Source organism: Biomphalaria glabrata, chromosome 1 (genome assembly GCF_947242115.1).
Source record: "Biomphalaria glabrata chromosome 1, xgBioGlab47.1, whole genome shotgun sequence".
Taxonomy (NCBI): domain Eukaryota; kingdom Metazoa; phylum Mollusca; class Gastropoda; family Planorbidae; genus Biomphalaria; species Biomphalaria glabrata.
Genome location: NC_074711.1, coordinates 17,989,585 through 18,061,673, shown reverse-complemented (window position 1 = coordinate 18,061,673; position 72,089 = coordinate 17,989,585). Strand labels below are relative to the sequence as shown.

The following is a 72,089-nucleotide window of genomic DNA, read 5'->3' as shown; positions in this document are numbered from 1 at the left end:
GGTTGTAGGAGTGGCAGATGTAGCAGTGGTTGCAGGAGTGGCAGATGTAGCAGTGGTTGCAGGAGTGGCAGATGTAGCAGTGGTTGTAGGAGTGGCAGATGTAGCAGTGGTTGTAGGAGTGGCAGATGTAGCAGTGGTTGCAGGAGTGGCAGATGTAGCAGTGGTTGCAGGAGTGGCAGATGTAGCAGTGGTTGAAGGAGTGGCAGATGTAGCAGTGGTTGCAGGAGTGGCAGACGTAGCAGTGGTTGCAGGAGATGCAGACGTAGCAGTGGTTGCATGAATGATAGTATCAATGGTTGTAGGAATGGCAGAGGTAGCAGTGGTTGCAAGACCGGCAAATGTAGCAGTGGTTGCAGGAATTTAGATTGTAAGTCAAAATAAACTAAAACAATTAATAAAACTGAATGAATAGATGTACATAATCTCTAGATCTTGAACTTTAAATCTAAATAGGAATTATTGGATTATTTTAGAAGTATTATTATATGATAATAATACTATAGTATGACTATGTATTGAAGTTCATGGAACTAGGGCAGGTATTCGCATCATAGGAGTTACAACGAACGAAGACAACACTTTTTAGTGTGCACAGAAATTTGGTCCATTTTTCCTCGATTATCTTTTCTTTACCCAAAAAAGTTTTTGATTCAAAAAATTGTTTTTCCTTATACATTTTTCAAATCCATTATTAAATTGAAGACTCAACATTAAGTTGTAAACCTCAATATAACTTGTAACTGTTAGAAAAAAAATTATTTACCATGATATAATGAGTTTGGACCAAAACCGACACAAGTTATAATTCCAGAAGATCTGAAACACGAAGATGGAAAGAACAAAACTAGCAGTACTTAATCTACCATGTAGTTTGCCTGAGAAGTTTTTTTAGCGGACCACGAAAGCGGACTAGTGGTCTGTCTGTCCCCTTTAGATCTCAAAAACTAGAAAAGATATGGACACTCCGATTTCATGTTATTTTAGATATTTCAAAATTCTGGTGCAATGGCTACTTTTTTTCTTTTCTCAAAACAATTTTTAAAAATTTACTATTAAAGCATTTTTTTTCATAAAATTACACCATTCTTACAACTATTCACAATTAAAAGTAAAAACACGGGTGACTATTTAGTAAGGGAAGCAAGCTTTTAGCATATTTTTAAAACATGTATACAAATAGTTTCGTTTTGTTTTTTTCAAAAAGATGTTTTTAAAAAAAAAGAGTTATTTATAAATGAAGTCTTTTCTGTCGTACAAGCTACTTATATTTCGAACAAAATTTTTACTCTTGTTTCAAAAGAGAAGGAATCTATTTAGTCTGCATATGTCGAATATAATTTAAAACAAAATTAATAAGTAGTCATTTATATTATAGATTTACAGTGCAATGTGCCACAATACAGGCACACTTTCACAACTGGAACAGAAAGTAATGTTCCCCTTTCAGGCCATGCGATCTATAGGGCAGATGATGTAAAAATCATTTGGTTTTGTGGCCTACGGTTAACGAGGGATTCATGTGGCCAGCACAACAACCAACCGCCTTTACTTTTGTTCTACTAATATGAGATACCCATTAGAGCTGGGTGAACTCAAAGGCGCCATAAAGATCCCAGGATCGACCAGGATTCGATCCCGGGACTCTCCTATTCGGATCCAAGCACTTAACCACTCGGCCACCTCTCTTCCTACTCAGACATTTAATCAAAGGGAAACGTTTCTTGAGGCCTTGAATGAGAGATTGGCTCCTTACAAAACATTTAAATCAATGAGATGGTCAGTCAATAACATCAGTTTGGCCAGGTTCACAGTTCACATTGAACTATATCTTCATTGAATACTTATGAATATTAACAATGTAATAATAATAGCATTAATAAATCTCCGTATCCAGTGGTATCAAGTCGTGTGTCGAACTAAAACTTGACCAGTATAGGCAACACTTTCGACACGTGCAAGTCTCTTCTGTCTTTGTATGGACGGATATAGGGCTGTAGTTGCTGGTAGTTTGTTGATACTTTCTGTTGTTGATAGTTTGTTGATACTTTCTGTTGTTGATAGTTTGTTGATACTTTCTGTTGTTGATAGTTTGTTGATACTTTCTGTTGTTGATAGTTTGTTGATACTTTCTGTTGTTGATAGTTTGTTGATACTTTCTGTTGTTGATAGTTTATTGATACTTTCTGTTGTTGATAGTTTGTTGATACTTTCTTTTGTGGATAGTTTGTTGATACTTTCTGTTGTTGATAGTTTGTTAATACTTTCTGTTGTTGATAGTTTGTTGATACTTTATGTTGTTGATAGTTTGTTGATACTTTATGTTGTTGATAGTTTGTTGATACTCTCTGATAGTCTTGCTGAAAATATCCAAACCTGTCTTTTTAGCTGCCTGAGCGGGTCACTTCCGGGGCCGATTTCGAGTTTGTGTCTCCACACATAGCCTACTGTCTTTGTAACCTTGTTTAGGCTCTGAACGTAAGGTGCATCCAACTTGACCGCGACATAATCACATAAATAAATTTAGGCTTATAAATAGGTACAATGAACCCTTTTATATAGTTACGTCTGTATGGAAACAGTTACAATATTATTTATTAATTGAACACTATGGCTATGCATAGGTCTAGAACTCAATCCGTATGGATATAGTTCATACAGACGAGGTACAAAATGAGTTTTATTATATATATATATAAACACTTCATTCTGTCTCCATTATTTCTCTTTGTTGAGCGATTCACAGATAACAGATCAATAAAAAAAAAATATATAAATGCTGTCTAAAACTTGATTCCTTTTCAAAAAGGATTTTCATTTGTTTGGACCAATAAAATTATCTTATCTTAAGTAGAGGTGCGTCGCTGTATTCTAGATTGACTACTGCAACCATCGTCGTTATATTGTAGATAGGCTAAATTATTGATACCATCTTCATCTTCGCCTCTGTATTCTTAGCAGACTCGACTATTGCGACCTTTGTCTCTGTATTCTAGTTAGACTTGACTATTGCGACCATCGCCTCTGTATTCTAGTTAGACTCGAATATTGCGACCATCGCCTCTGTATTCTAGTTAGACTCGAATATTGCGACCATCGCCTCTGTATTCTTAGCAGACTCGACTATTGCGACCATCGCCTCTGTATTCTAGTTAGACTTGACTATTGCGACCATCGCCTCTGTATTCTAGTTAGACTCGAATATTGCGACCATCGCCTCTGTATTCTAGATAGACTCGAATATTGCGACCATCGCCTCTGTATTCTAGTTAGACTCGAATATTGCGACCATCGCCTCTGTATTCTAGTTAGACTCGAATATTGCGACCATCGTCTCTGTATTCTAGTTAAACTCGACTATTGCGACCATCGCCTCTGTATTCTAGTTAGACTTGACTATTGCAACCATCGCCTCTGTATTCTAGTTTAACTCGACTATTGCGACCATCGCCTCTGTATTCTAGTTAGACTTGACTATTGCGACCATCGCCTCTGTATTCTAGTTAAACTCGACTATTGCGACCATCGCCTCTGTATTCTAGTTAAACTCGAATATTGCGACCCTCTAAAAACGTGTCCTCGCTAGGCTGGACGTGTTTCTATTAATCATCATTTCGTCGGACATCATCAATTCTACCAAATCTATTCTACCAAATCAATTCTACCAAATCATTCTACCAAATCAATTCTACCAAATCTATTCTACCAAATCAATTCTACCAAATCTATTCTACCAAATCAATTCTACCAAATCTATTCTACCAAATCATTCTACCAAATCAATTCTACCAAATCTATTCTACCAAATCAATTCTACAAAATCTATTCTACCAAATCAATTCTACAAAATCTATTCTACCAAGTCAATTCTACCAAATCAATTCTACCAATGCTGCAGCAGCGTGGGAGGGACGGTGGTGTACTCTTGCTATGCAATCAAACAATGTCACTTTCTTATTGTTGTTATTGTGCGTCTCATTCTTTCCAGATAATCTTCTCTCCTGTGAGTCTCGTCTTACACTTGAAATCAATTAACCAAGGGAGAAGTTCTTCTTCAGCGAGTGCTTGTTCATTCACTCTTTGTGTGTGAATCAATTTGATACTGGACATGTCGGGGGAGAGGAGGACCTCTTGATCGCCAGATGTTTTACTTTTTCAAAGTCCAACTCTAAAGGTGAACAAAGACAGTCTTCAGGAGAGGAGGTCAAATAAACGATTAGAATTAATAAAACAAAATTGGTATTTCATTTTTATTTAGGGAACAAAATAGCAAGAGAAATGTAGAGAGGGGAACGGGAAGGTGGCATTCAATTGGGCCTTCGGAAAAAAATTTCTCTAGGCCTGAAACTGATGCTATGAAGAAGTATCAATGTATGCTGTGTCTAAGGGGGTGCTGTGGCTTAATGGTTGAGCGCATGGCTTCCGAAATTGAGGTCCTGGGTTCAAATCACTGTTAAAATATAATATACAATATAGATCTAATTGAGAAGCTGATGAGAAATCATAGAACGTATAAAGGGCTGGCTTTTTTTGTTGTTGTTGTTGTTGTCGGAGAAATTACAGTGCGCTGGTTAATAAAAGCAAACACAAAATAGGAGTTCCAGAGAGAGAAAGAGAGAGAGAGAGAGAGATTGAGCCTATGAATCTATAAAATAATGCACACAAAACTACTTTGTTTGCAGACACACACACACACATGCATGTATTCCGTGACGACTGTCGTTGTTGGCGTCATTTCTTGACGCAACTTGACGCAATCCAATGTACTTATTAGACAAACCAATCGTTCTTTCAGGTTTTTTTTTTCTGCTTTTTAAGTCACTCAAAGCGGGTCTTGCCATTTCTCTACATCATCCCGCCATTCAAAGACTTAGTGAACTAGCCCAAGCTACGTTTTAAACGCTTAGGGGTCCGCGTACCACAGTTTGAGAGCCACTGCATAACAAAACAATTTGAAACTATAATCTAAATTTAATGCTAGAGAAAGAGAAAAAGAAATACAATGTCTCCTAGCAACAAAGAAATAGCAATTCCCTTCTGTGTCATCTCATTCATAAATGTGCATGGTATTCAATGATGTCTAGACTTTTTAATTATTACACATATTTCTCATTTAACTGTCTCTTCTATGCCAAGTTGAGGTTCTAGAGAGATAGAGAGATAGAGAGACATAATCCAACCTTCAGAATACCTTTGTTAAATCAATACTTTCTATGCTTTCTATGCTTTCTGCGGCATGGATCAGAGTACATGATGTCATTCTGTCAGATGTCTATTTCAAATGTCTACGCTAATTTCAGTTTATGTCAATGTGTCGAATGTAATGTAGACATGTAGCAGGTTCTTTTTATACGATTTTCTTTTCAACATGCCGTTTCAAATAATGAGTAGATTTACTGTCCACCCTTCTCTAGCGTAAGTCAGTCTCTACGTAGAGATGTATTAGTTATCAAGTGCAGAGAGAAGTAACCTTTAGTTATCAGGTGCAGAGAGAAGTAACCTTTATTTAATTCGATAAATTATTAGACTTTCATCAGAGGGTTAAAAAATTAATGCTTACAACATACATAAAAATATGAATTCAAAAAGTCAGAATTTTTTTTTCGAAGTAACTCCGAACGATTCTGTCTGGGTAGCAAATGGAAATCTTCTGATTCATTTTGTTAAAATCACAGTCGGGATTTGACCAAGAGTTGACATGGACGCCAATACGAGAAAAGTGCAAACAGTCTTCATATAACTTGGCGTCAGACTTTCATGGATGACCTTAGAACAGTGGACACCAGGTGGAAAGAGACTTCAGGCAATGCCAGTGACAGATCTTTATGGAGACAGTTTGCCGCCCAATGCGCCGAACGGCGGGGGAGGATCTAAGTCAATTTCAATTTTCTTCTTAATATACCATTGTATACGATACCAAACTGTTAACGATCAATAGATTAATATGACATGGCTTAATTGTCATCGACAACAGTTGGATCGCGGATCTGCGCTTCGTGTGGCAAAAGATGTAGGTCGCAGCTGAGACTGCGTTGCCACGTGAAAGACTGTACTCCTCATTAATCATCGAAGAAAAACCTTATTATTATTGTACAAGTCGACCGACGGCGTAGCATACACCACTATTTTGCAGGGGCGGCCTTAGGCCACTGCAACCTATGCGAACGCAGTGGGCCCCGCACTTTCATAGGACCCGCGCTAATTCTAGGTGTATAAATTATTAAATCAAACCATTTTATAACTTATAACAGATTCCCCGCGGTCTCTTGATTTACCAGGAGCTCCTGGAAATCTGAAATTACAAAATATACGAAAAAGTCCTGGAAATCTCCAGAAATTATTAAAATCTTTTGAAAACTCGTACAAATCTCCTGAAAATATACAGACAAAAATTTTCATTTTGGGGTGTCATTCAATATGAAAAACGCCAATCCTATGCGTGATTAAAATAAAACGGCATTATGCAATACCCGTAATTGTGGAATCTAGTAAAAGAAGCTTGAGGTCAACAATTCTCGTTGATAGATTGAAACATTTGGTAATTCTTGCTTTTGAGCGTGATCTATGTAGGAAACAGAATTCTTATGATATACTGTATGACTTCGCTAAACACAAGGCTCGTGTAGTGATTCTGTGCGCAGTAAAGAATGAATAAAATGCAAAGACGAATATATTTTCTAATACAAACTTAATTTTCACTTATTATCCGTATCCCTTTTTCACTTATTATCCGTATCCCTACCAAAACTGGGCCCCGCGAAATCCGTTTCGCATAGGGTCCCACAATGGTTAAGTCCGGCCCTGCTATTTAGTGAATACTACTTGTTCTTCCTCCCCCCTTTTTTTTTCGCCTCTAAAATTACGTGGGGTAACTCTAGTCCGTCCGACTTGCAGAAAAAGAGTGATCTTTCCATTACTTCGTGTCCAAACTCCTGAGCCATGAAGAGAATTATATAAATAGATGTAGACAGGTCTTTAATTTCTCTATATTATGATATGTAGACATGCCTTTTGGTTTTCTATATTATAATATGTAGACAGGTCTTTCACGTTTCTTTGTTATTTTATGAAGACATGTCTTTAAAGTTTCTATATTATCATTTATGGTCAGATCTTTGGAGTTTCTATATTATCATTTATGGTCAGTTCTTTGGAGTTTCTATATTATCAATTATGGGCAGGTCTTCAGGAATTTCTATATTATAATATGTAGTCAGGTCTATTAAAGTTTCTATATGTTATAATCGTATGTAGACAGGTCTATTCATTGTTAAGTTCACAATTCCAGACGTCATGTCCACTTCACCTGATCTCGTCTTTTCACAATCCTCTCCTTCCACGACCCGCCACCGCCTCAACGCCCACCTCTTGTCCGTGTCCTTGAAACGGTCTTGATGAGTCAACCTCTGTTAGGGCTTTTTTTTTCGATGGTCGTGGGAGTAGTGATTGTCAGAAGGTCACCTCGACCTCTCTTCCTGCGCATCCAGGCTCCTACACGTGAGTCTGACAAAAGGGTGGGGGTGTATGAAAACGGTCTCCTGATCCTCCCACCCCACCCCCTAAAAAAATCGTGTTCCCACCTGTATATCGGTAGAGCGATGCTATAATATAATGACATCGTCCCACGACTGTTATTATGCCACCAGCGGATATGTTAATTACTTTCAGCCATAGTTGTATAGTGTCCTCGTTCGGAGGCGTGACGTGGCTTCTCGATGCGAGGGCGGTTTTAAAAAATAACATCTTTAGTTATAAACAATCTAAAAGCTTAGGTCCTCAAGTCTATAGCCTAAGAGACAACAACTTTTTAATTCACAGCAAATCTGGAACTTGGTGTCTTGTTTTAGGTTCAAACAACCTGTAATATTAATGTTTGCATGATCTTTTCTTGCTGACGCTCACAACAAATCAACTCTTAACTCGTTGTTAAGCAGCTAGCAGCAGCTAACGCTATTAATAAACTACAAGCCTTTATATAGATGCCTAGCCCTATTTCATTCAAATTTAAACAACTCTCTATTAGTCCAGCCTATAAGTCTGTGCTCCCAGCCCCCTCACCACAAGTTACTAAGGTCGGACAGTATACACACACCTGTATATCTGTCATCAATTCTGTTACACTAGCAATGAATATTGTGTGCAGGGTATAGTCGAAGTCTTATAACGCTACATTATTCAGGTCGCAACTGGGTTTGCGTACTCAAGTGTAACACTGCACTCATCTTTCATCTTGGTATCGAAGACCGTTATTCTGTAGTTGCCCTCTTCTAATACATTGCCATTATTCTATAGTTGCCCTCTTCTAATACATTGCCATTATTCTGTAGTTGCCCTCTTCTAATATATTGCCATTATTCTTTAGTTGCCCTCTTCTAATACATTGCTATTATTCTTTAGTTGCCCTCTTCTAATACATTGCTATTATTCTTTAGTTGCCCTCTTCTGCTTAAAGAAGTCGGGCGTTTTTATTGTTAATAGAACTCGTGGATGCACTCAAAATAATATGCTAATTCCTTTTTCTTGACATCATCTTTGGGAGCAACCCAAAATGTTGACTCTGATCCTTGGAGTTGGTGTTTCAAAGTCCTGACTTTTGGAGTTAGTATCTCAAAGTACCAACTCTGATTTCTTTTAAGGAGGCCGGAGTTGGCCCACAGGTCGTGGTTTACCCATCAGTGAATTAGAATTTAGAGCATCACTTGAATTGTGCAGAAACGAACTAAAAATGAATAAATGAACACGGCAACTTTCAAGTAAAAGACAAAAAAAAAATGATAAAAAAAAAATTAAATGGCTTTTAGAAATAAATTAACTAATAGCACACAATTCCCATCATGCTTGGTTCATCCACTGGCCTACATAAAAACATTATCCTCTGGTCAATACTGGCTAATCATGCAATTAATCAATCTTTTTTTTTTTTTTCATTTACCCGTGCGATGACCTACTGGCCTAGTTTAACAGAAAAGATGAGCCAAAGAAATGACCAGCGTGGGCGTACACTTGGCTGGAGAAAAAAAAACAACTACGTTTCTATTAAACCTTTTCCTCTTGGTTTTTTTTTTTCTGTGCAGTTCTGGGTTTGAAGTTTAAATGATTAGTTGTGTCGGCGTGTAGAGGCTTTTTTTATCCATAGACATAAATTATATAATTAATTATTCTATGTTTTATTATTTATGGCAAAAGCCAAAATTACAAATAAAACTTGAGAGTTAGCGTACAGAAAGGGTTACTACCTATAGCGTGAGTCGAAAAGCTTATTACTACACGTTCGTACAAGAAACCAGCAATACAAAAAAAGCATAAAATTTTAAAATATCTTCTAGCGCGGTATTGCTAACAGAATGCTGACGTTTGACCTGTATACAGTGGCATTACAGTGCCCTTCAGATAGTCGGGGGAGGTTTTCCAGCTGCCCCTGGACGCTTAAGCGTAGGGGGGGGGCTCAAAATGGGTATCAGAACATTTGAATGTATCGATATCTTGCTGCCAGGTAGCCTGGCAGTGGTACCCTCACTGTCTGTACATGTATCGAGATCTTGCTGCCCGGTAGCCTGGCAGTGGTACCCTCACTGTCTGTACATGTATCGAGATCTTGGTGCCCGGTAGCCTGGCATTGGTACCCTCACTGTCTGTACATGTATCGAGATCTTGCTGCCCGGTAGCCTGGCAGTGGTACCCTCACTGTCTGTACATGTATCGAGATCTTGCTGCCCGGTAGCCTGGCAGTGGTACCCTCACTGTCTGTACATGTATCGAGATCTTGCTGCCCGGTAGCCTGGCAGTGGTACCCTGACTGTCTGTACATTTTTCGAGATCTTGCTGCCCGGTAGCCTGGCAGTGGTACCCTGACTGACTGTACATTTTTCGAGATCTTGCTGCCCGGTAGCCTGGCAGTGGTACCCTCACTGTCTGTACATGTGTTAGCCCACGAGATCTTGGTGTCCGGTGTTGACACTAATTCTTACCTTTGTATTAATAAGATAGACATATGAGTACACCACAAATTTAGTAGGTCAAACAGATAGTATTGCAGATTGTTTACAATTTAGTCTGTCTGAGTAGATGCCTTTACACGTTAATCCCACAATCCTGTGTTGGAAAAAATACAAAATGAACACAGTTAAAACAGAAACATGGCGCTTTTGTTGGATTCCCCAATCTAGATCACCTACCTGCCTGGCCATGAACATTGGCTAATAATACTATAGCAAGGCCGTTAATCCAGTACAGAGATTATGTAGCGCTCATATAGAAGACCAAAAAGCTGGTCGCCATGATTAACAAGGCCCAAGCCCCATTCAATCATTAGCTATAGGCGGGATCGATTCCTTGCGTGGGAGTCGTTGTAAAAATGACCCAATTTTCACTGACGGGTGAGGGCGGGGGTTGAATTGTTTATGATAAATCGATTACGCCATTATGGCCTCAGTGTTTATTGAATATCGATTACAGCTGTCTGAGCTGACATTAAATACTTTAAAATAATAAATTGTGCATTTTTGTCTATTGTCATTGAGTAATTTACGAGTCATTCATGAAAATTAGATCTTATCGAGATTTTAATGTGGCCTTGGGAAAAAAAAGATTTCGACAATTAACCTTTTAAAAGATTACTAAAAAAAAAATGTCAGGTATTGTGTGTCTATGATAATGTTCATGTTTTGTACCATCATGGTGATCATGATAGATATTTAAGTTAGAAACAGTTGAAGTAAACTGTTAAGCTTCCCTTTCAGGCCTTGGGATCTATAAAGCATGTAAAGGTCATCTGTTTCTGTGGCCGACAGTTAACGAGGGTGTCACGTGACCAGCACAACGTCAGGTACCCAAAAGAGTTGGGTAGACTAATGGACGTCCTGAAAATCTCAGTCTTCACTGAGACTCGAACCCGAGACACTTCGGTTCTGAAGCCAAACGCTTTATCTCTCAGCCACCAAGCCCCCAGAAAATAGTTTTACGCAAAGTGTCAACACTTTTATTGGGTGCAAGCTTTTGTTTTTTCAGTAGTAGTAGAAATTATTTTGAATAACAATATATAGACAAGCGAATCTATTCGTAAGGCACTTTTTTTCTGGCATCATCATGGATCCTTCATGGAAATGTCCAAATAAGGAAATGAATAGGCAACCAGAACCCTAACCTCCAGTGCGCTCAAGTATCGAGTACAGTGCACGTCGTGAGTAGGAAAGTAAGGCTGGAATTTTTTTTCCCGATCCGCCACGCCTATCATTACAGTATCGCTGTGGCGGCGACCTTTTCGCAGTTAGTGGAAGTACAATTTAGAAATAAGGAGTGTTTTTTTTTTAATCATCTTCGAAGTAATGAAACTATGAGAACATTACAACATCCAGAAAGTTCTACTCATAATTCTCTGCACCAAAGGAAGACAAAAAAAAAAAAAATAGTCCTGAGAAAGTCCGCGTTTAAATCTCCCGCCAACAAGTGAATCCAAATTCCGATAAGAAACAGTTTGACATTCAATGAGAATAAACACGCAGACGTTCTAGCAGACGTTATTCTTGCATCGAAACTATTTCGTGTCCGTACAGCCTTTTCCAGGTCCTTTATAACACTTTCAATCACTAGACAGTAAATAGGTACAAAGTAGTTACTGACTTATTGTTTAACTCTTACATGAGACAGTGCAAACAAAAGTATTCATCCTAAGTATTTTGTTTTAAAGATTAATTACAATTTTTTTTTAGAATTTTTAATGTGGCAGAAATGAAGCCAGGATACTTGTATATATATATAACGACATGAAATAAATATCTCAGTAACGATTCTTTCTTTTTTTTTTTTAATATAACGACATTGACTATCAGCATTGTATTACCAACATAGTTTTTGTTTTAATATAACGACATTGACTATCAGCATTGTATTACCAACATAGTTTTTTTTTTTTAATATAACGACATTGACTATCAGCATTGTATTACCAACATAGTTTTTGTTTTAATATAACGACATTGACTATCAGCATTGTATTACCAACATAGTTTTTGTTTTAATAAAACGACATTGACTATCAGCATTGTATTACCAACATAGTTTTTGTTTTAATATAACGACATTGACTATCAGCATTGTATTACCAACATAGTTTTTGTTTTAATATAACGACATTGACTATCAGCATTGTATTACCAACATAGTTTTTGTTTTAATATAACGACATTGACTATCAGCATTGTATTACCAACATAGTTTTTGTTTTAATATAACGACATTGACTATCAGCATTGTATTACCAACATAGTTTTGTTTTTAATATAACGACATTGACTATCAGCATTGTATTACCAACATAGTTTTGTTTTTAATATAACGACATTGACTATCAGCATTGTATTACCAACATAGTTTTGTTTTTAATATAACGACATTGACTATCAGCATTGTATTACCAACATAGTTTTGTTTTTAATATAACGACATTGACTATCAGCATTGTATTACCAACATAGTTTTGTTTTTAATATAACGACATTGACTATCAGCATTGTATTACCAACATAGTTTTGTTTTTAATATAACGACATTGACTATCAGCATTGTATTACCAACATAGTTTTGTTTTTAATATAACGACATTGACTATCAGCATTGTATTACCAACATAGTTTTGTTTTTAATATAACGACATTGACTATCAGCATTGTATTACCAACATAGTTTTGTTTTTAATATAACGACATTGACTATCAGCATTGTATTACCAACATAGTTTTGTTTTTAATATAACGACATTGACTATCAGCATTGTATTACCAACATAGTTTTGTTTTTAATATAACGACATTGACTATCAGCATTGTATTACCAACATAGTTTTGTTTTTAATATAACGACATTGACTATCAGCATTGTATTACCAACATAGTTTTGTTTTTAATATAACGACATTGACTATCAGCATTGTATTACCAACATAGTTTTGTTTTTAATATAACGACATTGACTATCAGCATTGTATTACCAACATAGTTTTGTTTTTAAATTACATACAGATGTCAAGTGAGACAACTTCTTTATACGCATTGCTAACTCTTTCAGCATACTGTGCTGATACTTTAGACTGTTAATAATTATCTGGGGACTCGAGGCATTCAAATTCCTTTCAAGGGTTTTTGAAAATAATTTCAATTGAAATGTTCCAACGCTAGACCCACCCAACATTGTAACTGTGAATAGAGCCTTAGAACTGGTTCTATTGACTTGTATTTACCTTCAGCTGTTCTACTGACTCTAGTCTAACCCCACGTAATATGATGTATTATTATAACCTGATTATTCATGGTTCAAATCACGTAATATGCGACTACTGAATGTCTGACAAGATTGAAGAGTTTTCAACTATGTAGACCCAACGCGTTTTCTTTTTGTCTTGAATTAATGTAGCAGGAAAACATTGCACTCAAAGAATGTCGTAGACTTTGCACAGGAATGGAATGGAACCAAATAGTTTCGACATTTAACTCATACAAAGACAGCGGCATATGTAACCTAGATCTATTTGAGACCCAAAGATTAGCAAAAGTTGTAAATGTAATGGTGAACTGAAAGAAATAGACCTCCTATAAAAGACATAATATCTGGGTCACATCAGGTTTTAAATATTGTAAATAAATATAATTTATATATTTTACTTTTGAGCCTTTCCAAAAAAAATCTTGAAAACTCTCTAAATCCAGGTTTAGTCTTTCCGATAGAAAGATGTTTGTGGCCTCATTAGGGCAGTATCCACATGAACCATTTTATTCCGGTATAAGATTTCATTGTAATGAAGAGATACTCTGTGTGGCAATAGGCAACTTTTCCTTGGCATAGTATGCAAAGGAGCTCAGCAGTTAAAAGATGGCTAGATTGGTGGAGATCTTGTTTTAAACCAGTTTGAACTATTCTTAACATTTAGATCTACACATTTGTTTTCCTTTCTTCGATAAAAGGCATCATTTGTATGTGTTCGGAGAAATAGTGTTATCTTTTACTTCATTTTAGTGGGACTTTCTTGTTAGGCCTCTTGTCCGCCATTTCTTAGTCGAGCGATAATGTTATGTTAATGAGGTCAAATTGTTATCTGCACGATTTCTGGGGGGGGGGTAATGAGTTTGTCAACTTAAACAAACAAACAATATAGAAATAAAACATTGAGAGTTAATTTGAGACCTAACGGGCAGGCTGTGGATATCTGTTTATATCTGAGAGAGAGAGAGAGAGAGAGAGAGATCTTTTTTTTTTATATTAACTTGCCATTTACACTGATAATATTAGGAATTGCCGCTCTGGGCCTACATATTCAGACGTTTACTTAAGATAAGATTTAAGAAACTATGCTTTGATTTCTGGACTGTTTACTTCGAATGGAAAGAAGGACTCTCGCTTAAATTTAACCTCCATGTACATCGTCTATAATGGCATGTGTTTGTGGAGGGGGGAGGTACAAACAATCTACCGTTGCAAACCACTCAACTAATGGGATTATTTTGATGGTAAACGAAGAGCCCTGTCGTCTGGAGAAGTTTCATCATCTTCTGACCCTGTCAAATCAGCAGGTGACATGCGCACCCAAACAAAATATAATGGTATCTCCTTTCACACGTCTACCTACCCCACACCCTCTCTCCTCGCTTTAGGCTTGACTCATCGGACTAACTTATATAGGTCATAGAAGTTTGACTTAAAGGACTCATTGCCGCACATCTGTGTGCATTACGAGACCTTCCAATATAGAGGTGTGTCCCGCGTGTAGGTTCGTCTATGTGCTGTATATCTGAATAACGAAGGCGAGGTGGGCTGTGGGGTAGGTGCTTAGCTAAGTCAAAGGTAGAGAAGAATAAAAATGAACACACCCAAAAAGGAAGTCATGTGTGGTACTAGATCAAGAATTTCTCCTTCCATAGCTGTGGATGAAATGGTACTAGATCAAGAATTTCTCCTTCCCTAGCTGTGGATGAAATGGTTCTAGATCAAGAATTTCTCCTTCCCTAGCTGTGGATGAAATGGTACTAGATCAAGAATTTCTCCTTCCCTAGCTGTGGATGAAATGGTTCTAGATCAAGAATTTCTCCTTCCCTAGCTGTGGATGAAATGGTTCTAGATCAAGAATTTCTCCTTCCCTAGCTGTGGATGAAATGGTACTAGATCAAGAATTTCTCCTTCCCTAGCTGTGGATGAAATGGTACTAGATCAAGAATTTCTCCTTCCCTAGCTGTGGATGAAATGGTACATCAAGAAACATTTGGCTTTTCTATTGTTTTGTTTTTTAATCATGACGTTAAAATGTGTTGATTTAGAATCTTTTTGCTACAGCTGGTGTCAGAAGATACCACGCTAAATGAGCTACCTACGTTTAATTAATTAGATATGTCTGTGCGTTTAAGTGTCAAATAACCCTCCATTCATCCACATAACGGCAAGACTCATTTTAAAACAACAATTTAAAAAACAAAACCACAACACTGGAACATTAGCGAAAGACTCGCCACAAATAGCCGTCATGTACAACGGACAACTTTTTCCCACCTAGCTTGTCAACATTTTGCCAAAATAGTTTCAACTTATTGGGGGGAGGGGACAATTACAGACAGATAAGTGATACAATTATTTAAATAAATAAGTTACCGATAATACAGTTAAATAACGGATTTCTGATCTCTCTCTCTCTCTCTCTCTCTCATAATCCTGCTGCACAAAAAATTGGAATAGAACCGAACGTTTACGGTTCAGAGATGCAGTTTGACAAATCCCGTAACCTTTAGCGTTAAATTTTAAGTGTTCTTGTCTCTAGTTTATGGTATCACATGTCACGTGGAACACTATACTATCATACAAGTGTAATGCTAGAAACAAATTTCAATGGGGGAAAATGTAGGCCTACACATTGAATGGAAAAATATTTCTTCATGTCTGGGTTGTTTTTTTTATTTTCTTTAAAGACGTAATTGGCTTTGGTGAAAAGGGGTGGGGTGGGGTGACTGAATTACTAATCGAACAGTTGAGCGACTTTTTTTTTTCAGTTGACATATATGAACATACAATTATGCTACAATAGAAATAGTGAACTATTCATTAATTTATATTTTTCTTGGCTAACAAAATAATAATGATAAGTAGATCTGCATGGCCCCTGCAGCTGTACCCTCCTGAAAACCCATTGAGAATCATTGTTTTTAACTGACAAAAAAACTCCAGGCCTTGCAGTTTATTCTTAACCGCCAGCGAACCTGGGGACAAATCTCGGTCTCTCTATGGAAGGTAGTCTAGTATACGTTGAAAAACAAACGCGTGCCGTTAGACGTTGTGTCATTTCGCAGGGCTCAACACTGTGGCTCGGTCAACGCTGTGGCTCGGTCAATGCTGTGGCTCGGTCAACGCTGTGGCTCGGTCTATGCTGTGGCTCGGTCTATGCTGTGGCTCGGTCTATGCTGTGGCTCGGTCAACGCTGTGGCTCGGTCTATGCTGTGGCTCGGTCTATGCAGTGGCTCGGTCTATGCTGTGGCTCGGTCTATGCTGTGGCTCGGTCTATGCTGTGGCTCGGTCAACGCTGTGGCTCGGTCTATGCTGTGGCTCGGTCTATGCTGTGGCTCGGTCAATGCTGTGGCTCGGTCTATGCTGTGGCTCGGTCTATGCTGTGGCTCGGTCTATGCTGTGGCTCGGTCAACGCTGTGGCTCGGTCTATGCTGTGGCTCGGTCAATGCAGTGGCTCGGTCTATGCTGTGGCTCGGTCTATGCTGTGGCTCGGTCTATGCTGTGGCTCGGTCAATGCTGTGGCTCGGTCTATGCTGTGGCTCGGTCAATGCTGTGGCTCGGTCTATGCTGTGGCTCGGTCTATGCTGTGGCTCGGTCAATGCTGTGGCTCGGTCTATGCTGTGGCTCGGTCAACGCTGTGGCTCGGTCTATGCTGTGGCTCGGTCAACGCTGTGGCTCGGTCTATGCTGTGGCTCGGTCTATGCTGTGGCTCGGTCAATGCAGTGGCTCGGTCTATGCTGTGGCTGATAGAGAGATTTTTAGAAACGGGAAGAAGTTCGAATCGCGAATGAGGGCGTGAATTGGGAACGTTTAATAAGTGGGTAAGATTTTAAAAAATTTTGTTTTTTTTTCTCCCTTTCAAATCTACTTGGGACTTGGGTTTATTTATAAAGTTTCAAACTTCAAACATAGGAGACGTTAGTGACGAGTTGATCAAGGGATTGGTCTCCCCTTGTGTGTTACTCTCTGACGTCAGCAACTGACTAAAATATCGCAATGAACTGTGTAACAAGAGCTTTCATTTCTTTCCCAACAAACAAGCTCAGAACTATTCGAAAGGACTAGGGGAGAATAAAAAAAAAAGAATAAGATTATCGAGTCATTTTAGATCAAATAGGTTGATTAAATGCTGGGCAATATAAAGTAGAATCTCCGTAAATATTTGTCCAGTTTCGATATTATTATTCCTTTTGCTCATTTGTATTCACTATCCTGTTAGGATTAAACTTCAACAACTTTTTTGTTTGTTTTCTGAAAATGTTAAATTTGGTATTGAATTATAGGAGAATGCAAGCTCTTTTTGCACAACACAAATTAAAGTTTATAAATCCAACAAATCAATTTGGTTTAATGGGGGTCAAATCAACGTTGGCATCGTCTATTAGGAGAGAGAGAGAGTTAACCTATTTCTCAACATGCAGTCGCTATGCTCGGATAGTCCCGACCACTTTTAGGTTTCTATAGGACACACGGACCTTGTCTTGTTAGAAGAACAATTGTTGTAAACCTAACTAGCCTGATAATGGTAACTAGCTGATAATGGCAAGCTGTCTGATAATGGCAACTAGCTGATAATGGCATTGTCTTCGATTTAAAAAATGAATAATGAATGCAGTGTTTCTCATGGCCAGGCAAGCCCAGTTACGACCTCAATATTTTGCCACAGTGTAGAATAGTGTAGATAAAGCTGTTATCTGCAGATGGCGCCAGGGGTCTGGTCAACCTGGTGGTGGCACAGATGGGGGTAGTGGTGTGAGTGTAGTCAGTCGAAGCAAATCGCCCCAGGCCAGCGCTAGACGAGCGGTCAACCGTGACGAGTTACGACGATCGGCCGAGACGAATGTCAACAAGAGGGTTCGGGAAGAATCGCCGTCGTGAACAGAGCTCATTAGCGTCCCGAGAATCGTAGTCATCTGACCACCTAGAAACGTCGAGCGGCGTTCTGTCCGGTTCTAGAAGGCCAGTAGGGACCCTATATAAAGAGCGGAGGTGTCGCAGTCAAGACGGTTCAGAAAGCGGGTTCACGACAGGAGTTCAGAACACGGTCGACTACAGCACAGTTCAACGGTGTGGTTCTGTACGGAGCATTACGACGGTTCAGTGCGGAGTACTGTCAAGTACAGTTGAGACGACCGGCGTCTTGATCTTGGTCTGTGATCGAGTCCGACACATCGAGCCCAAGTGTGTGAAGTCAGTCCCGAACTGTTGAACCCAGTGCAAGCCCGGAACGAGACGGAGAGACCAGTGCAAGACTTGATACGGCGGAACGGTGTTATCGGAGAGATATTTGTTATCGCAGAGCTATTTGTACTGTTCTACGTGCTGCCAATTGTACAGTATTGGCTGTTATTTATGGACATTAAACCTTTACGTTATTTTGGAGCCCTGACTTGTCAAGTTCTTTAAGTTGGTGGTGTATGGTGCAGTTTGCAGAGAGCCTGGATAGTGAGATTCGTAACAGTATGGTCAATGTGCTAGGGGTCAATGTACCAGTAGTGATTTATTATTAGCGGTCAATGTATCAGTTGTGGTCATTTTATCAATAATAATCTCTGTGTCTCATTGTGAGCTTCAGTAAAGAATAGGATTGCCTCTTGCAATGTGCCAGATCTTAATTGTCATATTTAATTCAAACACGGGCTAAATCACAGTGGAAAACCTTTAACTGAAGGCAACGATCAGATAATGCCTTCAGAATGCATAAATATAACAACATGATACTCTGTATAGGACCAGGACACTGAAACTATCTTCATGTATAGGATCAGGACACTGAAATTATCTTCATGTATATGACCAGGACACTGAAATTATCTTCATGTATAGGATCAGGACACTGAAATTATCTTCATGTATAGGATCAGGACACTGAAATTATCTTCATGTATAGGATCAGGACACTGAAATTATCTTCATGTATAGGATCAGGACACTGAAATTATCTTCATGTATAGGATCAGGACACTGAAATTATCCTTCATGTATAGGATCAGGACACTGAAATTATCTTCATGTATAGGATCAGGACACTGAAATTATCTTCATGTATAGGATCAGGACACTGAAATTATCTTCATGTATAGGACCAGGACACTGAAACTATCTTCATGTATAGGATCAGGACACTGAAATTATCTTCATGTATAGGATCAGGACACTGAAATTATCTTCATGTATAGGATCAGGACACTGAAATTATCTTCATGTATAGGATCAGGACACTGAAACCTCAAACGTTAAATACTTCTGTTTGAAACATGTTACACGACATTTGTTACGACCTTTGTGCACCAAGCTTGTCCCTACGTCTCCGATCATCACGTTACTAGTTAGCATGGGACCTGATTATCAAGACTCTAGAGTATTCTAGACAAAAGCTTCAGACAACATTACAATGTATTTTTGTTAAGAGATGTTTTAAATCTAGTAAAACATCGTTAAGGCAACAATGTCATGTCCCCCCCCCTAGTCTGACCTTCACCTCTCCTCGGAATGGTGCAATGTCTTGTAATCGCTCCATATTTACAAATTCTTTCACGTTTAGTTTTAAGGTCTGAATGCAAATATGCTCGGGGAAAAAATCTCTATACCCTCACCCCCTTCCTCTGTATTTGGACACAGGTAGATACCATTCTGTCAAGCTGTGGTGCTAATTTTTCTTTTTTTTTTTTGAAACAACGTCATCCTGTGTGTATTTCTATATCTTCGGTAGAATTTGACTAAGCAGTTGTTTGTCCCGACAGAGAGAGAGAGAGAGAGAGAGAGACGGGGTAAAAGTTTGAGTGTGTTTAAAGGGCGGCGACGTGAATGATTAAGACTTTGAATCTCATGAAATTTCCCAGCTGTTTAATGTGGGAGTCAGGCAGTGGTTCTTTTTTTTTTTACAAGAGCTTTCAAAATTCAATTAAGAATTGATATTTGTGACCAACCACAAATGGCCTTATAGTTAATAGTACTCTCTCCAAACAACGGCAGTCCCTTTGACCACCTGCCAGCACTATCTCTTGGAGCATGCCAAGCCCGTTTCTGTAAACAAAGAGAAAACAAACGGATCATTTGAATCAACTTAAATTGATTGTAAATGCATTGAAAACGATAATGTTTAAAAAAAACCCACTAAGTTTTGCTTTGTCCCTCAGTCTGGCTACAAATAAATCTTAGCCAACAGAGTGATTTAGAGTCTAGATGATTATAAAATACAATCAAGTTGAAGTTAACCAATTACTCGAAGCGCAGCATAAATAAAGCCAAGAATTTATTTCATTATATCCTGATTACAATACCTATATGGGTTTACTTTAATGAAACTTCTGTTGAATTTGGTTTCACTGAGGGCAGCCTGGTAGTGTGGCATGCTTGTCAAATGTTTCGGATGTTCCTTCAGATTTGAAGATAATTACATCCTAGCCAGAACGTCCCACGAGACGACGGGGGGATGGCAGTGTTAGAGCCCGGGACCATCGAGATCACCGAACGACACGGCCAGGCACCCATACTCTTGGGACTGTCGTCATGACGATGCCGAGTTTAAACTCAGCCCACTTTTGTGCCGTGCCGTCTATGCGACGTGATAATCTACATTTCTGAAGGACCGTCTGAAATGTACAAAACAAAACAACGTTGACTGTGGTCGGTCTTAAAAGTTTCACACCTTGTGGTCTATAGGGGCAGATGTTTCTGAGGCATACGGTTTACAAGGATGTCATGATGCCAACATCGACCAATCGCCTTTACTTTTCCCCAACTACTGTCAGATACACATTAGAGCTGGACTTAGAGGCACCTTGAGATCCCGAAATTAGAAATCCAAGACTTCACCAAAATTCCTACGCGGGACTCCCTATTTGGAAGCCAGATGCTTTAGCGCTCAGCCACCGCGTCGCATTGACATTACTTCAACAAACCAACGTTGAATGTGGGCTTACTTCAACAAACCAACGTTGAATGTGGGCTTACTTCAACAAACCAACGTTGACTATGGGCTTACTTCAATAAACCAACGTTGACTATGGGCTTACTTCAATAAAACAACGTTGAATGTTGGCTTACTTCAACAAACCAACGTTGAATGTAGGCTTATTTTAACAAAAAAACGTTGACTATGGGCTTACTTTAACAAAACAACGTTGAACTGTGGGCTTACATAAACAAAAAACGTTGACTGTGGGCTTACTTCAATAAAACAACGTTGAATGTGGGCTTACTTCAACAAACCAATGTTGAATGTGGGCTTACTTCAACAAAACGACGTTGAACTGTGGGCTTACTTTAACAAAACAACGTTGAACAGTGGGCTTACTTCAACAAACCAACGTTGACTATGGGCTTACTTTAACAAAACAACATTGAACTGTGGGCTTACTTCAACAAACCAACGTTGACTATGGGCTTACTTCAACAAAACAACATTGACTGTGGGCTTACTACAACAAAACAACATTGACTGTGGGCTTACTTCAACAAAACAACATTGACTGTGGGCTTACTTTAACAAAACAACGTTGACTGTGGGCTTACTTTAACAAAACAACATTGACTGTGGGCTTACTTTAACAAAACAACGTTGACTATGGGCTGGCTTACTTCAATAAAACCAACGTTGAATGTGGGCTTACTTCAATAAAACAACGTTGAATGTGGGCTTACTTCAACAAACCAATGTTGAATGTGGGCTTACTTCAACAAACCAACGTTGACTGTGGGCTTACTTCAACAAAACGACGTTGAACTGTGGGCTTACTTTAACAAAACAACGTTGAACGGTGGGCTTACTTCAACAAACCAACGTTGACTATGGGCTTACTTTAACAAAACAACATTGAACTGTGGGCTTACTTCAACAAACCAACGTTGACTATGGGCTTACTTCAACAAAACAACATTGACTGTGGGCTTACTACAACAAAACAACATTGACTGTGGGCTTACTTCAACAAAACAACATTGACTGTGGGCTTACTTTAACAAAACAACGTTGACTGTGGGCTTACATAAACAAAAAACGTTGACTGTGGGCTTACTTCAATAAAACAACGTTGAATGTGGGCTTACTTCAACAAACCAATGTTGAATGTGGGCTTACTTCAACAAAACGACGTTGAACTGTGGGCTTACTTTAACAAAACAACGTTGAACAGTGGGCTTACTTCAACAAACCAACGTTGACTATGGGCTTACTTTAACAAAACAACATTGAACTGTGGGCTTACTTCAACAAACCAACGTTGACTATGGGCTTACTTCAACAAAACAACATTGACTGTGGGCTTACTACAACAAAACAACATTGACTGTGGGCTTACTTCAACAAAACAACATTGACTGTGGGCTTACTTTAACAAAACAACGTTGACTGTGGGCTTACTTTAACAAAACAACATTGACTGTGGGCTTACTTTAACAAAACAACGTTGACTATGGGCTGGCTTACTTCAATAAAACCAACGTTGAATGTGGGCTTACTTCAATAAAACAACGTTGAATGTGGGCTTACTTCAACAAACCAATGTTGAATGTGGGCTTACTTCAACAAACCAACGTTGACTGTGGGCTTACTTCAACAAAACGACGTTGAACTGTGGGCTTACTTTAACAAAACAACGTTGAACGGTGGGCTTACTTCAACAAACCAACGTTGACTATGGGCTTACTTTAACAAAACAACATTGAACTGTGGGCTTACTTCAACAAACCAACGTTGAACTGTGGGCTTACTTCAACAAACCAACGTTGACTATGGGCTTACTTCAACAAAACAACATTGACTGTGGGCTTACTACAACAAAACAACATTGACTGTGGACTTACTTCAACAAAACAACATTGACTGTGGGCTTACTTTAACAAAACAACGTTGACTGTGGGCTTACTTTAACAAAACAACATTGACTGTGGGCTTACTTTAACAAAACAACGTTGATTGCGGGCTTACTTCAATAAAACCAACGTTGAATGTGGGCTTACTTCAACAAACCAACGTTGATTGTGGGCTTACTTCAATAAAACCAACGTTGACCGTGGGCTTACATTAACAAATCAACGTTGAATATGGACTTCTTCAATACTTTGTAAACGTTACATTAAGCCATCGTGACTCACTGAATGGACCTCATTCACCAATCGTAAACAAACAACATTTAGCCACGTGGTGCTTTATCTCTTCTATATAATTTACGATCTCATGTTTAATTCATGATGGTTCTCACGTGACAGTTTTTTCATTGTTTTATCAATAAGATCACGTGACTAAATGTTGTTTGTTTACGATTGGTGAATGAGGTCCATTAGTTACTTGACTTGATTAAGTCAACCTTATCTGACTTTGTCTTGTCTTAGACCTAAATTCTTTAGCTGAGTGGGCGTAACGCGTTATCAAAATAGTGCAGGTCGTTCACAAACATACAGCAATCAGGACTGGATCATACACATACAGCAATCATGACTGGATCATACACATACAGCAATCATGACTGGATCATACACATACAGCAATCAGGACTGGATCATACATATACAGCAATCATGACTGGATCATACACATACAGCAATCATGACTGGATCATACACATACAGCAACAGGACTGGATCATACACATACAACAATCATGACTGGATCATACACATACAACAATCATGACTGGATCACACACATACAACAATCATGACTGGATCATACACATACAACAATCATGACTGGATCATACACATACAACAATCATGACTGGATCATACACATACAATAACAGGACTGGATCACATACATACAGCAACAGGACTGGATCATACACATACAACAATCAGGACTGGATCACACACATACAGCAATTAGGACTGGATCACACACATACAGCAATCATGACTGGATCATACATATACAGCAACAGGACTGGATCACACACATACAGCAATCAGGACTGGATCACACACATACAGCAATCATGACTGGATCACACACATACAGCAATCATGACTGGATCATACACATACAGCAATCATGACTGGATCATACACATACAATAACAGGACTTGATCACATACATACAGCAACAGGACTGGATCATACACATACAGCAATCATGACTGGATCATACACATACAGCAACAGGACTGGATCACACACATACAGCAATCATGACTGGATCATACACATACAACAATCAAGACTGGATCATACACATACAGCAATCATGACTGGATCATACACATACAGCAATCATGACTGGATCACACACATACAGCAATCATGACTGGATCATACACATACAGCAATCATGACTGGATCACACACATACAGCAATCATGACTGGATCATACACATACAATAACAGGACTGGATCACATACATACAGCAACAGGACTGGATCATACACATACAACAACAGGGCTGGATCACATACATACACATATACTGTCAGACCTTAACACACACTTTAGGAAACGTTTGGGGAGGGGGAATGAGGGGAGGGTGCAGGACATAAAGAAGCGAAAGTCTTGAAAAGAATGAGACGCAGACAGAGAGAAACAGGTCCTGTAAAAGGGAAAATCAGCCGGAGTTGAAAATATGTCTGGTGAACTTCTACAACCGGAGTTGACAATATGTCTGGTGAACTTCTACAACCGGAGTTGACAATATGTCTGGTGAACTTCTACAACCGGAGTTGACAATATGTCTGGTGAACTTCTACAACCGGAGTTGACAATATGTCTGGGGAACTTCTACAGCCGGAGTTGACAATATGTCTGGTGAACTTCTACAACCGGAGTTGACAATATGTCTGGTGAACTTCTACAACCGGAGTTGACAATATGTCTGGTGAACTTCTACAGCCGGAGTTGACAATATGTCTGGTGAACTTCTACAACCGGAGTTGACAATATGTCTGGTGAACTTCTACAACCGGAGTTGACAATATGTCTGGTGAACTTCTACAACCGGAGTTGACAATATGTCTGGTGAACTTCTACAACCGGAGTTGACAATATGTCTGGTGAACTTCTACAACCGGAGTTGACAATATGTCTGGGGAACTTCTACAGCCGGAGTTGACAATATGTCTGGTGAACTTCTACAACCGGAGTTGACAATATGTCTGGTGAACTTCTACAACCGGAGTTGACAATATGTCTGGTGAACTTCTACAGCCGGAGTTGACAATATGTCTGGTGAACTTCTACAACCGGAGTTGACAATATGTCTGGTGAACTTCTACAACCGGAGTTGACAATATGTCTGGTGAACTTCTACAACCGGAGTTGACAATATGTCTGGGGAACTTCGCAATACAACAGAACAAATCCTAAATCTCAAGATACTCTACGAGAGATACATACAACACCAGAATCTTTTTCATGTCTTTATTGATTTCAAGAAAGCTTTCGACAGAATTTGTGTTATGGAGTGTGTGTTTCCCTAGATAATATTGAAAGGGAATATTTATAGTTAGTTGTAGAAAGAGCTTTCATTGAATGGTAGACATGAGGAATGATGCAAGCTAAGCGTCACTGTCGTAAGCTGAGTACACCAGACGATTCTAGTGCAAGTGCTTTGTTTCATCCAGACTGCCTCTATGTGTGAAAAGCGCATCGAACTGCCGTCTCGATGATCCCGGGCTCAAACCCTGCCCACCGCCATCACCCCCCTTCCCGGCTTCCGTTCTTAATTAGGTTTTGAGTAAAACTTTTACCTTCTTTTCTAGAGAAACTTCTGAAGTAAAATTTAAAAATAGAATGCAGACATAAGACATCCACACTGACCACACGACAGCGTACACTTTATATTTAGGCAGACATAAGACATCCACACTGACCACACGACAGCGTACACTTTATATTTAGGCAGACATAAGACATCCACACTGACCACACGACAGCGTACACTTTATATTTAGGCAGACATACGATATCCACACTAACCACACGACAGCGTACACTTTATATTTAGGGAGACATACGATATCCACACTAACCACACGACAGCGTACACTTTATATTTAGGCAGACATACGATATCCACACTAACCACACGACACCGTACACTTTAGACAGACGACATTAATGCAATACAAAATCCCGGGAAGAAGAAAACTTTGAAGGCATGAAACGAACTGCTGAGACTAAAATGTAATGACTAAGTTTTAACAACGTCAGGGGCGTTGACATGCCACTCATTACACAGCTCCAAGAAGGACAGATTAACTCCAAACAATATCCGCTTTTGAAGGGGGATAATTAACACGTAGCCACTGAGTGTTTTTGTATGCATTTGATTCTACATTCTTCTACGGATTTTAATTTGAACTACATAGTTTCTTGATTGATTTTAATTTGAACTACATAGTTTCTTGATTGATTTTAATTTGAACTACATAGTTTCTTGATTGATTTTAATGTTTGAGGTCACACGGGATATAATTATAATCACCACAGCCACAGTGACGAAAGAAGTTGATTTACTTACAAGGTGGACCCTGTGGGTCAGTCGCACTCATATACTACGTAACACTCTGGCTAATCGCCATCACACTCGTCACAATGCAATGAATAGACATAGAACAGACCATTATCAATATTCACAACATTCGTAGGAGATACATGAGAATATTTGTCAACTTGTGACATCTTTAAAGAGTCGCAAAGCCTCCTGGGATAACCTCTATATTATCTATATCAATGTTTTTAATACGCGAGCAGTACTAAAAACAAATGGATGAAATAAAACACTCAAAAGTACCAGTTGGACATGGGCGACAAATGTTTGTGGTTAAGGAAATCGCTGTGAGCATTTCTTGTAGGAACAAAATACGATTCAATTGTGCCTAGTTTAACTCTTTTCCCAACAGAGGTTGAATAACAAATTATCATCTATTACAACGGTTTTTAAATGGTTTACTGAATTCATTAAAATGACGCATTTGTCAAAGAACAGAAGTCTCACAACTATAAAGGAGAATGGGCGATTTTAATTTGACATAGTAGACATTTGAAATGTGACAACTGAAGAGAAGCACGGACAGACAGATGAAGAAAAAAAAAGTCTGTATCGAATGATGATTATTATGAGTCAGTTACACGCCATATTGTAAATTCTTAACACAGTGGTTGACAGAAAGATTGACAGACGGATAGCTAAAAAGATAATCAGTACGTTAAACAAACATTTGGAAACACGCCAAAATATAACTTTTCTTGGTTTCTCAACTGGGGAAGATATTCCCGCCATATGACGTTTATGACCTGGGTACGCACAGATTTATGTCATCGTGACCGGACACGATTCACTTCACACGAAGACGTAGAAAGCCAAAAGTAGGACAAGCCCGCGGTCTAGTAGGTGCGTAGTAGCATGTCACCATTTGTCAGCCAGTTTGTATTGTCAAGCCAATCTCGTGATCCGCTGTTGCCACTTCTTGAAACCATTTTGGAAACCTGTGGCAGGAAATGATTAGCGTCTATCAGGTGATGGTATTTCAAGGTCTGCGTGGGTTACAGTTCATATAGTGTTATAGTCAGACACGCTTGACCTTACGTACTGTGCAACTGTTTCACAAGCTATCATACGACTTGTCGAGATACGGACGGTAACTTTGTTTGGAAGGTTGAAGTTTTCTGTTCTGCTGAAAACTTTGTTACATCCATTGATAACATCAAGAACAAATTATACTATTCAACTTTAAGAAGAAGAAAAAACAACTATCGGGTTTATTAATTGAGATTATTGAAAGTGTACACGTCATGCAGTCTTGTTGATACTTTGACCAAGTGACCAGACTTTGAACCGTAGACCTTTGGGATTTTCATCTACATGGTTTCAAACTTGTCGTATTTTCATTTTTTTTTTCCAAGAAAATTTAAGAAATAATTATGAAAAAGAAATCTCAAATATTTTGTTTTCATTTAACATTAGCGCTACCAGATGTTAGGTCTTCAAATATCAACTAATTTTTGGAACTCTTCTGCACATAAAAATCACAAGAAAGAGCAGCGACGAGGCTTACATTCCTTGCTACTGTTTAATCTTTCGGTATTTCCATTTAAAACGGATGTAACAAGATGGTGAAAAAGTCGACTGTCTAGTTACAATCTGACAAAGGATCTGACCTCAGACGAACAATAGCATAGAATGGACGAACTAGACAATATCAAAACTAGTTGTTCAAAATCTCTCTCTGTATGTGTGTGTATGTGTGTGTGTGTTAGTGTGATAGATGCAGCCCAGAGTAGAGTTGATCGTGAAAGGTCTGCTAGCAGTCCAGACTCACTTCCTACGCCCCTGCTTTCCATTCCTTAGGACAGTGTTTCTCAAACTTTTTTGTCTGGCGGCACAGTAAAAAAACTACAAAAATTTCGCGGCACACCACGAAGAGCAACAGTTGTTTTATAATAAAAAGAAAAAAAAAGATTTGACCTGTTTTTAAGTATTACATTCAATGTGAAGGGTGTGCCTGTTTTTGAGAGTAAATGCGTTCTAATCAAGTCTCCAGAGTCGACAAACAAACTCGCATTTCATCGTCTATTGTAAGAAGTCTCTCTCTTTTCTTAGACTTGATTTCAGTCAGTGCTGAAAATCCAAACTCACAAAACCATGAAGATGCAAATGGAAGAAGTATTTTGATTGCTTTTAAACTGATTGCAGGATATAACTTGTTGATTGAAATCCAAAACATGGTCCTGGCTGTTTTCCCCAAAATTTGACTTTAGAACTGCATCATTTTTTAAATCAATGAGCTGCTCTTCTTCTTCATTTTGTAAGATTTGTAGCTTCATTGTTTCCAAATGGAGAGCTGACCCATCCATACTCATTACTTCCAACTGTTGGAAAGTAATGCTGCAATGTTGACTGCAGATGTGTCAAAGTGTCCAGAATTTCGGGGCTCATTTCTTTATTTGAAGCACATTCATTGTAAGTAGGAAAGCAGTCCTTTCGAGATCTTACTTTGCATCAACGACAATTTTTCACCAAATGAGTTCAGTTTTGAGATGCAGTGATGATGGTTTCCGATGGTCCTTTAAGACTTAAATTCAATGAATTTAATTTGTCAAATAAATCAAAGAGAAATGTGACCTTAACCCACCAGATCTCGTCATGAAAAGAAAATCCAAAGTCTTTTTTTTTCTGCCTCCAAGAATGAAATCAGCTCAGCCTTGAGTTGGACGACATGCTTTAACACATTTCCCATGGAGAGCCAACGAACGTTGGTGTGATACAGGAGACATTTTTAGTCTGAATCCATTTCTTCACAAAGCTCTGAGAAAAGTCGGGATGCAAGCGGTCGAGATTTGATGAAGTTTACAACTTGAATCACTTGATCCAGAACAGACATCAAATCTTTCGGCCAAGACTTGAAGGCAAGAGCATCTCTGTGGATCATGCAGTGAACAACTAATACATTTGGATTTTCTTGACGCAAAAGAGTGACGAATCCCTTTCTATTTCCCTGCGTTGAAGGACAGCCATCGGTGCAAACGCTGACACAATTTTTCCACTGTAGTTTAAATAGCAAAATGTTTTCAATTACCACTTTGAAAATATCTTCACCTTTGGTCGTAGTTGGTAAGTCTTTGCAAAATAAGAATTCGTTGACACATTTTTCATCCTTTATGAACCGAATAAAAGCTAGCAGCTGGGCTTTGCCGCTAACGTCTGTGGATTCATCAACTTAAAGAAAGAGACCACAGCAGAGAAACTTTATCGTCAATCCAGTCGAAGTGTTCGCAGATTTGATCTTGTAAATCTGACGATAAGTATGCGCGAGATAGTATCATTGGACAAAGGAAATTTCTTAATTTTTTCGGCAGTATCGGGTCCATGGATAGTTTCAACAACTATTGCTAAAGCTGGTGCAATGACAGATGCAGCCTCTGTGTGTGCTTTCTTCCGTTTCGCTAATAACTGAGCAACCTTATGACTTGCAATCAATCCCTTTTCTGTCAGCGTTAGGTAATTCATAAGTTTCTTAGCTTGTTTATTTTGTTGAGCCCTGATGTTTTCAAAGTATTCCTTCGGTTGCGCTTTTACAGCTGGATGTTTTGTTTCCATGTGTCTCTTCAATTTGCTTGGAACAAGCGGCTCATTCGACAGAGTTGCATTGCAGATCAGACAGAATAGCAATGGAGCATCTTCAGGTCCAGAAGATATAAAACTATATCCGATGTAATCTTCTTTGTACCTTCGTTTGGTTCCTTGCTTTTCATTTAATGCTTTCGCAGTTTCATTTTTGCTAACGTATTTCTCCATGGATAACTTTTTTTTGTTTTGTTATTATTAGCTTACACCTAAACAATTTACACGAAACACATCGCTTATTATTATCGTTACCAATTCAAGAACTGCTTTGCGTCTGCTAAGGCGGCCTACATTTGAGTCATTATAATTATGTATAGTGGAAAATTTCATAACCTAAAGAGCTAACACCCCTTTCCGTCAATATGGAGCGACCCACTACTATTACTGGTCGTTGCAAGTGGGGATGTCATCGCAAAGTAAAATAAAAATTTAATAGTAGGCAGACCTGCGTAACGCTGCACGTGTGGCGTTCTGAAAACTCCCGCGGCACACCTGCAAATCTTCGGCGGCACACTAGTGTGCCGCGGCACACAGTTTGAGAAACACTGCCTTAGGATGACGAAGCGTTATTTTGAAAGAAATCTGAAATCCAACGAGTTTTAGTAAAATTCGAATTTTGTTTGGGAACCGAACTAAAAGAAGAAAACAGTCTGAAAAAAATGAATAAAGTTAAGACTTTCAGATGTTTTTAAAACCTCGTGGCACTAAGATGATTTTAAATTTCCAGACCCTAAGATGTTTTAAAATTTCAAAACCCTTATTTTTTTTTAAACTGCCAAGACACTAAGATGTTTAAAAATGTCAAGACACTAAGATGTTTTAAAATGTCAAGACACTAAGATGTTTTAAAATTTCAAGAGACTAAGATGTTTTAAAATTTCAAGAGACTAAGATGTTTTAAAATGTCAAGACACTTAAATGTTTTAAAAACTCCAAGTATGAAAGCTTTAAAAACTTTTTTACCGCTGCATGTAGTTTTATTTCAGAGTTCTGGGCAGTCTGACTTCTAAGCAGCCATGTCTTTACAGTGATTGTGTGTGCTCCTGCGTGACAATTGATACTGACCTGCAGTTTAATTGTCCACCTCCCACCTGCCACCACTGCATACAGCCTCGCATCGCCGAAACGTGGGCGCTTCATTTCAATAAACTCCATCCGCCCGTCCGCCACACAGCTTCCGGGGTGACATGTTCCTAGCGGGATGTCATCCCCCACAGTCTGCTTTTTTTTTGTCATTCCTGACCGGACGTCTGTCACGACTGACCGGACGCTTGTGATAATTTCCTCAAAATGAAAAAAAAAAAAGAAAAGTTCCAGGTGATGTGCAAACGAGCCTAAATAAATGGACAACTTCCTTTCCGTACGTTAGGGGGGGGGGGGCGAGTATCCGGTGGCACGAGCGCGAGAATCGTTAGCAGACGATCTGGCAGGAAGACATCCGTGCATGTTTATCCCATTCAAATAGGGCTTCTACTGGAGACTAACACACCTAACAAATGCTCTATCGGATCTATCCTAATTATGATTATCATACAATCGCTTCGCTATAGTCATGATCTTAATCTTCGACATCCTATGCATATTATCCTGAATGATAATAAAGATGATTATTCTTGATTATTATTAAATGTGTGTATTATACAAAGACGTACATGGAAAAGAACAATTTAACATGTAAATACGTCACAAATAAATACATCTTACTAGATAATACATTACTCATCATTTCAACTTGAAAGAGCTCATTCTAATTTGATGTTAGAGACTATAGGAAATGTTGAACTTTGTTAGTTGAAAAGATATAGATGTATAATACATCGAATATTGAACACAATTACAGTACACGTGCAAACTAAGTTTGTATTGAATATGATTTTGACATTATTTGATATCACCAAATGAATAAGAAAGCTCTCTATCGTATACACTAACATTAAATGTGATAGTTGAGCACATTCTTTCGTCGTAAGTTGTTTTTTTTCAATGGCCCTTGTTAGCTCCTTATTGGTAAAAAGCCCGGACGCATTGAGACTATTTGCACCATGGTGTAACAACTCTGGCTGTGTAATCTGTAACATATCTTTTATAAACGTAACTCTAGGGCCAATCACACGAGGCTCCTTCTAGAAGAGAATAGTATTTGTTTTAGTACAGGCCTTACTGTCATTAAAAGCAGCCCAATCGGGTTTGCCATATGATCTGCCCACCAGGCATTCATCCGAATGCCCATATAGCCAGCTCGCCTGTGAAAACATTTAATAAAATGAAATACTGTAAATAGGCCTATGTCAAAAAGAATACTTTTATCACAGATTGTAGTCAATACGTTTTCACACGATAACATAGATAAATATCAAAGGCGACCATCGCAGTACGCGGGGCCCTAGGCGAGAGTCAAAGTCTGGTCTTAACCCTAACTCTAACCGAGTCTAACCCAAGCTTTCATTCTAGTTGGTTTCATAGTCATTGGTCTAAATGCCGGAAAGTCTTCAACACTATGGAGTATGAAGTCCTTGTTTAGGACAACTGTTTTCAATCCTCACCACACTTTAGCTCAGTCTGTAGTTTATCGGTACGGTCAGGGCCGGATTTAAGTAAATAAAATGTAGTATATAAAAATCGAATCATCCAGCATGTAACAGATTTACAAATAGACAAATGTATGTACCAACTTTTACAAGGAATAATGTCCTTATCTTATAAATTACAGACGTTATGCCTACTTCAAAAACGAGTAGACGTTTTCCTAAAATAAGAAACGAATATCTTTCAGTGGCTCCTGAGGCCCTCAATGAGACGTGAGCCCTGTCGTCATACGTTATTACGCTATTGGTTCTTCATACTTAATTTATCTAAACTATTGCGTTGTTGAGTAATCAATACTTAGCTCTATAAATATATTTCAAAATTATTTTAATAGAGTGTCAATCTAAGCCCACAACTAAAACGAGGCTGAAAGTATTTCTATCCTTCTATTTCTGCCATACTCAGAAGAGGAAAAGTGTGTATGAGTGTGTGTGTGTGTGTGTGGAGGTGTTATGGATCGGTGATGAAACCCACATGTCATGAGATCATGCAGGACAACCATTTTTAGGTTAGCATGTGATACTTGTGTCAATGAATTCAACTGCAGTAGCTAGTGGTGGGAAAAATTCGGAATCACGTGATAGTCCGACCAATTAAGTGGGCGATGCGTTTTTTCTTCGTCCTCTGAACACAAGCCTCAGCGTTTCATTCATGGCCAAACATACAATTAAATCTACGCGGTGACTCATTCGTGTTGTACAATAAAAAAAAACGTCAACAACTGAATTATTAATGGGTCTGCTTTAGTGCCGGCACGATACCACTTCCGATTATTGTATTTCTTTTTCAAGAGAAGAACAAAAAAACAGGATCATTTAGAAACAATTATATATAGACTGACGCAGAAGAAATCGATTACGTTGACAACACATTAAAGCTAGTTCCTTTCAATTAAAGCCTCTCCTCTCTCGCCGCGCGCGGTGGTTTCAGTTCGCAAGCAGGCGTACGTCGGTCGAAGGAAAAAAAAAAAAACGCGGCGGGAAGGGAAGAAAAAAAATCAATACGCTTTCTCGCTTTTCACCTCGCGGTTCATTCATAACTAGGCGACTCCGCGTAAAACTCAGTTCTGTTTACTACGAGCGCGCCATTTAAAGGGATGTATCGTTTGAATGTATCATACTGTGTAGTGCTTGGACACTGAGTTTCGCACCGATGTTTGTACTCGGTGTGGACTTAGTACTGTTTTTGTTTTTTAGTATCTTTGTTATTCATATACTGCTGCCGGGTCCGCAGTCATCATTATCATCTTCATGGAGGCCGTGTGTGGATTAACTGTGCTGCAAGTGTCGGATATGCTGGCCACTCGAAATGCTGACCATATCCTCATCATCGACTGCCGATCGTTCATGGCCTACAACCAGGGCCGTATCGTTCAGTCAGTGAACATTCACTGCCCACCCATACTGAAGCGACGTTCTGGTGGATTTATCGCTTTGGAAAACATTGTACCCTGCGACTCTAAAAGGGCGGACCTGTTGAAGGGCGCCTACCCCACCGTACTGGTTTACGACGAGTGTACAATGGAGCTCACACAGGCGCACAGTGACTCCAGCTTATTATCTGTGATCAAAAGTCTACTCAAACAAGTCGGGGATATAACTGTCAGATATATTAAAGGTAAGCAGTTATAGAAGCATTAAATCATTATTCATCTGGTTGGCCTAAATAGATTTCAATCCTTCACCTTATACTAGATCTAGATCTATTTATTTATTTAATTCAAGATTGTCTAAAATCTAAATTCTTGTCATAACAAAGAGTCAACTCGGAAGAAAATGTGACTTTTTAAATAAATCTAGCATGTTTATAATTTAAATATAATAATAATAATAATAAGGCTTGTCTTCAAAAAATTGTAATTAAAAAAACAACTTGCAACTTTGACTGTCAAAATAGATCTAAATGCTAAGCCATTCTAAGATTCTAAGTTTTCCTAAGTTAATTTTAATATATTTATTCGATTTGTAAATGATAGGTTGCTTTAAATACTTTAATATAGACATATAATAGGCTATAATAGGCTATATAGATTAGTACTAGAGGTTCTAGGCTTAGTTATTAATAATTAATTTAGACTGTATATTATATATTATATAGATCTAATCCTAAAGCCTTTTTACTTGTGAAAGATTTTCAAGATACTAGAGCCGTCTGCTCGTGTCAAAGTTCAACTTCAACCTCGTGTATATTTTGATGTTATTACTGTGACATTTTATAACGAGGGCAGCGCAAGTGTGTTAAACTTTTAAATTTCCTCCGTAGCCTACCACACACTTGTTACTTGTACTATGTACTCTGTGTTTGACAATTATTTTGACTCTCATATAAATCTTATTTTTTTCCCCAAAATTTCATAAAGGTGACTTGTAGATCTAGAATCAGCATAAACTAAACCTTAATTTAAAAAAATATTTCACGTTAACATTGGATCTATGGGTTAGGGTTAGTTTAATATTAAATATAAAGCGAAAAAAAAATGCATTGATTTTCACGGCTCTGTAGTATCCTGCTTGATTTCATCATCCTGTAGATTCAGGGCTTTTCAAAGGCCACGATCTAGGTCACATCTCACCGTCCTATCCCGCTGTACACATGACTCTTCATTTCTCTCATCATTACCACACGATTGTCCTCAATTCATTAGTTTAAAAAATAAAAAAAAGTAGTCCCCGTGAGTCGGTGAGACATTACGTGATGGGATCGGTGTGTAGATTACTTCAACTGGTTGAAACATTTGTTTCCAAACAATGTCTAGTCTATATATCTATCTCATCATTTAGTTTGATGCTATGTAAGAGAGAAAAAAAAGTCAATAAATAAATAGTTCTACACAATTTATCAATTTATCTTTAAAAAAAAATTAGTGCGCGGACTGTCCCATTTGACAGAAATTTCCGTGTCAGGGAGTGACTCCTCGGAAGTTTGTAATATGCAGTAAGATATATATCTAGGTAGACCTCTTAAGCTGTGATTATAAATGGTGTGAAAACTACGGCCTATTAGAACAGTTGGTGTAGTCTTTCTTTACTTATTTATAATCTACTCTCTATAGGCTAAGTGTTCACGTGTAATATCGGTATTAACTTTGATTGTTTAAATCATGCTATAAATTAGTATAAACAAGTCAGTTTTTAGTGTGCCGTCTGCTCGTATCAAAAGTTCAACCTCAACATGCATATTTTGATTTGGTTATTACTGTGACATTTTATAACAAGGGCAACGCTAGTGTGTTAAATTGGGTTTCCCAACGGGCATCATGTCATTCAGAACAGAGTGTAAGGACTAGCTCTATACATTTGGGAGGAGAAGCGTTGACTGTATTGTAAGGAAAAAACCGGTAGATATTCAACAGCTAAGTATGTTTGTATGTATGCATATAAAGTGGGGATTGCATAGTTGAGTAACGACTGGTACAGGGCCTCCTTAGGACCCACCCTCACCAAATGAATTGTGGGTATGTGAATTTAAAAGTGTGTGTGTTTTTCATCATTTGCATCATCACCTTCGTGTGTTTTGGGAAATGGTTACTGTAAAGTTTATATGACCTGTGATAAGCGTTTAGGTTTTCTGACACGATGACTCGAGGTTCGAATCTCGCCTTACTGAGGATTTGCCGCTACTCGTGTACCTGTGTTTAATTGTGTGGGCGAAAGAATTTTATGACTTACGCGAAGGCAATCCGGGATTTAAAAAAAAAAAGTCATGTGGGTTTTAGTAGTTTTCAGTGTTATCACAGAAGACCACTTAAAGGACTGTCTCATCATTCCACGCCGTGCATACTTGCTGTCAAAAATATATCCTCAGTGTAAACTTGTTTGTGTACTTTGAAAGCAGTCTGGCGTGTGTCACTGTAGCTGTGTGTCACTGTATGTCAGCTATTTCCTAACACGGTTGAAAGATAACGAAGTAGTCACAATCTGTGTCTGCTCGAGGGAACCTTGCTTGGAGGGGGGGGGCGCTCTTATCAGGAGCACATGTGTTACCAAATCCAAGACAGTGTTTCTTACCAAACGTGTACCTTCCATGGTCCGTGTACAGCACACTTTTCTCGAGTTTTGTTTTCTCCCTTATAGGTTTCCGAATGAAGGGGAAAAAAAGGGGGGGGGGTGATCTGCGTCCTACTTTGTTTCTACCAGCCCCCCCCCCCCCCATCGTTTCACTAAGTTGTGGCGGCCGCTGCGTAAGTTGTGATATTTAGAACGTGGTTACAATTATTGCTTACTTCTGTCTACAAGAGCAATCAAATATGGAGCGAACAAAAAATAGAAAAACGAATTTAACTTCTTGAATGTGAAAATCTGCGTTTGAAATGACTGCATGACTATAGTGCTGGTTATTTCTGTCCTGTATAAGACAATAAATAATAGCCTCACTGTAGGTGTGTCTTGTCTAAAGCAACAACACACCTTTGAAGCTTAGTAGACTGTCTGTGTAGTATCTTCACGCTATTCTGCTACTCTAAAGCTTCAACAAAAGAAAAAAAAAAACGTATTGAATTTTCAAACGATGAGAAGAGGGGCGGATAGGAGTAAGGTTGTGAAATAGCCCGAGAACAGTTGCTAGCTTTGACTTAAGTCTGTTACTAGTCAACTTTGTCACGGTTCAACTTTGTCACGGTTCAACTTAGTACGCTTGTACTACAACAAATATGCTTGAACTTTGGATGTTCCTAGAAAAGGTTGAATTTTTTTTTTCAAAATAATGTTTGGTGCAGTCTAGTCAATTAAGCGCATACTTCGCTAGAGTACAGTTTAATACTAGTCGACCGCATACGCCGCTATTTTGCAGGGCGACCATAGGCCAGTGCAAACTATGCGACCGCAGTGGGCCCCTACTTTTATAGGACCCGCGCTAATTTTAGGTGTATAAATTATTAAATTAAACCATTTTATAACTTGTAACAGATTTCCCGCGGCCTCCTGTCGATTTAACTATTTAAATCTTTTGTAAACTCATAAAAATCTCCTGAAATAAATAGACGAAAATTGTCACTTTGGGGTGTCCTTCAATATGGAAAACGCCAATTCTACGCGCGATAAAATAAAAAAACAACTAAAAAAAACGGCATTATGCAATACCCACAATCTAGTGAAAGAAGCTTCTCACACCTCAAACTAATGAAGAATTACTTGAGATCAACAATTCCCGTAGATAGATTGAAACATTTGGTTATTCTTGCTATTGAGCATGATCTATGTAGGAAATGGAATTTTTATGAAGTATGACTTCGCTACACGTAAGAATGAATAAAATGCAAAGACGAATTTTTCTAATATAAACTCTTCATTTTCACTTATTATCCGTATCCCTACCCAAACTTGGCCCCGCGAAATCCGTTTCGCATAGGGCTCTACAATGGTTAAGTCCGGATGAATACTACCCCCCCCCCTTTTTTTTTTCGCCCCTTTTTTTCGCCTCTTTAATTACCCTCCGTCCGAGTTGCAAAAAAAAAGAGTGGTTTTTTTCATGGCGTCCAAACTTTTGAGCGTGCTCTGTCGCCTCGATAGTTACTACAGAGTAGATTACTTCCCCCCCCCCTTTTTTTTTTTAACGTGAGGTAGAAATAAAAAAAAGAGTGATATTTCTTGGTTACAACAGTCCGGCTCTGCTATTTTGTGACTACGTGTTCTCCCCCCCCCCCTTTTTTTTTTTCATGTTTTCTCGTGGACTATCTGCAGAAATAAGAGAGTGATCTTTCCTTTATTTATTCTTCTAGTTTAAACTGTTAAGTAAGAATAGAATTATATATATAAATATATATTTAACTCACGAAAGATAAACACTTTCAGGAAAATTTACACTATTCGACAAAACAAAGGTACATTGGAAATATAATATTTATAATTTTGAAAAAAGAGATCACCATCACGCCCCCTCCCCCCCCCTTTTTGTGTCAACACACAATCACCCCTTGCACGAAATTATGTTCTATGTTTGCACACTTACATAATAGTTTATAACAGGATAAAAAAAAAAGGACGCAATTTTATAGGCTACCTATGTGGTCAGTTGTATTTATCTTCTATAGATCGCAGCATGTATTATAACACATTTAAATGTTTGTATTAATAACGAATCGCATAGAAATAGAAAATGGTTATATTACTGTGCATACTATACTCGTGATTATTATTTTCAAACAAACACTCACGCTTTCGGCAGCCTAGAAGTAACTGAGCGGTACGTGACGTTTTGGCGACGGGACGTTTTGGCGCGAGCCGTTTTGGCGACGGGACGTTTTGGCGCGAGATATCATTTGACGATTATTTAATAAGCACGTAGCTTTTATAACAATGTTTATTTCACTCTACCATAATATTGTATGTATAGTATGAATTCTAACACCGTTCAGCGAATTTTTTTTTTATTATAAAGGTTTTGCTTATTTCATGAATATAGGCCTATAATAAGTCAGATTCCTGAATGGAAATGACATGCTAATGCTATATGTGAGTTCTGCTAATCGCACTGGATGTCATTTTTGGATTTCTTTCCAAAAGATTTTTTTTTTATTTGACATTAGTGTAATATACGAACAAGCTAAGTGACACACTTTAATATAACAAAAACCTTGTTAACATCTAAAACTTTTTTGAAAATAAAAGTGTGCCTCTTAATAAACACACATACACAAGCCAAAATGTTTATTAAAGAAAATGATGTGAAAAACAAACACACATTTACATTTAGTTCGTGAAAAATATGTCTTAACACAAACACTCATGCAAAACATAGATATGAATAATTCTTTAAAAAGAAATAATACAATAAACGTACATAATGTCTTTAGCGCCAAAACGACCTTCGCGCCAAAACGGCGGCGCCAAAACGTCCTGCTTCGGTAACTGAGTCACACGTAAACGTTTAAACCATATACATTTGTTATTATATTCAGTTTACCGATGTAAAACAACAAAAACATTTTTAAAAAATATACTTTAATTGTCTGGACCAGTTTTGAAAGGGGGAAGGAAGGTGTATCTTTGTGAATGTTTACATGGTCTTTTTTTTAATGGATTTTATGGACCTGTTCATTCAGGGCGCAAGATTCCTCAAGGGGACTAACCCAACTTATATCACCATATCTGTCTAGTATAGTTTCATTCGCTTGTTCAAGATACAAAATAAAAAGTAACAATTAATTACTAATAGTTTATTAACTAATTATTTTTTTTGTTATTGATTCTTGTGTTGTCAGGTAAAAGAAATAATTGTGCAAAATTTCAGCTTAATCCGAGATTGGGTGTGGGAGAAATAATGTGAACACATTTTGTACCATACTGTCAATGTGAGTTGATACAAGCTTAGTAAAGAAAAAAGCAAACAAACGTTAAAGTGCTTTTAAATATATACATCTTTTACTGTTTGTTAATCTTTCATTAATAAAACGCGTAAGACTTAAAAATCTTGTTTTACAAATGTTACATCGGTATGAAACAGTTTGCATATTTAATTTTGGATACGGTTGTTTGCAATTTGTTTTTCGATCAGAATTGTGACGATTAAGTCGGAATTCCCCAAACGCTTTTAGTTTTTGAGATCTATACAGAGAAATGTAGCACAGCGTGTCTTTTCTTTAACTAGCCACTAAAAGTGTAGAGAAAAAAAAACACATTTGTATAAGTTATGTCATCCGTGTCAACCCATAATAAATAAAAAAAATAAAAAAAAAACACTATTTGCTACCATTGGTGAAGTGTGTTGGGCAGTACTCCTGTGTGCCACAGCCTTTTAGAGTCGTAAACACATTTTTAAAGTTAGGAACAAATTCAGACGATTGCGACACACGACCGCCTTTTTGGGAAATTGACACTGAAATCAACAGATTTGGTCGCTAACACGGCGAGTCGTCTCCCCTACTCGTAGACCCTTCTCAACTTTTTTGTTTGTTGGGGGGGGGGGGGGGGATAAACGATTGCTGCACCTGCGAAAAATAAACCAGACTAGAAGGAGGGGGAGGTACGCTAATTGTTGAAGTGTCAGCTTCACCTGACTGTTCCGATGCCACACCTGAGCGTCTAGATCCCCCCCCCCCCCCCCCCCCCGCGTCTATCTGGACTTTTTTTTTTCAAACCATTTGTCTGTTTTCAAAGAGTTGGATAAAAGGGGTCTACCTGTTGAGTGTATAGTAGGCATGCATATCAAACCTTTGAATAGGCGCGTTGGCCAACGCAGGTGTTAGCGGATCTTGACAGTGAAATATTTAAGGCAGCTTAATGTTGTTGTTTTTTAACTGACCCATTAGGCGCTTTAAAATGTTGCTGTAGCTCTGACATGGTTAGGGCCTTTACAATGTCCACATCGCCATTCAGCAATTTGTAATTAAGCAGGGTTCCCGCGGCCTCCTGATTTTTCAGGAGCTCCTGGAAATCTCCTGAAATTGCAAAATATATGAAAAAGTCCTGGAAATCTCCTGAAATTATTAAAAATCTCCTGAAAAGTCATAAGAATCTCCTGAAAAATAGACAAAATTGTCTTTTTGGGTGTCATTCAATATGAAAATCGCCGATCCTACGGGCGATTAAGAGAAAAAAAAAACGGCGAATTCAAGCCTAAAACGGAAGTTTCAATACTTTGTTTACTTTAATAGGCACTGGCATATATAAACATAGATCTAAGTACCGGTATTCTAAGTCTAAGTCTGTCTCGATCTCAAAAGTGATTTTTTTAAAAACAAATCTAGATATATGTATAGAATTATAGATCTACATAGATTTGATAGATCTGGAATTAGAATGAAAAAGCTAGATCTATTTTATCTAGATCTATCTAAATCTAGAAAGACTTGATATTAAAATTAAGACTAGACCGTAAATCTAGATTAGATTGATTAGATCTAATAATATAAATATCTATCATCTAGGCGCTAGCTAGTAGATATCATAATACTTTTATACTAGTCTACTAGATTACTAGAAAATTACTAGTAGTAGATCTAGATCTACTATCATGATTTATGATCAGCAGGATGGCTGCCTGGTCGTGCGGTTTGCGCGCTGGACTGTCGTTCGTATTTATCGACGGTCGAGGGTTCAAACCCTGCCCGCTCCCATCCCCCGTCGTCCTGCGGGAGGTTTGGACTATGAAGTAAACTATCTTCAACTCTGAAGGAACATCCGAAACATGTAAAACAACAAACAAACAGTATGATCTAGATCTAGTTTATAGTAGTTTAAATTAGTAGTTATCTTCTAGATCTAGTAGTAGTACTAGTTACTAGATCTAGTAGATCTCTAGTCAGATCTAGAGATAGATATATCTAGTCACTAGTCAATCTAGATAGATACAGATATAGTGATATAGTCAGTTACAGACAGTATATAATAGTTATAGTTACTGAATATAGGGCCTTCTATTCTACTTTTACTGTACTTTTTAGGGTGGAGGCCTTAGACTTAGAGTATATATGGTATATATACCATATATATATATAGAGTATAATGGTATAGTCTATAGTCTACTAGATTTTATTTCTAGAATTCTAGATCTAATAGAGATCTACTTAGATTCTGGAATCTCTCTCTTAGTTTTAGTTTTATAAATCTAGATTGTGAAGTAGATGGGGCTTAGAGTATAGTGTAATATGGTCTATATAGTATTTAAGCTGCTATATAAAATTAAACTATTCATAGTTTTACAATCAAATTCACTTCTAGCTTTATGATTCAGAGCTAGATTTTTATAGATTTAAAGACACCTATTGTTAATAAAAACAATCAATGCAAGAGATGTCCACTGAAATAGGAAACTGATAATGATAATGTGTTATACATTGCAATTTGTTTAATTTTAGAGATTTTAATTAATTCCTAATGTTGACTAATACAAGCAATATATATAGAGAGAGTAGTGCAAATAAGCTTATTGGTTTACAAGTACTTTTTTTTACTCTTTAATCAGTTACTTTTGAATTCGCTAATTTGAAAAGGAAAAAAAAATTGTATACATGTATATGGTAATTCTTATATTTATTACTAAATATAGATATAGTTCGCATTTTTCCGCTCCTGAAATCGAATATTTTCTCCTGGAAAACTCCTGGAAATCTCCTGAAATCCTAATCTCAGAATGGTGGGGGAACCCTGATTAAGTCTCTTGAAACTCATGAAAGTTCCCCTACACCGGCCTGTTTAAACAATGTATTCGGGGGCTGGGGCCTGCAGATGTTAATTCATTGCTTCCCATTACCGATTTCTCTTATCACAAGACTCTCGGGACTAGAGGCCGAAGGCCGAGCGCACCTGGAAAACTCATATTTTCCTTCGTTGTACCACATTGGCTGCTGCGGGTGTCTGCCTTAGAACAGTTCCTTGAGGGACGGGATGGGGATTGTGACAGTGTTGCTGGGGATGTCTTCCATCCCCGGCAGTGCAATGAACTCGGCTCCATTGGGTACTCCAACGGGGATCTGTTTACAGTCTCCATTGGCTCTGTCGTCTTCTCTAACGTTGCCCGGACCATGGTGTAAGCTCCATTGGATGACTTCTGTAACATGACCCGTCTAATTTGACTCACGCTCACTTCTTAATGTAATCAAACAGCCCCAAATATTGGAGTCAACACAATACTATCATCTCGCCTCTTACCCCCCCCCCCCTCTCTCTCTCTCTCTCTCTGTCACACACACAGAATGAAAATTCGAGATAGCATTAAATTTTAAAACAAATGACGAATCATATATTGAGATATATTTTCTATTACGTTGGCCACACTTGTATATAAAGTAGTTTTAGAACGTCTACTATCATGATGGTGTTATTGGAAACCATATCAGCTTCATGCATGTTTCGTTTATAGAAAGAAAATATTTCACGGTACAAAGAAAATATCTTATCTTCCAGTCGATGCAATTTTAAATGAGATTAAAAGACTTATAGCGGAATCATGTTAATGTTAAATCTAATAGCCTTAAAAGGTACTCCTAAAGAATTGAACATGAGGTTAAGTTTATAACACAAAAAAGTAAGCCAATATATGTAGGTTTTTGACATGCAACTAACTACCTACCGACATCCTGATATGGTCAAGAATTTTATTAATTTTTTTTATTTGGCTTCGCACTTTACAAAAAATTAAATAATATTTATCCCCCCCCCCCCCAGTTTCTTTTATATATGTTTAATATCAACAGATTTTATCTGAATCCGAAATCTGCAATATTATGTTACAAGTTTCAAATGTTTGCTTATAATTTAAGTTGGACACAAACAACTTTCATAGTGAGTTTATTTCTACAATTATTATTTTTTTTGCATCCAAAAGTTTTAATTGTTACTCTGGTTGCTGTGGAGACCAAACTATCTGTAGGGTTGGGAAGGGGGGGCATGGGTTATCTCTTGTGGTAACAGATTGAATTTAATCCTACCAACACGATACAACAGGGCGTGGTCAGGTTTACAATTCCCAGATAACGTCGAAAACCAGTGAAGAACATATTTAGTCAAAAGGACGGGATGGTGGGCGTGGAGCTATGATGTGGCCAGGACTTTGGCCTATAATTGTGTGTGTGTGTAGGATCAGAACTATTAAATATTCCATCGACCTCGTGACATCCTCCCCACCCAGCAGGTGACGGTCTTTAGTGCACTATTAAGTTTTCTGCAACTGCCTCGGGTCTGACATTTTCCTGGAAGTCGCAATGTCGCAAGATTTGATCTGTGCTCTTTTCTTGACGGCTGAGCGGTAAAGCGCTTGGCTTCCGAACGGAGGTCCCGAGTTTGAATCCTAGTTAAGACTGTTATTTTTAATTTCGGGATCTTTGGGCAACTGAGTCCACCTAGCTCTAAAGGATACCTGACATTAGTTTTGGGAAAAGTAAAGGCGGTAGGTCGTTGTGCTGGCCACATGAAACCCACCTTAACCCAAGGCCACAGAAACAGATGACCTTTACATCATCTGCCCTATAGACCACAAGGTGTGAAAGAGGAACTTAACTTTTTTTTTTACCAAGTAATTGAGGAGGAGAATGGAGAGTAGTATCTCCCGGGGGTTGGGGTGGATGTGCACAATTATTGTTAGTTATCTACTCTTTGTTTAAATTTGTTTTGTTTAAAAAAAAATACAGTATACATTCAATAGGCATCAAAACTACACTAACATAGACAAAAGAGATTATTATTTTAAAAAATATAAGTGTACGCTAAATGAATATATGGAGATGCTGTGGCTGAGTGATAAAGCACTAAGAACCAGAAGTCCCGTGTTCGAATCCTGGTGAAGACTCTAGGTAGACCACCTCGGGGGCCGATTTTCAGTTTGTGTTTCCACACCGTCTTTGTAACCTTGTTTTTTCTTAAATACGTTTATAGGTGCGCCACTATCATCAAGTAACTCTCTGTGTGTTCCTCCTTATTAATGTTACTGTGTGCTACAGACTGAAGAGTTTGAACACTAATACGTACACACACACTCTTATCATAATGGCCGCCTTGTTAATCAACACTGGCTTTATTCTATACAACAGATGCACCAAAAGTTGGCTATTTATAGTTATTATATATGAAATAAAAGTGGAAACTTAAGGGAAACAACAAAGGGTAACAGTGGGCGCACGTACCTGAAAAATGTAACCACCCTTTTTCTGCTTTCCGTAACTTCTACATGTTTAGCCACATCAAGAGAATCCGCAGAAACTCTTTAAGACGGACCTGCTAAAACTATACCAGCCAACACTTCACTTCCTTTTCTATTTGTTTATTCATATGGCTTCATAACGGGCCTGGAAAGTACAGACCAGCTATTTCAAACCTGTCCCACTTAATGTCATCAAGACCATGTCTTTTGATTGTTGTTAATACTATTATTATTATTACCGGTATTATTATTATTATTTTGGTAAATGAAGTGTGGTTATTTGAATTAAGTACGGGTAATTAATGAATGCTTCGACATGTTTTAATTGTAATTCCAAAATAAAAAAACTGGCGATATCTTATCAACAAGCAGGTTCTATCTCCAGAGTAGTGATTTAGAAAAAAAATAATTCTGGTATGTGTGTTGAATTGATACAAGTAGTTTGTGTGTGTGTGGGAGAGAGAGGGAGAAGGGGCATAAATCACATTGATAGCGGAACTTTTAAAAGACATTAAAATATTCGGTTATTTGTGTTGGTTTATTGCACACATAGAAGCAAACACATGGAGATAGTAGCTGTCTACCATTACAAACACATGGAGATTGTAGCTGTCTACCATTACAAACACATGGAGATTGTAGCTGTCTACCATTACAAACACATGGAGATAGTAGCTGTCTACCATTACAAACACATGGAGATAGTAGCTGTCTACCATTACAATACATGGAGATAGTAGCTGTCTACCATTACAATACATGGAGATAGTAGCTGTCTACCATTACAATACATGGAGATAGTAGCTGTCTACCATTACAAACACATGGAGATAGTAGCTGTCTACCATTACAAACACATGGAGATAGTAGCTGTCTACCATTGCAAACACATGGAGATAGTAGCTGTCTACCATTGCAAACACATGGAGATAGTAGCTGTCTACCATTACAATACATGGAGATAGTAGCTGTCTACCATTACAACGCTAAAAGCAGTCACTTTTCGTTAATAGGCGGATTGTGCGACTTTGTTTTAAGTCTCCTAATTTTTTTGGGGGAGAACCTTAAGCCCATCTTGGACTTTCTCATTCATTTCTTTTTGATTAGCATTCATCTTCAAACATACTATTTTGTTTCCTTCTCAATCCATGTCCTCTCCATTCTAGACCCCCCCCCCTTTTTTTTTTTCGTGTGTTTTTTTTTTAAATCATGTTTCTGGCTTATGTTACAGTGAAGCTCTCCACTTACCTACTTGACATGGATGAGCTATCGCATTTACCTGTACCATCTGGACATTATATTAGTTGCTTTTTTTTTTTTGTAACTGTGTAGGTGGACGTACACATATATATTTAACCTTTGCCCCGCTTTTTTAATGTTAAGTTTGCTATCAATCTAGGGCCGGGGTCGGCAACCTGCGGCTCGCGAGCCACATGCGGCTCTTTGGATGTAAAGCTGCGGCTCTTTAGTTCCATATGCAAATATTTATTTTATCGAAACATTTTTTAAATGTTCTGAATCGTTTAACGAGGATTAGGTACCGATTAGATCTCTCAGTCACTTGTACTCGCTTTTCATTACACCCCTTCCCCCATTACACTCGTCATCACTGTTGTCAGTCCGTCAGAAGCTCTCGAATGACTCCCTAGTCGAATGTTTCTATGTAGGTTTTCATTCACTTTGACGCAAGACAAATTGACATCTTTACCACGTGCTTTGACTGTGACGTATAGGTTGTTGTTTCTAGTAAATGAGTTAGAAGCGAATTATCTTCTCAAAGCTATAAGCAATCTACAAGTAATGCTAATCTAGCACGCCTTGCGGTACCACTAGAAATTGCACAAAAAGGCAAACCATTTACAGATGGTATGTCAAAGATTAAGAACTGTTTTGTGATTTCAAAAACAAACAAGTAATCTTGAAAAAAAGAAAATTAAAGATTTGCCACTATCCGCTTAAACTGTACAATACAGAATTGCTAAAATGTCTTCAAATGTAACATATTTGGAAGATATTCAGCTTTCTTCTGTCTTATCACTTGCTATAGATGAGTCTTGCGACTTAAAGACACGGCACAAGTTACCAATTTTGTCAGGAATATGTCTTCCCAAGGTCTTGGATTGCTACTTCTCTCGGGACAAACTAGAAGGGAAGATAGAGCGAAAATACCTTGAAGACATTAAGATTGATTTAAATAAAGTCGTTTAAATAACAACTGATGGAGCCAGAAGTAGGCTATGACAGGAAAAAATAAAAGGGCAACTTGGTTTTTTGGGAGCGAAATAAACCACGAAATTCTTACGTTCTCTATGAATAAATACACCAAGAAGCGCTTTGTGTCCAAACATTTTCTGCCGAAATAGTTGAGGTCATGAATTTGGTAATCAAGATTGTCACTTTGTCAAAAGCACTCTGCCATCGTTAGTTTAAAGAATTCTTAACGAAATGAAGACTCAGTATTCCGACCTCCTTCTTCTCAATAGTTGCTATGACTTTCCAAAGGTATGGTGATCAAACGTTTTGCTTTGTGCTTGAAGGAAATAAATACATTCCTAAATGAAAAAGCCATTAATCATCCTGAATTAAAGAACGACAAATAGTTGCAAAAATTTTACTTTATGGTTGATATAACAGAGAAATTAAATGAGCTGAATCTAAAACTGCAAGGAAAGGAAAACCTAGCCTATGTTTTTGTAGAAGAATTGGTTTGTTTTGAAGAAAAATTAATTCTTTTTTGCAGAGATATTCAGAGCGGTCAGTTACTTCATTTTCAATGTCTAAATCAGTATCGCGATAACATCAGTGCAACTTTTGACAAGAATTTCTTAAGCACAGTTATAAAAATAATACAGATGAATTTACTGACAGATTTGAGCAGTTCAAAACCATTCTTGCATTCATAGTAAATCTAACACACATAGTACCGAATCGATATATTCGTACGAGCAAGCTTTCTCATGCATGAATATAATTAAATGTAAAATAAGAAGCCAACTAACAAATGAAAATTAAGAGTCGTGTTTGAAACTAAAAACAAGTTATGAGCCAAATGTATCCAAATTTTCTAAAACCATGCAAAGCCAACGCTCCCAAGGAATTTGTTTGCTCAATTGTTAGTTCATTGACTTACAAATTAGTGTTGTAAATAAATGTTTTAACTCCTTTAGTTGTTACCGAAATAAAAAAAAATAAGTATCTAATAATGCCATATATATATATATATATATATATATATATATATATATATATATATATATATATATATATATATATATATATATATATATATATATATATATATATTATCTAATTTGTCGTGAAAAACACTACTTACATATGAATTGTTTTTTTTTTCATTAAAAAAAATAATTGTGTGAGTACTATATATAATTGGCAAGAAAAAAACTTTGCGGCTCTTTTAAAACTTTGACATTTTGTAAATTGTTATTTTTGGCTCTTCAGACTCAAAAGGTTGCCGACCCCTGATCTAGGGCACACAAGCCTCGATCGCCTGGTCTATAGTAACCATTTCTATAGTGAATTGAGACAATCATTTTGGATATATAACTATCGCGAAAGAAAAAAAAAACAATATATATTTTTTTTTGTGTGTGCCTATAACAACTTTCGATCCTGGCAGTGCCCAAATGACTGATTAATTCAATTTTCTAAATATTATTATTATGAAATAAGAAATACTTTTTTAAAAAAATATCTCCATTTAATTCAGTGATTTCAGTATTCTCATTGGAAACAATTTTTAATTCCATGTCAAGTTTCAGAAGTTCATCCAGAAATGAAGATAACGCCTTGGCCCCAAACTTTTCGTAGGAAGGGAAGTTTCGGTGGCGGGCAAGTTTGTTCTCCTGGCCCACAACCTGACAACATTCCAAAGCTCTACCCTACGACCAGCCTTGTCATCTGTTAGATCAGCTACTTGGAACATATGCAATCTACGTCAATTCATATTGACATTAATTGGGCTCGTCATTTGACTGTTGTTGTTTTTTTTTAAATAGAATAGCTTCAGTAGTAGGTTTTAAACCCACGGCCTCTTACAGCATCACTTTGAACTAAAATAATGTAGCACATTTAATTTTTTTCTTTTTTTTTAATCTATACTATTTAATCACCTAGAAAAGAATTCATGCGTGACGAAATTGAAATGTATAAAAGCGAGCGTGTGCGTGGGTGTTTAAACAATGTTCACACAACAAACATAATTAGTTTTAGATGTACTAGACATCAGCTTCCACATTACTGATAATCTATAGATCTAGCTTGAAAATTAACATTACAAATCTTGAATTTGTCAACATTTTTATTAGTTAACTTCAAAAAAATACCTTTTTATTTAAATCTCCCTTGACATTATAGAGCTATTTCATTTGTATGACCATACCTAAACATTTGTTGCACCCCTAATTATTAATAAGTCGCTTTTAAAAGTGACGATTTAATTGGACACTCTTCGTGTGCATAGAAGAAACAAATCCTGACGTATTAGCCTGAATGATGGGCAGCCTCTTTGGTCTGCCAAGTGTCTTCTTCGTTTGATGCCATTTTTATTTTTATCTTATATAGGCAAAATGTAAAATAAAAGCGGATATAACATATTTTATAAAGGAAAAGCGGTTGGGGGCAGGGGGGGGGGGGAACATTAAACGAAGGCTTGAGGAAGTTGTAGACACCTTCACTATCTGGAGAAAGTCTAAATAGCAATCCCCCGGGGGTGGGGGGGGGGCTATCTGGTACTTCCGGACTTGGCTGTCAAAATAGATTGTGAAAACATTTTTTTCCCTTTTCCTGCGTTTGTGTGTGTGTATGTGACTGTGTGCGTGTTTATGTCTGTCTAGCGCGCGTGCGCTCTGTATTAGGAACAGACCCCAAGTTTACATCCGGTGTAGGCGTTACCTTCTAAACACTGTCAATAATTGTTGTGTACGATAGTGAGTCGTGCCTGGTCTTGACCCGCTTGAAAGAAGAGCTTGTAAATATGTTTGCTGTCAGTGACTAGTGTCACTTAGTGTTGACTTCTTGGTTGTTATCTGAAAATAAGTTCCCATTTTAGTCTCAATCTCTCACATACTCCTCTCCCCCTCACACACACACATCATTACTCTTTTATTTTTATGTCTTTGTTATTGTTCTTACATTCTGCCATGTCATTGGTACTCCTGGCTGGCTCAGGCAACCCATTCCATGAGATGGGTCTAGGTGGCCCTATAAGACACAAGCTTCAAACGCATTCATACTCAAGAATCTTTGCTCTGAAAATGATTTTTAAATCATTAAAGTCTTTCGTTTCCTTTGGACCCTTTTAGTATATCGTTGGTTGAACTTTTTGAACAGAAACAATTTGCAACTCTGCGAAGATTGATTTTGTTTATGTCATGGGACTGATTGTATTAAACCTCCATTCCTCAATAATAATTTTAAAAAATGTATATTGGGCCACGAGGCCTTCGTTTTCTTTAAATATACAAGATGAAAAAAAAATTATATGCAGGATGGACATGTATATTGACAAGGCCCAAATTAACCATTTGTTACATTAGGAGTAAAAAGTTAAACTAGCTTTTGCAAAGATTCATATATTCATAATTACAACTTGATCCGAGAATGGGAAGTTGAAGAGAAACACGTTTAAAAGAATACCCCCCCCCCCCAAACAAGACAGACGGAGTGAGTTTAGACAAGCGTGTGTAATTACCTGTTTCTTTTTTTTTTTACACGTTTATCTCTCTCTCCCCCACCCCCCAAAAAAAAGAAAACCAAACATGACATCGAGGAAATACGTGTTTGTATTTTAGTGCTATCTGGGTTAAAATTAAGCCATTATTTTTAAAGGAAGTGTGAGAGGCTTGCTTGCTGATACAATTGGGGAACATTTGCGTTTTCAATCTTAAACGGAGTTCATTAATCCACTCGTCTGATTCAACTCTTTGTTCTGTTTCTGCAGGTGGCTTCGAGGCCGTGCAAGAAGAGTGTCCCGTTCTGTGCAGGAGGCAAGACACGCCTGTGATACCTAACTGTCGTGAAAAGTTATCTCATAAGGACCGGCGGCGACCCTCACCTCAGGTGAGACCCATTTTATGTTTGTGCCTGCGTGTGTAGGAGACGAATGTCCATAGCTGTTCAAAGGATACCTGTTTAATGACTTGTAACTAATATATGCTGCTATATGCTAGTGGAAACATACGAAATCATCCAGGAAGTAATGGGCTGGTCTATTATGATACATTACGTTGATCAATTTGCTGATAGCTGATATGTCTTGGAATTCATTTGTGTAATTAATTATTCATGAAACAAGAACGCATCAGTACAGATGTGTCATGACCTACATTCATGTTAATCTGAATTTCGCTTTGTTTCATCTAATTTTACAACCATAATTTTTTTCATCATCGCTATTTCTTTTTTTCTTCATCTTATATTGGAGATTTTTAACAGATAGTCATATCCGTAAATAGCAAGCATTTTGGCGTGTCCGGTGTAGAGAAAACGGAAGTATTCATAATTGTTACATTTCTTTTTCACCCTATACTATTTTTGGGCACTTTTTAAAGTACTGTACAATCAAATCAAAATGTAAAAACAAAAGCAGATTACCTTGAATAACCTTTAGTATGAGGTATTAACTAAAGTAGTATTACTATTGTGTCTGTAACCTTGTACCTCAAGATCACGCCTGCCTCATTAAAGTGATTAACTCTCCTTACCCTCAAGAGTTAATCAACTTCAGAGAACCCGTCACCAACATTATTTTTCACCGCCTAATCTGGTCCCCTCACCTTGCCCGCGGGTGCAATCTTTACTGGGGAGCCGAGTCATTATTAAGCTATATTGTTCACCCAGCCATTGCTCTGGATAGCTACTTCATCTATAACTCGCTCTAGGCCCTAGGCTCTCTGAAGCTGAATGGTTCACCCACCTAAATACACGGCCTTCGAATTGGGCATTCTCTCTCTCTCTCTCTTTTTAAAATACTTAAATACAAGATGACGTCATATATAAATAAAGCTATTAGAATATCCTCCAGAACTGGACATGGCTTAACCGTGACCTCCGTGACCCGGCTTAACCCGTTATGTCTTTCATGCCTGACATAAAGACCATACAAAAATGGACCGACTAACCCTGTACTTATGTGACCTGGTTCTACCTCCTTTATGGCCCAGTTTGTATTTCTTTTTACTGATAGTGCTGTAAATGGTCACCAAAGGATATCAGAGTAAAGTCCAAAGTATCCCTTTCAGACCTTACGATCAATATGGCAGATGGTGTTTATATGGCCGACGTTTAACTCACTCTGTCTGGTACAATGTTTGTACACACGTTATTTCTCACACACCCATTGTTGGATGAAGTTGAAACTAGACACAACTATTTGTTGTACCCAAGTAAACATGACTCGTACAAAATTAACTAATGTGTTTATCAATTAGTAGTAATTAATTAATTTTGTTTTATATAGAGAAGGGGAGCTTATTTCTGCAGTATTGAGATGTTAGGCTGATTTGGCGGTTTTTCCCCATAATAAGATTTTTTTTTTAATTTCTTGTTTTACATATAATTTTTTTTAAAAAAGCTTTTTATTTATTTTGAACTCTCGACAAAAAATTATTGTTTCATAATTCCTAAATGTTACATATCATCGCGAGAATGGATGCCAGGGTGGATCACCGGCGCCAGTTGACGCCCCCACCCGCGCCCATGTTTTAAGACACCCATGTTGGTATCTCTGAAGTAGACTAGGTCAACACAAGCCATCTGTTGTCTCTACATATCGCAAGCTGATGGCATCTTATCCCTTCCCCCTGAGTCCTTGGGTGAGCACACAACAACGTGGGCGTTTTACGTTCCTCACTTGACACTGACGCTTTACCCATTCGCTACTTTGTACCAGCAAACGTTACATCCTGTATGTTTAGAATTCCTTGTACTGTTTTTAAATTAATAGATAAGTAAGGCTGTATATCAATTTTCATGTATGTCATGTTTGTTTCAATCAGCTTTGATATTTTATTGCTTTTTCAAAATTCATTTTAGTTTCAACTTTACTGATTTTTTGTTCTTCAGTTCTAATATTGTTGACTTTACAAATAAATTGTATCTGCAAGTTTCATTAATCTCACTTACATTTTCAACAAAACAAAACGCAAAATTATGGTGTTTTTTTTTACCTCCCTTGTCAGTTTCACTTGTCGCCCTTCCTTTTTTTTAAAAAAAAATTCTCTCTCCGTTGTCTTATCGTGTAACAGCGCTGTAATTTGAATAGTAAATAAAGTGTCTTTTAAGAAGAGAGATTGATGATGTAGTGTAGTTGTGTCGCCCCCGGAGCAGGTAATGCGCTGTGTGTGTGTGTGTGTGTGGTCTTGCGGTCCAATAATCCGAACCACTTCGTGTGTGGTCTCTTAGATTGACGGCACTCGGCGTGGGTGGCCTGACCATCGGTTCAATAATTTTATGCCAAACTGTTAAATATATTTTTTTAAGCTGCAAAAAAAAAAAAAAAAAAAACTATTTTAAAATAGGAACTAAAAAAGGGGAGAGAGGGTCAAAAATGGTAGGAGGTTTTTGTTACATTCTAGATAAGACAATAATTTCTTTTATTTTTCCCTTAAGAGTCTAAGCATTGTCTTAATTGCTCCTTGATTAGTGGTGTAGCTAGGGTGGGGCAGAGGGGTTCTAATTTGAAAATCCACCAGGCCCCAACCTAAGGGAGGGGGGGGGCAAAAGAGTGTACGAAATTTGTTTTTACATTAAATATTACGCCATTATCTCATGTCACGATGTCGAATGTAAAAATGCAGGGGGGGGGGGGGTTCCTAAAGAGGTCAACCCCCCTCCCCCGGGTCCCCGAATCCCTAGCTACACCTTACTCCTTGACCATCTATTGTTTTATATATCTACGACTAGAAGACATGTGGGCGATAAGGGGGGAAGTGAGGGACATCACGAACTAGTGCGCCCAAATGTTTGCTGTCATCTTAGAATGATTTGTCTTACAATATTTTCGGTGATGTAAATCAATGTCCACCTTTCTCAAGATTATTTATGTTCTTTTTATTCCCACTATTCTCTCTCACCCACTGTGTTGCAGAACTCATCACATCCATAATATTCCTTCGTTTCGGTGGTCGGAGCTCCCCATAGGTCTTAACACTTACACGTGATCCGCTTCAGCCAATGAGACAACTTGCCTTTTTCCTCTTATTCCGTACCTCCTTCGCTCTCCCTTCTCACTTTTTTCTTCTTCTTTCATTATTTTGCACATGCGTGGGAGTTTAAAATAACGTCATCTCTAGCGGCTGCTCCATTCTTGATGCATCCACCCCCGTCAGTGGCACATTTCACTGCGATAAGACCGATGTTCTCGGTCGTGTTGTGGAAAATGGAAAAGACATGGGGCGGGGTGGCGTGGAAAAAAGAGGCAGAGTAGCTGGAGGCGGTAGAGACAGAGAAATCGAACTGTGAAGATTTAACGAACAGAAATTGTTTGCAGAGAAACTTTCAAAGATTCGTTGCTATAGTTTTAAAGAGTTTAAAATAAAACAAAACAATGAGAATGTATCCCATTTAATGTAATACTTCCTGTAAAAACTCAAATCTATTAGACTAAAAGTTGTGGATTCCTAACAAATTTTGACAGAAGAGAGGGTAATTCTTTTCACAGATTCCACTCAATTGCAGGTTCATAGCTGTCTGTTCTAGAATAGAATGCATGCATGGGTCATGCATCTGGCAACGCTATTCCTTAATAATCAATGACAAGAGATACATAAGATTTCTTCTTATTCTGCTTTATGTAACGCTACAATTGCCATCATGCCACCGATTGCTTCACACTACGCTACATTCTGGGTCTAAATGGATGTTTGATCCAAGTCACTAGGCTCTCTACCTTAATGGGTTGCCATTTCAACGTATCTACATTTTCGAGCTGCCTTTAAAGTGAACTCGCAGCGGAGATGGAGTATGCCAAGTCATCGGATCTATAGTGGTCGATAACTTTAAGGATAGCTCAAGTTTATCTATAATCTAATTGAATCCATTTTGCAACTTGAAAATAGTTGCGTTTTTTATTCTAAACGTTATACATCAATCGATAAGAGACGAGAACGTGATACTACGGGACTTTGTGCTAGGGAGTATACTGTCTGTCCTTCTTGCTTAAACACACTCTACATAACCAGGGCTTTTTTGTTTTTTTTGTAAACAAATATAGGTGCCAGTACTCAGTGATGAATTACCTAACTTTTAACTGCTAATAAATTAATAATAAACGTTAAAATACAAGAAAAGTAATAATTTTTCACCACATTGAAAAAGGTGCCGGTACGCCGTACCGGTGCGTGTCGGCCCCCCAAAAAAGCCCTGTCTATAACTATATAAAACACACACACAAAGCTGATCTCACACTCATGTCGTCGAAGAAGTGAAGAATGTCACGTAACTGGGCGCATTCTTCAACATTTTAAAAACCAATCATTAAAGCTGATCTTTTTTTTATTATTATTAAAGATGAGAAACTATCTGGTCCTTCTGTCTTGTCTACTATCTGGTCCTTCTGTCTTGTCTACTATCTGGTCCTTCTGTCTTGTCTACTATCTGGTCCTTCTGTCTTGTCTACGATCTGGTCCTTCTGTCTTGTCTACTATCTGGTCCTTCTGTCTTGTCTACTATCTGGTCCTTCTGTCTTGTCTACGATCTGGTCCTTCTGTCTTGTCTACTATCTGGTCCTTCTGTCTTGTCTACTATCTGGTCCTTCTGTCTTGTCTACTATCTGGTCCTTTTGTCTTGTCTACTATCTGGTCCTTCTGTCTTGTCTACTATCTGGTCCTTTTGTCTTGTCTACTATCATATCTTCTACTTTTCTCCAACGCTACTAACTTGTCTTTCTGATATCTTATCAGCACCCCCCCCCCCAAAAAAAAAAAACCTTTCCATCACTACTGGAGTCTTCCACCTGTAGAATTGTTTTGTTATGGTCAGTCGTTACAAGTCTAACTCTTTGTAGTACTCAGGTTTTCATTTGAGCAGTCGACCAACATAAACAGTACCTACACACTATTGAGTACCTGCACAGTATTCTCTAACAAGCCTATTTTGTTTCTTGCAACATTGTAACTAAAAGCAGGCAGTTGTTCCATCAGTTCTCTAGTTAGAATGAAAGCTGACTCTATATATAGACATGTATATTTGTAGTCGTTGTACTAAATCTGAAGATTGCGTTATCCTTAGGTGTGTGTGTGTATATGTATTACCCATAGACATAAATAAATATAGACTGGCCGATTAAAGAGTTTTATGAAACGAAAATTTGTGACTTGCAATTTTGTGTACTTTACTATACAGCATTTATGAGCAGTATGAAAGTGAAGTTTTCATATCTATTTCAGCCATAACCTATATAAGTATTACATTATTTTCACTAGTGTTTATTTTCTTAATCTCTAAGAATGAAGATCATGCAATTTTTCATAATTCGGAAATCCGAATACAATAGATATACATGTTTTCAAGTTACATGAAGTTACTTCCTTCGGCCAGTCTATATTTATTTATGTCTATGGTATTACCTAAAACAAATATAGGTATTAATAGCCACGCCTTACTGAAAGGAAGTTCGCACTATTTCTAGTTGTAATCTCATAGACATAAATAAATATAGACTGGAAGTAGGAAGTTATTTTTATTTGGGGGGAGTCAATATGTTTTATGTACTATATCTATGTGAAAAAAAATGGCGGCGATTGAGCTATAAATTCTAGGACTAACATTTCAGCCAATATATACCTTTGATCTTTAGTTTTGAAAAGTGCAAAACTGTCATATTCCCAATATTTTGTCTTTGTTTTACAATCATAGACATAGGCAAATATATATAGGTTTGTGATGTGGATCTACAAACTTATCTTTTCCCAAATATTTCCGATAATAATTTGTTCTTTATCGTCCAGTCTATATATATATATGTCTATGTGTAATCTTAATCAGAAGGTTCTCACTACTTAATAAGACACGTTGAAACAAATCATTTAGTCTAGTTGTAAAATCCCTTATGATAATCGCTCTGTAACGTTAGGCTTGATGTATATCTTATATTTTATATGGGAATATATTCTGTTCCTAAGCAAAACAAACAAAACAAACTAATGTTACCTTTAATATTACGTTTTTAAGAAGTGGGGAACAGTTATACATATTTTGACTAACAAGAGTTACTTGAGTCTAGACCGTTGGTTCATTTTGAACTTAAGTGAAAGCAGTTCCACTTGTTCATTAGTAGTTTTTCTTATGTCCAGGTACACAATGATCAGGGGAGGGGGGGGGAGGGCGTTACATTGTAGCAAAATTGTTTGGAGAATGCAAGGCTCATCTACTGTTGATGTGTGTATCTCTGTGATACATCAACATGTTCCAATGGTTCAAGAGATTTAACAAAACAAGAACGTTGGATAAGAGAGAAACAAAAGTGCGCGGGCGGGATTCATTGATTAAATTCTAAGACATTTTTGAGTTCCAATAGCTGGCCGGTTCTTTCCCCTTCCTTTTTTTTCCCCTTTCAACACACTTCTGCTCGACCAATTTCATTACGCTTGGACTTGTCTCCTTTCGCGCGAATTACTTCCCTTGTGATGTATCTGCGCGTGTGTGTATGTGTGTTCGTGTTTGTGACCCTTGAAGAGAAGATAAAGAAAGAGTGAGAGAGAAAGAGAGAGAGAGTGAATCCATTCCCATACTGTAGTTAGTAATTAAACTGATAAGGTTGACTTTCAAGGCATGAATGGAACGCTTATTGTCTACGCGTTAATGAAACCAAGGGAAAAAATACTATGTGCTCCCAGAAGTAGATTTCGTGTGTAGTTGTGTGTGTGTGTGTACTAGTAAATGTGTCTGGCAGATCTCAATCTATGAATAAAACGTCCCCATCCACATCGATGTCAATCATTTGAGTGAATAAAATATTTCAATACAAAATCCATGCTAGGGCCCCAATACTCGTCATCCCTCATTTCTCTACCCCCCCCCCCAACCAACACGCACACATAAAAACGTTCGCTAATATGCCCCTCCCCCTCTTTTTGGATGAGAGCGGGAATACCATTCGCTGTTTTCTATTTTTAGCACGTATACACTATAGTTTACTGATTGTTAGAACTGGCCAATGGCTGTAGATGATACGAATTTAGCCCAATGCTTTTTATTATTATTGTTTCTGCGCATGTATCTTTTAAGTAGACACATTACTTTGGCTTTACTTTTAAGATTCAAACTAAATTCTTCTTTCTAGTTCAACTTTTATTGTCTTAAGATAACCGAAAATGTTCGCGTTCATTCTTTTACATAAAGACACAATTTGGGGGGAAAACCCTCCCTCAGCAAAGTGCACACAAAAGCATATACAAAAGTGAGTTTGTAGAATGCTTAGTCTAAAAATAGAGAAGAAATCTTATGCGATTGTTGGCATCGATATGCATGAATTCAGTAGGACACACCATGTTTATTGTGTAAGTTCCCCAGTATGTCACACCATGTGCCCAGTATGTCACACCATGTGCCCAGTATGTCACACCATGTGCCCAGTATGTCACGTAAAATTATAAATTGAAAAATTGTCGCCTGTGTGAAACTAAAAGTGCAGCCACGTCATCATTTGAAAATTGTCGTCTGCATAAAACTAAAAGTACAGCCACGTCATCATTTGTTCACAGCCCTCATCAATAATCTACCCTTAGTTACAAAGTGTGTTTGCCATAGGCGCCATTACGACATCCCCCGCGCTATAGTCCATTCTCTTGACCGTTATGTTTATAATAATATTAGCGGTAGGTCACAATGAATGCCATTTGTCAGATGACCGATCCTTAAGTAAGCATTGTTCAGAGGGCCCTACGTCGCAAGACCTGACCCTTTAATGTGAGGATCTCCCCACCACCACACATTCCAACATTTACCCCACCACCTCACACCACACTCCAACATATACCCATCTCTTACCTCCTGACAATGAGATTGTGTTCAAACGCTATGACGCGGCCTACTTCAGCTGGGCTGCTTACGTAGGCAATATATACATATATATATTAAAATACTAGCAATTGGTTGGACCCGTCTTCTCGATGAAAATTATTTCATCAATCAGATTACCTTTGACAAGATACTACATTCAAAGGTTGCCTCTGTTTGTGTTTTGATAGTTCTTAATCATTCTTAAACTCCTTATTTTGGACTTGCTGAATCCGATGTCTAGTTGTTATAATAAGCTCTTGGAGTGGAATCGAGATCGTGTATTTATTTATCTTGATCACTGCTTGCATTTAATTTTAATGTTGTTGTTTGAGGTTGTTTTTTTTTTTATTAAAAAATCCTTCTGTTATAAAACAGCGGTTTATAAATAATAAATTTCCTTACATAAATTACCTATTTCATGGGCATGTAACTGGTGCTTGCAACAGATTACTGTAGTTGTCTTCCCCACCCCTTTGAAAACGCAAAACGAAATTCGTAACTGGTTCCATTGATTGTATGCACACTATGGAGACTATTTATAACTCCATTATATTATTCTTAATAATGACCCTCCTCTTTGGTTCACGCACGCGTGCCGGTCCCAAGTTCACTAATATTTATAGAAGGCCCCCTCCCCCCCTTGTTCTTTATACGATTGGAGTAATGTATTGTCCGTGTATTTCAAATTATTTCCCTTGTCCATTCATATGTACTACAGAAACACACACACACACACACATATATATATACATGTACATCTTCTCAACTGCAGAGTCTCCCACGCGCGTCTCTACTCCCCTTAACGGACTTGAGAGCTTGGTTTATGTCTTTGTTGTCGTTTCTTGTTTGAAGTCCTTCAGCACGTGAGCGTTACTTGTTGAGGGGGGAGACGCCCTCGGGGTCGATGCTTCCGCTGAAGAAAAAAAAAGGGTTGAACAGGCAGTTTTCATGACTTACAGTGGTTCGGTTGTGTGCACATCCGCCTGTATATCAAGTGCTCTACGTGAGCGTATGAATAGATTCATTCATCGCGATCCAGTCATTCCGCTTCATTCATTGAGAACTAAACATAGCGTGTGTTGTAGATAGTAATTAAATCAAGGCTAGTCTAGTGACGTGTCAACCTTCTTCACTCTCTTTCTCCCCCCCCCCTCTCTTCTATCTCCCTCTCTCTCTTATACACACTTTTCTTTTTTCGCCCTTTTCTTTTCTCTTTTTCTCTTTTCTTTGTCTATTTTCGCCTCCAACACTTCTCACTAGCTAATAGCACCCACTGGACAAAACCTTTGATGACTGCTAGTCCATTCAATTATAATAAAAAGACAGGCCTTCATTTATTCTAGTCTGCAAGAAAACAGACTTTAAAAAAAATGCACAAGACATTACTTAATATGTGGCGGGGAGGTCGGTGGTCTTAAAGATCTGTAGTTATCGCCATTATTTTTTTTTTATCCTATTCTCAAAATTAACAAGTCGACATCCATGTCAGTACGTGAATCATATTTAGGCGTATATGTGGACCTTATATTTAGACCATTTATGAGCTCATATGTTGTGGTCCTTACCTGAACTGCATGATTCTTATGCGGTTTTTTCGGAGCTAATATGTAGACCTTATCTGAGCTTCATATGCGAGCTAAGCGGAATTAATATGTGGAATTGTGTAAACTAAAATGTCGACCTTATCGGTGCCTAATATGTCGACCTTATCGGTGCCTAAAATGTCGACCTTATCAGTGCCTAAAATGTCGACATTAAGAGTGCTTAAAATGCCGACCTTCGCGAAAATGATGCATTTTGAGAAGGCTTTTTTATCCAGCATGCAATGTAGTCTTGAACGCTTGTCCAATCAATACACCTCGCTTCCCACGCACTTTTTTCCCCCTGTCGCTACTCATTCTCTTGTAAGGTTCGGAATGAGTACACCCAGTTGAAACATGATCGTGGCATAGTGAGTGAGACCACATTGTCGTTTGCAAATGTAGGTCAGCCAATTAGGTCAGAACAAGCACGTTATATGCTCCCACTTGAGAGTTGTTTTTTACTTTCACAATGTGCTCTAAGGAAACATTACTTAGATCTGTTCAGACTTTAAAAGATGCGCCCGAATCTTCTGATCACGAACGTACTTTTGTTTTGTCCACCCTCTTTCTTTCTCTCTCCCCCCCCCCCCCCCTTTGCTTGCCTCTAGAGACACTTTCTGTCATAGAATGTTGGGCTAGAGGTCCTTGCGACTGGATTCAAACAAATCGTTCACAGGCAACTGGCTATTGGTTCCCGAAGATAGATTCATAAGGCAAATGATTCACGTGATAAAATTGTTTCACCAGGCTACTGGATCACCGGCATTTGGTTTACCAACGGTTACCATCACACAATCATATGGATTCAGTGACTATTGGTTCACCAACAATTCACATGAGTAAAGAATAATCTATTTGCTGTTGTATGGATCTCGTAGCCAGTGCTGACATGTAGGAGGGGATATCTTGCGAGTTCCAAGAAATTAAAAAATAATAATAATAATTCTAAACGTGTTTTTTTTTTTATTTAGAACGTTAAAAAAAAAACAACTGAGTCTAAGTCAACACTTCTAAAATAATAATAATGACAATGTAGATGTCAGGTTGGGAAAAATAACTTGCTCTGTCTGTCGGTCTGTCACTATATGGGTATTTCTTGTTAGCACATCGAAACAGCCAACAAGCTCAAAAGCTTTATCGCGTGCCTGGAAAAAAAAAGGGGGGGGGGCATTAGTGGGCTCGTTTGTGATTTTCCAAAGAAGTAAATCTAAATATTGACAGACAGACGTAAAGTGTTTTTGAGGACGTGAGTGTTGTTGCTGGGGTTAGTGAGGAAAAAGTCTATGTGGGAGAGTACAAAGAAATAAAACTACTTATTGTGGTACAGGGTTGGGGTAATGGATGAGAACCGCTGGTTTGGTGTATTTGTTGTTGCTTATCTAAATTGAGTCACAATCAAATATAGTCTAGAAGTATTTAAAGTGTTGAAATCGACCAATTCGTATTCAAGGCGTTGATCCTTTCGATGGGCAGCATATGAAATGGAGATTGAATCAGGCAGCCACCAAGGGACCCGTATCTCGGTGCAATGTTGTGGCGATCGATGTACTTTTGGGCAGACATAACCTGAGCGCGCACGCACACACACATTCACAGAGGACGTAAACATACACACACAAACTCACATCCACCCACACATACACAGCCTTCCTTTCTATAACAGTACAGTACAGATTTCTGGCCGGGAATCAATGGCTTCCTCCCACGCAGCTCGTGATGGGCAAATCGTGACTTTCGATTTTTTTCCCTCCGTGTGTAATCGAGTATCGCAACACTGCGCTGCGTTCGTCTCTCTGAGGATGCTGTGTTTTCTTCTTTTAAATGTAGTAATCGTGTCCATCTGTTGTTATTTTATTATTATTTATATTTTTTATCGTAAGCATCTTTGAGCCCAACAAAGTTTGGTGACTTTAAAAAAAATCTATTGCTTGAACAAAAACGTTTATATTGTTTTAACGTTGGGTTCCACTTGTGAGGATATCAAAGTTAGTAACATATTACCATGAACATGAACATAGCTCTAGCTTTAGGTGCATTTAGTTTGGCTATCAATGTTTGGTTAGATGAGTTCAAGTATAAATCTAGTTCTAAGTGTTGAAATCGGGTGCCACAGCTTTTTTTTTTTAGTTAGTTTTTTTTTTTTTTATACATGGAAACTTGTTATTTGGGTGGGAACGTGTCCGATTCCATACTACTAAGTTCGAATACAGTAGTCGAAGAAAAGATTGGGTGAACAGCTAGGCGGCCATTGACAAATCTAGGAAGATTGAAAGAGTGGTAGAAGGTGGGTATTGTTGGGGGTGGGGGTGTGGAAGAAAAGCGTAGACACTGAGCCTTTTCATGAATGGGCCATTTCTATAATGAGCTCTGGTCGCCGACAGATCCAGGCGAAGGTTCGGGAGGGTGGTGAGCATTATGCACGAGCTAGCAGAGCAGAGAGCTGGTGTGCTTGTACGTGTGAGCGCAACTGACCAGAAGTGAACTGTGAGTATAATTTTCAAGAAGCGTGTGTTTGGTCGGGGTAGAGAGATAGGTCAGTGTTTGGTCGGGGTAGAGAGATAGGTCAGTGTTTGGTCGGGGTAGAGAGATAGGTCAGTGTTTGGTCGGGGTAGAGAGATAGGTCAGTGTTTGGTCGGGGTAGAGAGATGGGTCAGTGTTTGGTCGGGGTAGAGAGATGGGTCAGTGTTTGGTCGGGGTAGAGAGATGGGTCAGTGTTTGGTCGGGGTAGAGAGATGGGTCAGTGTTTGGTCGGGGTAGAGAGATAGGTCAGTGTTTGGTCGGGGTAGAGAGATGGGTCAGTGTTTGGTCGGGGTAGAGAGATAGGTCAGTGTTTGGTCGGGGTAGAGAGATAGGTCAGTGTTTGGTCGGGGTAGAGACAGGTCAGTGTTTGGTCGGGGTAGAGAGATAGGTCAGTGTTTGGTTGGGGTGGAGAGATTTTCCAGTGTGTAGCCAGTCTGCATCGACAACATGCCCACCCCTCCCCGCTATCTACTGATTAACCGATATTTCGTGGTAACTGACAGATTCAGGTCGGCAGTGTGGGCGTTAGTTGGGCCAGCAGCTCTTTTTTTTTTTTTTTAGACACCTCTCTGTGTTGTTGTTTCCGATGACCCGCTAGGTATTGACAAAGATTAAGGTTAGTGTAAAGTTTATTGGATCTAATAATCAAACAGTACAAAGATATGGGTGTTTGTGACGAAATAAGGAATGGCTATTTATGATAGAGGAAATCTACTATGATTGGGGGGGGGGGAGGCAAGACCCACTTAGTACAAGAGCCCACAACATCGCATAGTAACAACACAGGGCCTAGGCTTATAAGTACCGTAACTTGTACAAGTTATTCTAATCGTGAGAACAGAATCAAATGACAGGCAAGGGAAGAGTTCATGAGAGATGAGACTCTACTGCCATCACTTTTTATGACATGCTAATTATACACTCGAAAAGAAAATCTATATCGACCACCTACGGACAATGGTTATGCTTGCCCTGGATGTGGCAAAATATGTAGGTCACAGCTGGGGCTGCGCATCCACGGGAAATACTGTATTCCTCAATAATCTTCGGACTCGAAGACAAGCCTTGTATAATGTGTGGTCGTACTGTAGAAAGTTATTGATCTAAGTTTTTGTATTTACGTAACTGAATTATTCATGTGAAATGACGTAATTAAAATTAACGGTCATTTGAATGTTTTCATGAAGTGAGAAGTACTAAGACAAAGGGAAAAAAGAAATAAAACAAAAGAAATAGAGGAATGTGTGTGTGTAGAGTTCATTAAGACTAGATACGAGGGAGATGATAGTGACGTTTTTAAATGGAGGGAAAGGAAAAATGCGATTCCTGAATGGGAAATGTCTGGAAATAATTTCGCCTTTTTCTATCAATGCCAACTTGTAGGCCTAGGTGAGTGTAGTGAGTTGTCTTGATAGGCCAGTGGCGAAAGAAACTTGTATTCTCACTAGAGAAGATGGTCAGACTGCACAAGTTTTGTTATAAGAACAAAACGGAAGTCTGCTAGACAACACTGTCGACTACTTCCTTGGCATGAACGTCTTCCTCGCTATTGCCAAAGTCTGACTTTTATTACGTTGTGTGGTCTAACATTGCACTTAGTTGTGAATCAAATGACAGGTTTAACTAAGCTGGCCATTAAATGTGCTCACTTTTATTAATTACTGCGAGTGCTTCAAGCAGCAACACAATTAAAGAGTTGTTTAAAACAATATTGAATTAGTGAATGTACATATATCAGTGCATGTATTATTATAATCAAAAGTAGCTCGTCTTCTTTCCTCTGGTTTCGTGTCTTGTTCTTACTTAAATTATCTTTGTCACAACACAACTTTCTTTATTCGACTTTTTACTACAACTGCGGATCACTCACCACACTTTTCAACGGCAACTCACACTTCCGGTCTCACTCCCACACTTCCGGTCTCACTCCCTCACTTCACTTTTCACTTTCATTCGGTCCTGGTGCCTTCACAAAATAAAGTTGACTAACACATTATCCAGTAGATTTCCGAAGGTTGACGCGTCATAGTGGCCTTTAGGGGCACCATTCATTATGCCACTGTCTTGTTTGACTTGTCATAATCTAGCTAGTCTATGTCAATTGGTTTGGTTAGCAGAGGTTTCGAACTTTACAATCTGGAACTTTATCTCAGCCTCATCTTTTACTCTGATAAGAATTGGATACTAAAATCCAGCATTTTTTTTTGTACACATTTATAAACTTTTTTTTTTTTTGGTTGTATTTTGCTCACTTTAAGGAGTCTTGACTTACATTATTTAGACAGGTGTACACACGACTGTAATGTGATACAGTCGACTTTGAGATGCGATGATTGCAGCTCAACATCTTAACGCCCGGATGTTAATGTTTTATCGTATCTCTTCTTTCAGACCGAACCTGCCGAGATACTACCTCACCTGTACCTGGGGGATGTCTCCCATTCGTCCCAGAGGCCGCTCCTGGACCAGATGGGCATCACCGCGTTACTCAACGTGTCTTCCACGTGTGGGAACCACTTCCAGAGCCACTTCCGGTATATGAACGTTCAGGTGAACGACAACATGGACGCCGATCTCTTCTCCTGGTTTCCGAAAATCATCGAGTTTATAGGTAGGTGCAAGCTTTTCCCGTTGGTTGTAGCGTCCATGCAGGCACGCCATCCTACGACACCTTGTTTCAGTGTCTTCTTTTATGATTTTAGGTATGCATAATAATCTGCCAACGACATTCTATTAGCATAGGGTATGAGCATGTTGACAACAATATACAATAAATATATTGTGTAAGCCCTTTTACGTTTATTATTCAAATTTTCTTTTCACTTGTTTTATTGGATTAGCTTTTGCTAAATTTTAAGCGGTTTTGACATTTTATTTATTTATTTTAAGCTATTACTTTTAACCCCAAAAAATGTTGTTTTTCTTCATTCAAAAAAATTTAAAGAAGGAGAAATATTTAAATTGAAGAAGAGGCGGGAAGTGGACGTTTATTAATACCATCAGTCCATCAGATTTAATCTTTTCCAACGTTGCTTTTTTTCATCTCTCCCTTCTTGCAAAAAAATAAGAGATCAATGACCAGTGGCGTAGCTAGGGTGGGGGAGGAGGGGGGGAGAATTTGAAAATCCCACCCGGGCCCCCACTTGACCGGGGAGGGGGGGCTCCCCCCAAATGAGTATTTTTTACATTAACATTAAATATTACGCAAAACGCAGGGGCCCCCAAAGAGGTCAAGCCCACCCTCCAGGACCTGATACGATGGGAAATTCCTAGCTATGCACCTGTTTTGTTATTTAATTATATTCTTATTAATTACTAGCAGTATTTGTTTTACTTTCGAAAAAAAAAATCATAGTTAAATTCTGTCAATTGATTTGTTTATACAGTGTCCAATTTATAATTCTAAATGTATTTTCATTGCTTTTTTTTTTTTTTTTTTCAGATAATGTGGCAGCAGAAGATGGGAAAGTGTTAGTACATTGTCGGGCAGGGGTGAGTCGATCAGCGACTGTATGCATAGCCTACATTATGCAGAAGCGTGGGCTTTCTTTAGACTCTGCCTTTGAGTTTGTCATGACACGGAGGCCAATCATAGACCCTAACCTCAACTTCATTCAGCAGCTCCAGAGGTTCGAGACCAACTTGAAATCAAAACACCAGCTCTCCATTTCGACCACAAGCACCACATTTTCCTTTCCTCACCATGCTGACCACCTACTGGCTACCAATGATGTTACCTCGTCCGCTTTCAGTTTTTCCAATGAGGACGTAGGTGAACATCATGTGGATATGGACACGACGTTCTCCAAAGAGGACATCCTCTCCCAAGCAGACATGTACCACCACCACCAGTTCGTCTCACTCCAGCCCATACCTTCGCCCTCTGCCGGCGTAACTGGCGACCTAAACCTTTCCCCATCCAGCATTTCACAAACTGCTGCTTCACCGAGCCCTGTGTGGACGCTGGGGCTCCCTGCCTCCAGGCCAGACTCGCTGCCCTTGCTCCAGATCAGTACTCCCCTGCCCAGGGCATCGCTCCTGACCTCCCCATCTCACAGTGTGCCTTATCTGTCGCCCTTGCTTGAGATATTTCAAGGACCCAGTGAAGCTGCTGAGGCTTTCTCTGGAAACTACACGAACGAACCAAAAACTCCTCTACCCCCACGGTCGTTCTCTTTCTTTGGCAGTGATACAGCGTCTTGCCCAGTCCCGCTTCCATTAGACATTTCTCCTCGTCAGTGTCGGCCAACGACACCTACAGCCTTAGATGTCAGTTCGGCTCCATATCTCAATTCCGAAGACACTTTTCCTACCGTTGTGGCACATTCGCCATTGTCACCCATAGGTGTTCCACTTTCACCATTACCCTCATTTGGATGACACCATGGTGCCCTCTTTGACAACTTCTTGTACAACTATTTATCTGTACGATGTGTACACACATTTTGCAATAATATGTCCAACCATATTCACTATGGACTAATTTTTCTCAAGTTTCTGACTAAAGAATCGGACCAGTACCTGGCAGCTGGGAGCAGCACTAGCATATATATATATATATTATATATTGCATTCATCTAGTTCATTAGACACACTTATAAAAGACAATCACTAGATTCTAGATCTATTTATTGACCTGTAAGAATGTATGCTAATTGAACTTACGAACACATTCCATTAGAGACCTAGGGTAAATGTCTTTATTCTCTACGCAGTTTGTTTTAGCAGCAGATTAAGTTTCACCTATGAAATCTAAATCTTTATTTAGACTGCGTTATAAAAAAATAAAACACATTTAGATTGGTTGAAAAAACAAACAATATAGAATATAAGTAATAACAATAAAAAATATATTTATGTTCTATCACAGTAAATAAAATTATATGATTTGCATTGCTATTACACATTTTCAGTTTTACAAACGTTTTTCTCAGACCAGTTTATATATATATTAATTGGAGAAAAACGGTGGACAATGTGGACTTAGTTAATTTAAAAATAGATAGTCAACACAAATTGATGGATAAAATTGTTTGATTGTTGAATAATGTTACTGCAGTTGTTAAACAGAATTAATGAATCAGTGTTTCTCTTTAAGTTCAAAAATCCCCTTTTTACCAAAATATTTTTATTGCATGAATCAGTTCCACACTGAGGAGTTTACAAATTAGAAATTCAAGATAGACTACATGCTTTAAACAACCACTGCTACCATTTAGCTCTACTATTAAGATCTAAAGAAGACAAAAAATTATGGCATTATAGTTTGCATTTCCAATTTTTATTCTTTAACAAAGATATAGACTATATCTTACAATTATAGTTATAGATACTTAAGCTTCAATTGCAGCTTTAAAAAGACTAACTTGTAATTACCAATTTATTGATCAGCAATAATGTTGAATTTTAGTGTACCTTTCTCTCCCCTTTTTTTTTTACTAGAGTGGATTGTGGTATCCTTTATTATTGTTGTTATTTAAGGTGTGTTTCCTTAGGAAATGATTCAAGCAAAAAAATCATCAAGTCTTCCTTACTGGATATTTCTGGTTTGATTTATGTTTATACAGAACTGACCAGTCTAGAGAGTCAGTGTCATCTCTTTTCTCCACCCACTCACCTGCATCGTTGTTATCTTGGTTGTTTTCTCATTCTTTTTAATCTCTGATGTACTTGTAACATAAATACATTTCTGTTCAAATCAAAGCTCCAAAATTTTATTATCAAGAAATTTTATTACAATTTTCTGAGGAAATTTCATTTCCAACTGTTTTTCTCCGAAACATTTTGTTTCATTAACAATAATGTAATTATAAATAACATAATCTATTCCAAATTAGTTTTTAGGGTTTATATTGATGTGTGTAACATACATTTTTAAAAAGCAAAAATATGTCTATAACTATTTGCCTAAGAAGTAAAGAGATTTAGAGATATTTACTTTCTCATATTTCATGATGTCAAAGTGTGTGCTTGGCTGTAACAGTAAGGGCCTATAAATAATTAGATCTTTTATTAATCACCATATACCACAAGACATATATCTTTGAAACTACTTCTATTCTTTTAGTGCTTAACAACTGAAAGTGTCAAGCAACATTTTAGTGGTTAGAATAGCCTCTAAGTACTGCTAATGGAGAACATAAAAGAAAAAAAAATGTTTATTTAGGACAATTAATTTGTATTAAGAGCTCAAGACATTGCATTAATTGTCAAAATATCATTTATAAATAGAATCAAATTTTTTACCTCTGTGGAGAAAGATTATAAAATGAGGTATAAAATGTTTTATTTAATATTTTTTTGAAACTCTAGTTCTCAGTTAACAACAAACAAAAAAACAAGAACCTCAATTAATGAAACTTCAGGTTTAAAAGAAAAATATCAATTTACAGCTAGCAAAGAAATTCTAATTGAGTACTATAGCACTACAATAAAAGGTTGATTTAATGCACCATTGCTCTGCTTCCTTATGAGCTCTTATGGTATGAATACTGGTGGGATTCAAATGAGTGTGTAATTAGTATATTCAATAATTACTTGATCAAGTTCATAAAGAAAAGAAATTACTTAGTGAAGTTTCATATAAATACTTAATAATTCCCTACAGAATTTGACATACTGTATAAATAATAATACTAAAGGATTTGAAAGAACTGAAGATTTCATTATCACTTTCTAAAAAATTATACTGATGTCTAAATTATAAGTTTAAAAAATGTTCAGAAGTGCACATTTTTAAATTATAAACCTTCTTAATTTCATAATTTTAAAAGAAAAAAGTAACATACAGAAAGAATTGAAATGTGTCCTATGATTTGCAAAATAGAAGGGAAGTATAGACATGCTCTATAATGCAACTCAATTGACCATTAGTGATAAGTTATATGAATGTGGGTGTCACTGCAGTATTGTGCCTTCAAAACATTTGTAATTGTTTTGTTATTTTGTAATAATTTTATATAATCTAAATTTGTTCAGCATTTTAATTATCTATCAACATTGAATTAGCTTGTGCAATTCAAACTGTTTCCATTGTGACGATGCAAAGCTGAAGCATGTTTGTTAATGTTTATCTTTATCAATCTTGATTTATACATTGTATATGGCTGAGTGGGCCAGTGTATAAAATATTTGTAGAGTTTGCTGTTTTCAATTCAGCAAACAGTTGTTCAATATATCTGTCCCCCTTTACTGTTAAATAGTGATACTTAACCTATTGACTATTAATTTTGTACAAAGTTGTAAATAATGTTACTGTATAATGTATTTATTGACTGAGACTGTCACTCCATCAACATTGTGGGACAAGTCTGTTTGATTGCAATGTGCAGCTTGGAGTCTAAGAGAGAAGTCCAATGGGAAGTAGAAAAGGGGAGATGAAGGACTAGTTTATATTTATACAAATTTTTTTTTTTTTGCAGTGTATTACCATAGTTGTTGCTGTAAATATTTAAAATTGTTCCTACTAAATAAAATAGTATATATAGTATAAGAAAACACTGCATAATGTTCTCCATTGTAGACTGTCCTACATTTTAATATATTCATCATCTGGACCATGAACAAACATTCTACATGTATGACTATCACAAAAAAGCTTCTTTTAAAGCTGAGTAGATGTTTGTTTTAAACAATATAAGCAATTCTTTGACTGTTATGTGATATGACTCTGACTGTCCTCAAACTATGTATTTAGTGTACACTCTCAGGGACTCATTTTTTTAGTATGCATTGTTTGTGTGCTTGTATTTATTGACTCGATACATACATGCCTTTAATAATGTTTGGGGAACATTTTTAAAATACAGGTGTTAAAAACAGTTTTAAAAATATGTAACATTTGTCAGCATAAAATTTGTCTCTGTATTTTTATGAACATTATTACTAAATAAAAATTAGAATACAAGAAAATACTTTTTTTAAAGACTATTTTGAATAACATGTTGGGGGGGGGGTTAAAAAATGAAATCAAAATACTAAAAAGATAAATAAGAGGTTTCTTTATTAATTATCTTTTTTTTTTTTAATGTTCTCTATAAGTAGTTCTGCATTTTAGTGTTTATAAGTCAAAGCATACTTCTTGAATGTTGCAGCTACTTGTTTCCTATTCCATGTATCTTTTTATCAGTCCGACATATTGTGAGTTTTGGAGGCCAGAAAGTATGTGTTCACTAAATGAATGAATCAAACCTGTTTATGATTTGTGGTTGATATCCAATTTGTTTTTCATATTTGAAGTTTACTGAATGAGAAATAAATCATGAAATACCTTGAAATTATCATGAGAATGATTATGTGTTGTTGAAGTTTGTCAAGAATTAGCCATTCAAATGAAATATTACACACCCTACAATTATTCTAAATTATGTAAATATACATTTGAAAACAAGTCTTTATTTGCAATACATCTGTTAGTGGTACCCTACTACCATGCAATAAGAATTCATGGCATCCAACAATGTTTGATCTCTACATTATGCCAAATCTAA

General features: G+C 37.8%; 1 protein-coding gene across 1 annotated transcript; it reads left to right on the top strand.

The window, feature by feature from the left end:
- Nucleotides 1-33,907: 33,907 nt before the first annotated feature.
- LOC106050206 (dual specificity protein phosphatase 1-like) lies at nt 33,908-71,888 on the top strand. Its single transcript, XM_013205156.2, has 4 exons — nt 33,908-34,519; nt 51,438-51,556; nt 65,992-66,211; nt 67,043-71,888. Exons 1-4 carry the CDS (start codon nt 34,153-34,155, stop codon nt 67,978-67,980), a joined length of 1,644 nt encoding a protein of 547 aa, XP_013060610.2. The 5' UTR covers nt 33,908-34,152; the 3' UTR covers nt 67,981-71,888.
- Nucleotides 71,889-72,089: the final 201 nt, after the last annotated feature.

Bases quoted from the DNA above. Each gene is read 5' to 3' on its own strand.
- LOC106050206 (XM_013205156.2), top strand. From the start codon at position 34,153: ATGGAGGCCGTGTGTGGATTAACTGTGCTGCAAGTGTCGGATATGCTG. The intron at 34,520-51,437 runs GTAAGCAGTTAT...CTGTTTCTGCAG, and splicing joins AACTGTCAGATATATTAAAG to GTGGCTTCGAGGCCGTGCAA. The intron at 51,557-65,991 runs GTGAGACCCATT...CTCTTCTTTCAG, and splicing joins GGCGGCGACCCTCACCTCAG to ACCGAACCTGCCGAGATACT.